The sequence below is a fragment of the Hemitrygon akajei genome, chromosome 4 (assembly GCF_048418815.1).
Source record: "Hemitrygon akajei chromosome 4, sHemAka1.3, whole genome shotgun sequence".
NCBI lineage: Eukaryota > Metazoa > Chordata > Chondrichthyes > Myliobatiformes > Dasyatidae > Hemitrygon > Hemitrygon akajei.
The window spans coordinates 126,783,910-126,855,998 of NC_133127.1; the positions used below are offsets into that span (position 1 = coordinate 126,783,910).

Below are 72,089 nucleotides of genomic sequence, written 5' to 3' on the forward strand. Positions count from 1 at the left end.
GAGGAACAGCTCTGTAGATTTACACACTGAATGGGAGGTGAACCTTTTCACTGGGAGCAGAGAGGAACAGCTCTGTAGATTTACACATTGAATGGGAGGTGAACCTTTTCACTGGGAGCAGAGAGGAACAGCTCTGTAGATTTACACACTGAATGGGAGGTGAACCTTTTCACTGGGAGCAGAGAGGAAGAGCTCTGTAGATTTACACACTGAATGGGAGGTGAACCTTTTCACTGGGAGCAGAGAGGAACAGCTCTGTAGATTTACACACTGAATGGGAGGTGAACCTTTTCACTGGGAGCAGAGAGGAACAGCTCTGTAGATTTACACATTGAATGGGAGGTGAACCTTTTCACTGGGAGCAGAGAGGAACAGCTCTGTAGATTTACACACTGAATGGGAGGTGAACCTTTTCACTGGGAGCAGAGAGGAACAGCTCTGTAGATTTACACACTGAATGGGAGGTGAACCTTTTCATTGGGAGCAGAGAGGAACAGCTCTGTAGATTTACACACTGAATGGGAGGTGAACCTTTTCACTGGGAGCAGAGAGGAACAGCTCTGTAGATTTACACACTGAATGGGAGGTGAACCTTTTCACTGGGAGCAGAGAGGAACAGCTCTGTAGATTTACACATTGAATGGGAGGTGAACCTTTTCATTGGGAGCAGAGAGGAACAGCTCTGTAGATTTACACACTGAATGGGAGGTGAACCTTTTCACTGGGAGCAGAGAGGAACAGCTCTGTAGATTTACACATTGAATGAGAGGTGAACCTTTTCACTGGGAGCAGAGAGGAACAGCTCTGTAGATTTACACATTGAATGGGAGGTGAACCTTTTCATTGGGAGCAGAGAGGAACAGCTCTGTAGATTTACACACTGAATGGGAGGTGAACCTTTTCACTGGGAGCAGAGAGGAACAGCTCTGTAGATTTACACATTGAATGGGAGGTGAACCTTTTCACTGGGAGCAGAGAGGAAGAGCTCTGTAGATTTACACACTGAATGGGAGGTGAACCTTTTCATTGGGAGCAGAGAGGAACAGCTCTGTAGATTTACACATTGAATGAGAGGTGAACCTTTTCATTGGGAGCAGACAGGAACAGCTCTGTAGATTTACAGACACCAGGGCTTTCAAGAGGTTTCTCTCTTGCGCTTGGTGGAGGTGTGGCTGGACCTCAGGAAGGATGTCGTTGTTCAAGCAATGAAAGGATATACAGCAAATTGGTGAAACGGCACGGAGGATGAAGTCATAACATCTTTGGAATCGGAGATATAATGTTCTCACCAGCAGTCCAAAGATAGGTGCTCCCTTTCTGATCCGTATCTCAATGATTCTACTATTGCCTCATAACTTTCAATCTTTCATTTTCTGCTGCTCCAGATACTCCTTACCTGAGAACCCCTTGTAGAAGATTATGACTATATTTGAATCAGTCCAGTGTAGGTTGATGGGAGTAGACAGTTTAAATGGTTTGGTATGGACTAGATGGGCTGAAGGGCCAGTTTTGGTGCTATACTTTTCTATGTCTCTATGACACATTCATTCATAGAAAATGAATGAAATGTCCTACTACCATTAAATATTTGTCACATTATTGACCTCTGTACTGCTAGACCGAAAAACAGTTAACATTTGTTAATGATCTTCCATTGGAACTGAAATGTCAACTCTGTTTCTCTCTCCATGGATGCTGACTGGCCTGCTGAGTACTTCTGGCAATTTCTGTTTTTAGATCTGATTCCACTGAATGGGTGGATGAACTCAAACTTTAGTTTATTTGACTGTTTTTAACTTTTCAAATGCAATGTGAAAACAATTGATAATTAAACAGGCTTCCCCAATCCAGTGAGGAAAATCTTTGCATTAACTTTCATTATAAAACTACCCTTTATTAGGTTGACAATTATGATTCGTATCAGTAAAATGCTGAAAAAATTCAGAAGTAATTGAGTTACATAACCTTGATACAGGTATAAATTAGGAAGTTTCAAATCTCAAGCGAGACGAAGGCAATTTTTGATTTCATGGTCTGTGTGGTAACCTGACGAAGCAGATTGTCTGCCTTTTATAGTGTCTACCCAGATTACCTTCCATTGGTTACCATGTAGACAGAGAAATTGAGAATTGGGCCCTAGGTACAGTATAATGATTTAGTTCTATTACAGTTATACACTCCAATCAAAAACTCTTCATGTTTTGCCAATTATCTCTTATAAACAGAAAGTTAATGCCTTCCAGCTGAATGTTATCAGATTATTCCTTTGGAGAACACTACTGAGACTGTGGAGGCAGTAGTGGTGATTTTTTCTCACTTTTCCCAGTTCATTGGCTATGTCGGAGTGCAGTGACATAGATTTCAAATGAATACTTTTGGAAAGACTATCCCCACTTCTGCATCTCTAACTTTCAGTCCTCATGGCTTTCTTGATTTTTTTAATGAGTAGCTGAGACATATTTGATAGGCAAGAGATTACCAGGAATATATGGAAATATATAAATTGGAGGTACAATTGTGAAAGGGATTGCTTATTAGTTGGGAGATAATAGACGAAGATTAGGAGTAAAGATATCAGCAGAATCCTCCGGTGATCTTCACTGCATTTCATCATTTATTTGCAAGTATGAAGGTAACATCTAGTTAGCAGTCACAATGAGCTGTGTCAGTGCAAAAGGGAAAGGATGTAGCTAGATTAAGTGAGTAGTCAAAACCGTAGTGATAGAGATTATTGTGGGGAAATTTAATGCCACCCACATATGCAGCAAAAGAGTAAAGAAGAAGGGACTTGTATTTATGTGCTGCATTTCACAGATTTGGGAAGTCTCAAACCATTTTACAGCAAATGAGGGCTCTTCAAGTTCACTTACCATCATGATGTGAAATGATGGGCTGGATCACAATGGACCCAGTCCTGCATCTTGGTCAACCCTGCAATACTTCTGTTCACCCCACTAGCACGCCACAGTTGCATGGCTCCCAAAAGCACTGAAGCCTTGATGCAAAGGCTCCCACGAGGCAAATGAATGATCTCGGCCCATAACGTCAACTGTTTACTCTTTCCCATAGATGCAACCTGGCCCGCTGAGCTCCTCCAGCATTTTGTGTGTGCTACTAAGCTTAAGATCTGATAAGGCAGGATTATTTTGCTCCGCAAAGCCTTGCATCCATCATTCAGGAGGGACTATGGAGCAGCCTCCTGAAAGAGTACATGGAAATTCAGCTCCACCTTGACCTTGCATACAACCTAAAAAAGCAATTACTACATCTACAACAAAACCATTCTCAGATACGACCAGTTCAAATAAGGCTGTGTCACAGCCAACACTTCTCTCAATCTTTCTTGGTGTAATGTTTCTTCTCATTTCCAACCAGCGTCCCACAGGAGTGGAAGTGATCTTCAGAACTAATGAGAAACTGTTCAGCCTATGGTGACCACAGAACCAGGGTTATCTGAAACTCAGTAGATAAGCTGGCAATCTCTATCCGACACTTGCACTTGCTCATGCTTAATGACTAATTTTCTTGGCCAACACTGATACTTCCACTGAAGCACATGGGCGGGATGGGCCTTACTGTCAACGTCCACAAGACAAAGGTCCTCTACCAAACAGACCATATTCAGCTAACTTGCAGCACATTGCCCTCTGGAAATACCAATTTGTGGCAAGATTCTAGAAACATAGACCATTTCGCACATCATGGTATCACCTTTTGGTGAAGATGGACATAGATGATAAAATTCACCTTCACCTTCAATTCAAACAAGTGAAGGAAGTGCACTTGGCATTGAGGGCCATGTGTTTGTGCTTACTTCAGTATTATTTTGTTTGCACTGACTGACTGAAACAATTGAGAACAGCAATTCATCAGTCTCCAAATTTTCATATTGCATTCATCTCATTGTATTGAAGTACATGTTCTATGTTATCCCTTCTATGCATGTGAATGAGCCTCACCTGAGTACTTTGCATTCAAATGACAGCAGTACTGTTTTTGTATTGCCATGTATCACAAATGTTAGTCATCTTGCCTCTAAAATGGTATCTCAGAACATGTGAATAATGCAAGACATCTTTAATTACCATTTCTGTCAAATATCTGCCAGAGGCAGCAATCAGAGTAATTGCACGTCAGCTTGGGTTTGTAATTTTTAATGAGTTATATGAACAATTATTACTACATCATTTTCCTGCCAATAACAACGTAATCCATTGATGTTGTCTTTCATTGGTAAAAATTAAACCTTAATGATGGTAATTGAACAATTAACTGCAGCAAAGATTTCCAGGAGCTTGAAGAGGATATTTATTTCTTAAGAAGCAGCTGTGAAGATGAAGTGTCTTTCTTTGCCAATTAATTTTCTTCTTGTGAATACAGTTTTATCTTTGCCTGTTTATCCTCATGATGAAGAGAATGAAATCACTCGAAGTGATTTCTACTATGCACAGGTTTGAAATCTCTATCAATTAAGTTCAGGCATGTTTAAATTACTAAGCTTGATCTCATGGTAACTTTTCCTTTATTTGTAATAACAGGATAGTTTTATGTGCTAGCTTTGGTCTTTCATTCTTTCAAACAGAAATATATTAAGCAGTTCTTCACATTAGAAGACAGTTCTGAAAGCTTCATTCAAAGTGAGGGCTCCCTTCCAAATAAAATTAAAGAGGTTCAGGAATTCTATGGATTGCGGGTAACAGGAAAACTGGATCTTGCAACAATTGAATTAATGACAGAGCCTCGATGTGGAGTTCCTGATCTTGCTTCTTATAGCCTCTATCCTGGGAAACCTCGATGGAATAAAGCATTCGTCACATATAGGTAAAGATTTCTCACTTTGTATTGATGACTGTTTTAGTTCAAAAATCCAAATACAATGACGTAACACATGTTTTTCTTCCTAAAGTGTGGTGAACTACATACCTCAACTAAGCTTCTTTGAAATAGAATATGCCATATGGAGGGCTGTGAATATTTGGCAAAAAGTAATCCCACTGAATCTTGTCAGAGTCTTCAATACTGAAGCTGATATCATGATTTCATTTGAAACACGTGGTATGTTACTGCTTTTAAATTTGTATACTATTGAGAAGAGAAAAGCTTACCAAATATTTTACAGATTAATTATTTTCTTTAAATTTACTCAGAAGAATTCCACTGTTTAGTGGAATCAAACAGAAATTATGGAAATACTCAGCTGGTTAGGCAAAACTATAGAAAGACAAAGGGTATTAACATTTCAGATTAATAACTATCAACATTGTTTTATAGATAAAATCTAAATAATATTATATTCTTATAAATCAAATGTTAATGTGATAATTAACATCATATATACTTATTCAACGCTTGAGTTGAATTTAATATGTTGTTGCTTTGGAGATAAGTTGAGGAATTTATGGAATAATGCAGCTAGAGAGGGTAACAACGGAATGGAATAACAGGAAAATCTCCAATGAATAGTACAATTGCCTAAAACATAGCACATAGTGAAGTGTTTCCATAGATTTTCAAAAAATTGGAACTGTAACATTAACTATTGGCTATAAAGTAAAAATCTGTGATAATGAAACAATTAAGGTTTATTAAAAATATATTATCACCTATGTAAAATAGTACATCACATTAAACATATCCACAGTATCTTATCTAATTCATGTGGTTATCACTTAATGTGCAGGGATTTGCCATGCTTGGCATATAACTATCAGATGTAAAGTGCAACATTTTTAACTCAAATGCCAAATGCCTTTTTTAAGGGTGCCCATTTCACTCTCACTCAAAGTAATAACATACTACGGGAAGATGACAGTAATCTTTAGCTAACCACAAATATATTGATAGATTTTCCAGTGACCCTGGTTGACAATCATCTTCTGAAAAAAATCACAGACACAAAGGCATATGATGCCATTTCTTTACTCATTTCTGAATTGAGACTGTTGGACTAGAATATATTTTTTGTGCTTTCTCATTTTTATTTAAGTTCTTTGTATATTTTAATGTTGATGTTGATAATGTAACACTCTGTACAAGTGTGTTTGCCATTTTAAAGGATAGAAAAACCAAACACAAATTGTCTATAGCACATACCGATTTCCTGAAATCTATTCACTGGTTTAGAAAGGGTAAATGTTAGAAGTTGGTCTTACCCAGCTTTAAAGGAAAGCTCTGAAACATCAGCATCCCTGTTGACTCAAGATCACCCTAGATCTACTTAGGTTGACCCTAGAAACAGAAAGCAGAACCTCAAGGGCTTGGATTGCTGCCCATGCCATGCACTAGTGAGGGTAAGAATAGGTTGATTTGGCAGTTGAATGTATGGCTGAAGAACTGGTGCAAGGGGCAGGGTTTCAGATTTGAGGATTATTAGAATCTCTTCTGGAGAAGGAGCCATGGGTTACACCTGAACTCATAGGGAACCCATGTCCTTGCTGGGAGATTTGCGAGACCTGTTGTGGAGGATTTAAACTAGGTTGGCAGGTGGATGGGAACCGAAGTGATAGGTCTAATGTTGGAACAATTGGTGTAAAGGTAGATGCAATGTGTAGAGAGACTATGAGGAAGAATAGGCAGTGGATGGGGCATAAATTCTGTCAGTTGGATAGGTTGAGATGTGCCTACTTTACATGTGAGAAGCCTCAGAAAGAAAGTTGATGGACCTAGAGCATGGATCAGAATATGGAAGCACGACATTGGTGCTACTACAGAGACTTAGTTGTCACAAGAGCAGGAATAGCTGCTGGTTTCTGGAGTTTAGGTGTTTTAAAAGGGACAGCAAGGCAGGTGAAAAGAGGTGGGAAGTAGCATTGCTAATCAAGGGTAGTATCACAGGTGCAGAAAGGGAGGGCATTGTGGAGAGATTCTCTACTGAATCAGTGTGTATGGAAGTCAGAAACAGGAGGGGAGCAACCACTTTATTGGAAGCATTCTACAGGCATCCCCATAACAATAGACACACCGAGCAACAGATTGGGAGGAAGATTTTGGGGAAAGGTGCAAAAATAACATTGTTGTTTTCAAGGGTGACCCTTCAACTCCCTGATATTGATTGGCATCTCCTTAGTGCAAAAGGTTTTGATGGGAAAGAATTTGCTAGGTTAATCCGGGAAGTATTCCTGACACAATATGGGGACAGGTCAGCTGAAAGAGAGGACATACTGGATCTAGTACTAGGGAATGAACATGGTCAGGTGACAGATCTCTCAGTGGGTGAGCATTTTGGAGATGGTGATCACAACTTTAGCATAGCCTTGGATAGAAATAGGAGCAGACGGTATAAGAAAATATTTAATTGGGGGACGGTGAATTATGATACAAATAGGCAGGAACATGGGAGCATAATTGGGAACAGATGTTCTCAGGGAAATGTACAAGGGAAGTGTGGAGTTGTTTAGGGAGCACTTGCAAAGTGTTCTAGATTGGTTTGTCCTTCTGAGGCAGGGAAAATGGTAGAGTGAAGAAACCATGGTGGACAAGAGGCATATCTAGTCAAGAGAAAGAACGAAGCGTACTTAAGGTTGAGGAAGCAATGATAAGACAGGGCTCTAGAGAGTTACAAGGTAGCCAGGAAGGAGCTTAAAAAGGAAATTAGTAAAGTTAGAAGGGGACATGAGAAGTCCTTGGCGAGTAGGATTAAGGGAAAACCCAACGTGTTCTACATGTACATGAAGAACAGGAGGATGACTAGCGTAGGACTGATCAGGGGAAACATGCCTGGAGTTGGAGGAGATAGGTGAAGTCCTTAATACTTTGCTTCAGTATTCACTAGTGAGAGGGATCTTAATGAATGTGAGGTCAGTGTAGAGTGTACTAATATGCTGGAACACATAGAGGTCAAGAAAGAATATGTGCTGGAGCTTTTGAAAAATATTAATATAGATAAGTCCCTGGGGCTGGACAAATCTTAAATGACTTAGATAAGGAAGTGGAGGGGTGGGTTAGTAAGTCTGCAGATGACAGAAAGGTTGGTAGTATCGTGGATCATGTAGAGGGTTGTCGTAGGGTACAATAGGAGATTGACAGGATGCGGAGCTGGGCTGACAAGTGGCAAATGGAGTTCAATCCGGAGAATTGTGAACTAATATGAAGTCAAACTTGAGGGAGAGTACATGGTTAATGGCAGGATTCTTAGCAGAGTTGAGGAGCAGAGGGATCTTGTGGTCCAAGCCCAATGATCCTTCAAAGTGGCTATGCAGTTTGGTAGGCTGGTTAGGTGGTGTGATGGCTTTCATTAGTTGGGGGACTGAGTTCAAGAGCTGCAAGGTAGTGTTGCAGCTCTATAAAACTCTAATTTGACCGTTCTAGGAATACTGTGTTCAGTTCTAGTCAACTCATTACAGGAAGAATGTCCAAGCTTTAGAGACGGTACAGAAGAGATCTACCAGGATTCTGCCTCAATCAGAGAGCTTGTCTTGACGATAGATTAATTGAGCTAGGCCTTTCTTTTTGGAGGGAAAGAGAATGAGAAATGACTTGATAGAGATATATAAGATGATGAGAGCTGTAGACTGTGTGGACACCCAGCATCTTTTTCCCAGAGCAGCAATGGCTAGTGTGAGAGGCATAACTTTATGGTGGTTGGAAGGAAACATGGGGAGAGTGTCAGAGGTAGGTTCTATACACAGAGAATTGTAAGTGCATGGAACACACTGTCAGGCACTGTCAGGTGGTAGAGGCAGATACATTATAGATATTTAGGAGACTCTTAGATAAGCACATGGATGTTAGAAGAACTGAGAGCTATGTAGGCGGGAGAGGTTAAGTTGATCTTGAGTAGGTTAAAAGGTCAGCACAATAGCATGGATTGAGGGCCTGTATTGTGCTGTACTGATCTATGTTCTAAACAGTGGAGTTAGATGTAATTTGAATGTGCAATGTGTATCTTTATTTAGGAATAGGATCTCTTTGAAGTTACTAAACTTAAATCTGTAGGAGATGAACTTTCTGTAGGCCTCCTCTGCTTTTTCTCCATTATTTCCGGTAATCAATATGGAATCCTGAGCATAAAAACATTTCTGGTGCAACCCACATAAAATACAGGAAGAACTCAGTAGGTCAGGAAGCATCTATGGGGGGGAAGTAAACTGTCAACGTTTTGGGCCAAGATCCTTCATCAGAACTGGAAAGAAATAGGGCAAAAGCCAAAATAAAGGGTGGGGGGGGGGAGGAGCACAAACTTTAGGGTAAGAGGTGGATGCAGGTGAGGGGGAAGGCAGGAGGATGGGAGAGGGGATAGAATGGTATAATGTGAGAAGCTGGGTGGAATTAGGTATTGGAGGCAAGGGCAGAAGAAAAAGGAATCTGATATGAGAGGACAGTGGGCCGTGGAATAACGGGAAGGAAGTGGGGAGACACATAGGGGAATGTGACAGTGTTGAGGGTGGGGAATCAGAAGGGATCGAAGAGATAAGAGAAAATAAAGGCGGAGGGTAAGAGAGGACAAAAGGATTGGTTACTGAAAGTTAATGCCATCAAGTGGAAGCCTACTAAGATGGAATATGAGATGTTCATCCAACTTTCATCTGACCTCAACATGACAAACATTGGCATATGTGACACACTACATAAATATTTCTATGTAGTTTCTTCAGGGTTGCCAGCAATTTATTAAGATTATGCTGAACCTGTGGAATTTTGCTTTCAAAGGGAAATAAACTGGACTCAATATCTAATTGACTAAATATCTAATTTGACTCAATGTGTTTTACATTTGATAGGAGCTAAATTTTGGTAAAAGTATTAAGAATTTTTCTTTTTACTTGTAAGTCAATCTGATAATGTTTTAGAGTCTGTGTTACTAAACAGATAGATAGATAGATAGATAGATAGATAGATAGATAGATAGATAGATGGATACTTTATTCATCCCCATGGGGAAATTCAACTTTTTTTTTCCAATGTCCCATACACTTGTTGTAGCAAAACTAATTACATACAATACTTAACTCAGTAAAAAATATGATATGCATCTAAATCACTATCTCAAAAAGCATTAATAATAGCTTTTAAAAAGTTCTTAAGTCCTGGCGGTAGAATTGTAAAGCCTAATGGCATTGGGGAGTATTGACCTCTTCATCCTGTCTGAGGAGCATTGCATCGATAGTAACCTGTCGCTGAAACTGCTTCTCTGTCTCTGGATGGTGCTATGTAGAGGATGTTCAGAGTTATCCATAATTGACCGTAGCCTACTCAGCGCCCTTCGCTCAGCTACCGATGTTAAACTCTCCAGTACTTTGCCCACGACAGAGCCCGCCTTCCTTACCAGCTTATTAAGACGTGAGGCGTCCCTCTTCTTAATGCTTCCTCCCCAACACGCCACCACAAAGAAGAGGGCGCTCTCCACAACTGACCTATAGAACATCTTCAGCATCTCACTACAGACATTGAATGACGCCAACCTTCTTAGGAAGTACAGTCGACTCTGTGCCTTCCTGCACAAGGCATCTGTGTTGGCAGTCCAGTCTAGCTTCTCGTCTAACTGTACTCCCAGATACTTGTAGGTCTTAACCTGCTCCACACATTCTCCATTAATGATCACTGGCTCCATATGAGGCCTAGATCTCCTAAAGTCCACCACCATCTCCTTGGTCTTGGTGATATTGAGACGCAGGTAGTTTGAGTTGCACCATATCACAAAGTCCTGTATCAGTTTCCTATACTCCTCCTCCTGTCCATTCCTGACACACCCCACTATGGCCGTGTCATCAGCGAACTTCTGCACATGGCAGGACTCCGAGTTATATTGGAAGTCTGATGTGTACAGGGTGAACAGGACCGGAGAGAGTACGGTTCCCTGCGGCACCCCTGTGCTGCTGACCACCGTGTCAGACCTACAGTCTCCCAACCGCACATACTGAGGTCTATCTGTCAAGTAGTCCACTATCCAATCCACCATGTGAGAGTCTACTCCCATCTCCGTTAGTTTGTGCCTTAAGATCTTGGGCTGGATGGTGTTAAAGGCACTAGAGAAGTCAAGGAATGTAATCCTCACAGCACAACTGACCCCCTCTAGGTGAGAGAGTGATTTGTGCAGCAAATACGTGATAGCATCCTCCACTCCCACCTTCTCCTTATACGCAAACTGAAGAGGATCCTGGGCATGCCTTTAGATCTGAAAATGCTGTTTTAAGATGCCAGCACAATTTGTGAAATATAAAATGATGTTATCAATTACAGAAACACTCAATTACACAGCAAGAAGGTTCTATTTCCTGTAAATTACAGAGCAGGCTAAAAGAAAAACAAGTAACTGACAATTTTGATAAGCCCTTAAAATTGCATTGACTCATTTCAAGGTACAAGTCATCACCAGGGTACAAATAGCAGAACTAATTTTCTCTCTCTTTCTCTCTCCACTTTTATCGATTGTTCTTTCTCATCAGCCTTGTGTGCGTTTTGATCCAATCTCTTTACTATACTGGAGAGGTTTGATAACCAAATCAAGTGATGTTTAAGATGTTCCAATTTATGGACAAAATTAACTTAAGGATATCTGTAAAAATGGAACCCATTTACTAACAAGGATGGCCTGTATTGATTTGACCAAATCCTCTGTAACACCTTCTAGGATCGAAAGATCATGTTTTGAGTGCTAGAGAAGCTCCATTAGTATGGTAGCAATCAGCCATTGTCATAAATGATTAAACTTTTCCAATACCTTCCCAGAAATGTCTGTATTTCTGGAAATCTCAAAAAAAGATATAACTGGCACTGCTGGACCTTTTAGATTTATCATTGATTAGACATTTCCATCATATTCTCATTTTGGTGACTCATGAGTTATTGATTATCAAATACTGGTTATTCTACATTACTAATCCCACATGAAAGGAAAATTAGGTGGGTCTGGTTCTAGCTACACAGAGAATACTGTATATGTAGATACATGAAATTGGAACTGCACTTTCATATGTAGAACAGTGTTGGCAGAATTGTGCTCATTCAGAATTGTACACTGGCACCAGGAAGGAAACTTAGAAACTAATTTTACTACAATTATTGATAAATTGCTGAAGAAAAGCAACTTTTAGGTACCCGAAGGTTTCTAACTGCAGTTAACTTGAAAATGTTGCTTTTTTTGTTCATTTCACTCATTCGTTCCTAGTTCATGGTGACAATTTTCCATTTGATGGTCGTGGAGGGACTTTGGCTCATGCATTTTCACCTGGAAAAGGGATTGGCGGGGATATACACTTTGATCGGGAAGAAAATTGGACATGGAGGCGCAATGGTAAGGAACAATGAAAGTAGGTGACTTATGGTGAGGGCTAACTACATGGGGTTCTGAACACTGGCACAATATTAGTTGGCCCAATTGACTTTGTTAAAATATTTGCTTTTTAAGGTAGATACATTTCCAGCATGAACAACAAATGGATGTTCATTTGTAAGAATTGATAACTACAAAGTGTAGTTGAACTGATCAGCTCAGTTGGAATTAAGATGAATTGAGGTAAATGCTTAACTAAGGAAGAAGTAAACATGTTCACAGGATTAGATAAGGATAGGAGTAAACACAGAGTATAAAAACTGATGTGAATTTGTGATGTCAAATATCCTGTTTCTACAATGTAAAAGCTGTGCAAGAAAATACCACACAAATATCAAATATAATATAATATAAATATTAGTATTTAGTTTCCATATTTTATGCAATTTGAAATGGCAGAGATTATCAGAGTTAATCTCATATCTTTTTCTTCAACAATAAGAATAACAATTTTCCTAAAATAATGAAATTATTTAGATTATTGTATGCTAACTGATAAACTTATTCTTCCATTTAACTAAATGTTAATAAAATAAATTGTTTTTACCTTGATGAATTCAGCTTTAAAAAGAGCATTCTAATTATTTTCTAAAGTAGCTAAGAAATTGCAGCTGCCATATTTGAATTTGTCAGTCATTATGTCATAGAACGCTACAGCAAGAATTAAACCTTTCATGTCAAACTATTAATCTGTCTAGTCCCATCGATCTGCACCAGGACCATAGCCCTGCATACCCCTCCCATCAATGTACTTCTCCAAATTTCTCTTAAATATTGAAATTGAATCTGAATCCACCAATTCTGATGGCAGCTCGTTCCACACTCTCACCACTCTCTGAGTGAAGAAGTTCACCCTCATGTTCCCCTTAAACATTTCACCTTTCACCCTTAACCCATGACTTCTAGTTCTAGTCTCACTCAACCTCAGTAGAAAAAGCCTGCTTGCATTTACCCTACCTATACCCCTCAAATCTCCCCTCATTTACCTACACTCCAGTCCTAACTTTTTCGACCTTTCTCTATAACTCAGTTCCTCAAGTCCTGGCAACATCCTTGTAAATTTTTTCTGCACTCTTTCAATCTTATTGACATCTCTCCTGAAGGTGGGTGACTGAAACTGCACAAAATACTTCAGATTAGGCCTCATCAATGTCCTACACAACTTCAACATAACATCCCAACTCTTACACTTATGAAGGCCAGAGTTCCAAAATCTCTCTCTTTACAATCCTATCTTAGTGACAATATTAATTATTTTCCTTGCAGGTGTCAACTTATTTCATGTTGCAACACATGAACTTGGTCATGCACTGGGTCTTGCTCATTCCAGATATCGATCTGCTGTGATGTATCCAACATATTACAAAAGAACTTCAAACAAATTATCTCTTTCATTTGATGATATTAGAGCAATAAATGATCTCTATGGTAGGACCCATACACTTTTTTTTTAAAGAAAAGGTATATTATTTGCTAAATGAGTATTTTTTCAAAGATATAGAATAGATTCTCCAATCATTAAAGCATAATTTTTGAGCAATAATTAAGTGCAACTAATAGGAAAACAGGATGAACATCTAATATAGTGAATTTTCAGCCTTTAAAAATCTTTATCTGATTATGGAATAATAAAATTTATCTTTCCAGGACTGTATGTTTCTGTATTTGTGGAAAGATGGGCTTAAGTTAGTGAACATAACATCTTGATGTAATAGACTCCAATTTTAACTGGGGTTATGAGAAATTAGATGCCTAGATTGAATGGAGAAATTATCTAAGAACATTTACTCTTTATTTATCGGATTCTTTTTGAGGGAACTGCTCAGTTGAATCTAAAACTGCAGTAATATTTTTATGAAATCATACAAGAGACCTATTCAAGAGTCTGATAACAGCTAACTCAGAATCGAGTTTAATATCATTGGCATATGTTGTGAAATTTGTTGTTTTGTGGGTAGTGGGACAGTACAATACATTATCATAATAAACTGTAAATTACAATAAGAAATACAGTATATATAAAAATCAAATTAAATAAGTGCAAAAAAGAGCAAAAATAAAGATAAAAGTACTGAGGTAGTGTTCATGGGTTCATTGTCATCAGATTTCTGAATGGACAGTGGGGAAAAAGCTGCTCCTGAAATGCTGAGTGTGTGTCTTCAGGCTCCTGTGCCTCCTTCTTGACGACAGCAATGAGAAGGGGGCATGTCCTGGGTGATGGGGGTCCTGAATGATAGATGCTGCCTTTTCAAATCATTGCCTTTTTAAGGTGTTCTGGATTCTGGGGAGGCTGGTGCCTATAATGGAGCTGTCTGAGCTTACAACTTTTTCTGCACCTTTAATTGACGAAATGTAGTGGCCCCTCCATACCGAGCGGTGATGCAACCAGTTAGAATGTTATCCACGGTACATCTATAGAAATTTGCGAGCGTGCTTGGTGACGTACTATCTCTCCTCAGACCTTTAATGAAATATAGCCACTGTCATACTTTCTTTGTAATTGCATCAATATGCTGGACCCTGGATAGATTTTCAGGACCCTGTTCCAAGCTTATTGGATTTTTCAGCTTTAATCTTATTTATGTTGAGAGGATCGGAGTTGACGACATTGATGTTTATGTATTCTTGTGAGATATTATAAACAGCCCTTTTTTTCTCTTTTTTTTGGTTTTTCTTTTTTTTCTTCCTTAGATATTAGATTAGTAGGTTAGTCAATTTTGCAAATATATATATTTTTTTCTTTTTTATATATATATTATGAAATATCTAGATTTACCTTGTTCATACATATACTGTATGGTTCATGTTTTGGGAAAACTTATTTATACTGTAATCATTGCTTATGTATTCTTTCATGTGTAATGGGAATTTGTATGTTTGTAATCCCTTTATTAATATATCAATTGTATTTTGTTCATAATATTATTAATACTAATAAAAAGATTGAAAAAGAAAGAAAGATTTTCAGGGAGGTTAAGCACACATTAATGAGGTGCACCAGTCTTGATCGTCAGCAAGGAGGAGATGTTATTTCTGATCAGCGCGGACTGTGGTTTCCCAGTGAGAAAGTCAAGTGTCAAGTTGCAGAGGGAGGTACAGAGGCCCAAGTTTTGGAGCATGTTGATTAGAGCTCACAGTATGATGGTGTTGAACGCTGAGCTGAAATCAATAAACAACAGCCTGATGTAGGTAATACTATTGTCCAGGTGATCCAAGGCCGAGTGGAGAGCCAGTGAGATTATATATCTGCTGTAGACCTTCTGTAGCACTAGACAAATTCCAACGAGCCCAGGTACTTTCTTTGGGAGAGGTTTATTCTGGCAATGACCGACCTGTCAAAGTACGTCATCACAGTGAATGTGAGTGCAGCTGGGCGGTAGCCATTGAGGCATCTCATTCTGCTCTTCTTGAGCTTTGGTATGACTATCACCTTCTTGAAGCAGGTGCGAACTTCCAATTGCAAAAGTGAGAGACTGAAGATGTCCTTGAACACTCCTGCTAGTTAGTTCAGACAGGTTTTCAGTGCCTACCAGGTACACCATCAGGGCTTGACGCCTTGAGAGGGTTCACCCTCTTGAAAGGTGTTCAGAAGTTGGCCTCCGAGAGAGAGATCAGAAGGTCACCAGATCCTGCACGTATTCACACAGGAGTAGTTTTAATCTCGCTTTCAAAGTGTGATTAGGATTAGACTAAATGGCAAGTTAAATAGATGTTTCAGGTTATACTTAAGTATAATAACCTTTAGCATAAAAGTATTGTTTTGAAACATAAACAGAATCAATTATGTAGGAAGGTCAATTAAGAAATTTCATCATTCTGAGTAAAAAATTAAAGACTCCATGGAAAAGTACCCTTCCTGATGGCTAGCTAAGTGTTAACTTTAAAATAAAATCTAATTGTAAAAGGCAAAAATACATTAAAATAAACAGCAAGAAATGCAAAAATAATTCTGTAAGAATGTCAAGTTACGATAGAGTAGTGAAAACAACAATAGATTCTTTCAGGGTAAGAAAAATTATTCACAACAATGTAGACCTGGATGAGATATTCGACAAATGCTTGCAGTGGACGAAAACAAGGCATAACTTAAAGTTTGTGGAAGGGTCTAATATACCAATCCTCCCAAAGAAGATGGCTGCAGAGATGATAGACACATTGCTTAAAATCTTCCTCAATTACCTAGTCTGGACTTTTGAATTTCTGCATTTTTTAAGAAGTTTGTAATGGAAATTGCTCCTTTATAGCTTAATTCCAAGGAATTTTTAATTGCATTGCTGTATCAGGGATGGACATCAGTGTTAAATATGGTCTCCAGGTTCTGATTACTTGCCCAGAATCTCCAGGTGTTGTACTTTGGAGGACAAACCAGGGTAGAATTTACACAGTGAATAGTAGGGCACTGAGGAATGTGATCTGGGAATACAGATCCAGAATTCCTTGGAAGTGACATCACAGGTAGGTGGGGCCGTGAAGAGAGCTTTTGGCACGTTGGCCTTCATAAATCAATGTACTGTGTACGTGAGTTGGAATGTGATGATGAAGTTGTTAAAATGATGTGAGGCCTAATTTGGAGAGTTGTGTACAGTACACCTACGTACAGGAACAGTATCAATAAGGTTGAAAGAGCTCACAGAAAATTTAAAAGGACTTTGCTGGGACTTAAGACGTGAGTTATAGGGAAAGGTTGAACAGGTTAGGAATTTATTTCCCAGAGTGTAGGAGAATGAGGTGAGATTTGATAAAGGCATGCAATATTATGGGTGGTACAGATAGGTAAATGCAAGCATGCTTTTTCCACTGATGCTAGGAGAGACTAGTACTAAAGGTCATAGGTTAAGAGTAAAACATGAAATATTTAAGGGAAGCACGAAGGAAAACATCTTCACTTAGAGGATGGTGAGAGTGTAGAATGAGTTGCCAGTGCAAGAGGTGGATATGGGTTTGATTTCAACATTTAAGAAAAATGTAGATAAGTACATGGATGGGGGGGCCTATGGTCCAGGTGCGGGTTGATGGGACCACACAGAATAACTATATGGGCCAAAGAGCCTGTTTCTGTGCTGTAGAACTCCATGACTGGATAAGACAATGCAATCAAAGAGATCAAAGCTCTGAAAATGGAAGGTATTCACATTTGACTTGAAAGCATAGGCAGACATTTTGGTTGATTGTGAAAAAGGATACATGCAGATCAAGGCATCAGACTTAGTTAAAAGCTCATGGTCTATTGGGTATCAGTGAGTTTTCTTATCTTATATGCTCCAGAGACATGAACTACTTACAGCAGGCATCTCAAGTTGCTGATGATATTAAAAATGCTCTCTCCACAAAATCATCTATATTCACCGGAAGGATAAGTGAACCAATGTCGATGAACTCTCAGAGGCCAACGTCGTGGGCATTAGGGTCCTAGTTACATTCAGTCAGGAGCATTGAGTAGACTGTATTGTTCACATATCCAACAGCAGACACCTAGAACAGACAAATTACTCTGTCACTAGAAAATAATGCCATATGAAATGATTCATGAAGGTGCTCCTATAGATTCCTGAATCTCTAGCCCAGGACTGCTCAAAATGGAGAGGAGCATCTGAGTTCGAATTTCGAATTTCAAAGTATATTTATTAACAAAGTATGTATCCATTATACAACCTTGTGATCTGTCTTCTAACAGGCAGCCACAAAACAAAGAAACCCAAAAGAGCACATAAACAAAAAAGACTATTGAACACCCAATATGGAGAGAGGAAAAAACAAATCATGCCAACAATAACAGTATGATTTAGTTCAGAATAATATTGTTCTGAACTAAAGTCCACAAAGAGAGTCTGAGACCCATAATTCAGTGCAGAGCTGAGTAAACTTCGCAGAGCATAAGTCTGAGTCTATCCACTGAGAACACACAGAAACCCTGTGTAAATTGTGAAAGAAGCGAATTACAGTACATAACTGGCCAGCTATCCTGTCAGTACCATCTATGGAAGAATCTGTAGTTCCTGCACTGACCTCATCACCTCAGATCCCACAAAGCTGGAGTGATAGTCAAAGGAAGTCCTCAAAGCCAAGAAAATGCCCAAGGGGAAGGAGAAGAAGAATACTGTTCGGGTGCCAAAGGAATTACCCCACTCTTCTTTGAGTTTTATTCTTTTCATAACTGTCTGAAGAGGGAAATCAGTTCTTCAACTCCACAAAATCAGAATTCAGGTTTATTATCATTGACATATCATGAAATTTGTTGTTTTGAGACAGGAATAAAGTGAAATAACTAAGAATTACCATACTGTAAATCAGGGGTGTCAAACTCATTTTAGGTCACGGGCCGGATTGAGCAAAATGCAGCTTCATGCGGGCCGGATCAGTCGGACGCGTGCGAATGCAGCTTTCGTTGCCTCTGTTTTTTCAGCCTGCTCTCATGTGTCTCAGTCTCTGCTATAACTACAAAGTGTTTCACTTTACAAATTCCGTTTCTTATGAAGAAGACTGCCGAGCAAGACTGCCGAATAAATACTAAAAACCCTGAAAACCTGGTACCTGAATAAACTCAGCATTAGCCATATCATACGCCATAGGCGCTTCGATTACTGGGGCCAGCTTTAATAGTAATTAGATATTATCTCGCGGGCCAAAGATAATTCCACCGCGGGCCGGATTTGGCCCGCGGGCCTTGAGTTTGACATATATGCTGTAAATCACAGTAGGAATATATTTTAAAAATATAAATGGTATAAAAAAGCAAGTAAAATAGTGAGGTAAATCCAGAGTAACACACACAAAATTCTGGAGGAACTCAGCAGGGCAGGCAGCATCTATGGAAATGAATAAACAGTCGATGATTTAGGCCAAGAGCTTTCATCAAAACTGGAAGGGAAGGGGGAAGAAACCAGAAGAAGGTGGAGGGAGGGGAAGGAGTTCAAGCTGACAGGTGATAGGAGAAGCCAGGTGAGGGGGGGGGGAAGGTAGGAGGATGACAGAGGGGGAGGGAGGAGAAAGTGAGTAACTGGGAGGGATAGGTTGAAAAGGTAAGAGACTGAAGAAGAAGGCATCTGATAAGAGTGGAGAGTGGATCGTGGGAGAAAGGGAAGGAGAAGGGTACCTGAGGGAGGTGATAGGCAGCTGAGAAGTGAAGGGGTAAGAGGGGAGCCAGAATGGGGAGGAGGGTGAAACATTGACTGGTGTTCATGGGATCAGCCCCTATTCAGAAATCTAATGGCTGAAGGAAAGAAGCTGTTCCTTAATTGTCGAGTATGCATCTTCAGGTTCCTATACCTCCTCCCCGATGGTTATATTGAAAAGAGGGTACATCCTGGGTGGTGATGGTCTTTCATGATTAATGTTCCCTTCTTGAGGCATTGCCTTTTGAAAATGTCTTTGATAGTGGGGAGGCTAGTGCCCTTGATGGAGCTGGCTGGGCCTACATCTCTCTGTAGCTCTTTCTGATACTGTGCATTGGCATCTCCACACCAGACAGTGATGCAACTGGCCAGAATGCTCTCCATAGTACACCTGCAGAAATCTGCATGAGTCTTTAGTCACTCTATATACCTATTCTGACAGACTGGCACTCTCTCACAACTTCACTGAAATGTCTCGGGGTACTCAAAATCATGAAATTGGTACTGAAGCTATGACCTTCTGAAACCAAGCATGAGGTCATCCTGATCAAAGGATCCCATTGGTCTTATTGCTGTTGCTATACTTACTTTGGTCCAAAGTTAGTTTATTAATAATGAATGTTTTTCTAAAACTTAGTTTGGAATATAAGTTCCAGACACCAATGGGTATTTCCTAAACAAGAAGTATTTTCCACGTCTGAAATTTATCCATGATTCTAGGTGTCTTTGAAAGTATTATAGAGCACAGAAGGTTGGACCAATATTATTCATTTTCTTCCTGGCTTCCGGTCACTAAATACAAAATTAAAAGAAATACATCAATGTATGCAATGAGAATGTGCAGTATATTGTCAGTAAACATATTTATACATTCTAACATCAAAACTCAGCAAACAATATAAATGTGTATGCACTTCTGCTGAATCATGTCACCTTTTCTATATGGTCTTACGATAATATTACTATTTTCCTCTCTCCGAAATAGTTCTTCTTCTCTTTCAGGAACCATACAAGTGTTTCACCAAGAATCTGCACAGCCGCAGATGCAAGATAGACGTGATCCTTCTATATCATTTGATGCTGTCACCAAAGCTTACGGAATTATCTTTCTCTTCAAAAATGGGTAAAGTTGTTCCAGCTTATGTATTCATTGTGATTTAAATGAGTACTCACCAAATATTTTAACCTACGTAGTTAGAAGCCGTTTCTTTTATGATGTTGTTTAGATCCCTTTGGCATAAAGATCTATACACTGCAGATGTCAAGGTTAGCTCCATCCAAGATACTTGGTTAGATCTGCCATCAAATATCGATGCAGCTTGTGAAATTCCTGGAGAAGACATTATTTATTTTTTCAAAGGTGAGACTTCTGCTGCATATTAGAGACTAATTTATATTGCAATGGGTTAGCGTTAAATTGATTAAGGTAATAACCAGGGGATATAATTAAAGAATTACTTTTCATTCTTGACATTTAATCCCTTTGAATGGAAGAACTGGCAAACATTATTGTGGTTCATCTGACCAAATCCCAAGGTAAAAAAAAACATACTTTATTCTCAGTAAAATATAATTTCAGTAGGGGTGTAAAATGATTGCTAATTAACCAGATGACTGTTAAGAAACTCATTTGTTTTTTTTCTATCAAATTCTTAATGCAAATTATATATTTTTTTATTTGCAGGATCAAAGTTCTGGACCTACACACATAACAAACTCAGTCACAAGTCACCTCAGTCTATTTACTTATTTGGACTTCCGCCATATGTGAAACAAATTGATGCAGCACTATTTATACAACAAGCAAAGAAAATATTTTTCTTTGTAGGAAAAATGTATTGGAGGCATGTATTTTCCCTTTTGTTTCATTTGCCCATCTGGATTCTAGCTTTATTTGCCAATAGTACGGCTGCCATCAATATCCTAACGCATACCCATTTTTATGCCATGGACCAATACAGTAAGCAAGGGGTCCATGGAACCCCTGAACTAAAGGAAATAGTCTAAGGTGAGAAGAGAAAAACTTAACAGGAACTTGAGAGGCAACCGTTTACACCAAGGGTGGTATGTATGTGGAATGAGCTACCAAGGGAAATGATTGAGGCATGTACAATAACAATTTAAAAAGAAACCGTTGCACAAGTAAATGGATTTTGTAGGTTTAGAAGGTTATGGCCAAATGCTGGCAAATACGACTTGCTTAGATGGGGCATCTTGGTCACAATGGACCAGCTAGGCCAAAGGGTCTGTTTCCATGCATCTATGAAATCTATGGACTCTACCACATCATATAACAGTGTTACACTCTTATTAATCAATTCATGTCCAGCCAGGGAATGGAAAGAACCTTTGCATGAATAGAAATTCCACCTTGTCAAAGATGCAATAAAATTTCAAAATAGGAGAAAACAAAAGCAACTATTTCAATTGCAGTTATTCCATCTGTATCTTAACAATAGAAATGAACAGTTTAATCCTTCCACACTTCCAGCTGAGATACAATAATGCTAGTCCAATTCTCTAACTTAAGGTAATTTAACTTGGGCAATAAGATAGATGTGGTAACACAGATGTAACTGAAGTCAAAATTATATAAATTCAGCATTATTCTTGTATTTAAACAAGCCCCGAAATTATGCATTGTTAAAAAAACAGAAAATAAAGCCTCTATGTCATTAATTCTAAAATGAATACTAACTCAGCTTTCCTTGCATGACTACAATATAATTTTAAGTTAATCTTAAGCATAGATCTCTAATCGATAGGGAATGTGCATTATTGTTTATTTACTTGATCATGTTAGATAATGTATCATCAATGAATGTATTTTAATCTCTCCTACTTAGCTATAATACAAGAATAAAGACCGTGGACCAAGGCTATCCAAAATGGATAAGTAGCAGGTGGTCGGGAGTCAATGACAAGATTGATGCTGCTCTTCAAAATGATGGTAATTGCAGCCATAATGACAAATTCCCCTGAAGTTTGTAAAGATATGGAAAACATTACTGATACAATTAAGTGACTAATTTTTATTGTTATCTCAAATGTAATAACGTGACCTGGCTTTCCCTAGGATTGGTTTACTTCTTCAGTGGGCCACAGGTCTATGAGTATAACTTCTGGAGGAAAGAAACTCTGCACACTTTAAATTCCAATCAATGGCTGGGATGTCAGCATCTGAATTATGACCCATAACGTAATGAATATTTCCATCCTGGAATAGAAATCTTTCACAAAGAAGGAAAGACTGCAGGACTTTTAAAGGTTATTTGCTTTATTTTGATTGTATTCAACTTTAAAGTATTTTAATTATTATGTTCAATAATAATAATAAAGGGGTCTAGAAGCAAGGAAAGAGAAATTATCTTTAATCCTAATGAGATTGTTGCTTTCATAATCTATCAATAAGTCTAATGAACAATAATAGTTCATCACATCATGGAGTCATTCTTTATGAATATAAAATTTAACACAAATTCTGCATTATTCAAAAAGCTAAGTAACACAGAAAATAAAGCTCAGATGGCATTAATTGTAAAATGAATGCTAAATTAGCTTTCCACGCATTACTGCAATTAGTAAGTTTTGCACGGGATTATTTTAGCAAGATATTAACTTCTTTGAAAAAGTAAAAAACATATTGTACATGATCTCTGCTACAATGCCTGAGTTCCTGATTAAGGTTGTGGAACAGATTTCACAGAGTTTCATCTGCTAAGATCTGAAATTATTTTATAATCAATCAAATACTTTTTGACATTGTTGTAATGTTTGAATTTCTGCAAACATCAATGCAATAATACGCAGATAAGCGACTTTCTTTTAGAGATATTAGTGGCAGGATAAGTATCAGATGACAACCTGGAATCTCTAACATTTACACAAGGGATAAAATGGGACATAACATAAAATAAAAACAAGAAGTTCTGGAGCATCACACAGTGCTGGAGGAACTCTTCAGGTCAGGCAACATCAATAGACAATCACCTTTTATGGGTTAAGCCCCTTCATCAGGACTGGAAAGAAAGAGGGGAGATAACCAGAATAAAAAGGTGATAGGTGGATCCAAATGAGAGGGGTGAGGTAGAAAGATAGGCATGTTGGGGAGGAGGAGAGTGGAAGTTAAGCAAGAAGCTTGGAGGTGATTGGTGGAAGGGCAAAGGGCTGATGAAGTCAGCATCTGATAGGTGGAGTCAGTGGACCATGGAATAAAGGGAAGGATGTGAGGAGAGGAATCGGAAGAAGGAATGTGTGGGCAATAGACAGATCAGGAGTGTAGAGGGGGATAAAGAGAAGGGGTAATGGGGCCAATAGGATAAAGGAAAACAAAGGAGAGACAGAGGGGAGTGTTTACCAGAAGCTGCAGAAATCAATGTTCAGAGAATGCTGAATACTTTGCAGATCAACTTTGCACCTATAGAAAGACAGCTAGCAAGAATGACCAGCTTGATACATTTTTGCTTGTTTGATATGAAGAGTTGACTCTATTTTTCTCTCTCCAGAAGCTGTCTGATCATGTTGAACATTTCTTGTGTTTTCTGCTTTTATTTTGGCTTTCCAGGTTCTGCAGTTTCTTAGCTTGACTCTAGGTTTCTCTACTTATTTATTGAAAGTAGCACTGAGAGAACCTATATTGGGATGTTAGCCTAAATGGTTGTGCATGTCTCAGGAATTAATGCTGACTTAATTTTAGCTTTGGTTGGCAAAACTAGTTTTCAGGAGAGAAGAGATGTCAAGGGGCGGAGCAGTTCAGGAAGAAATTCTGGAGTCTTGTCCTAAAGCAACAAAAGACACAGCCATAATCAGAGGGCGGAAATGGAGTCAGAGATCTTGGAGGAACGTAAGGACAGAGAAGGTTGCAGAATAAGAGAAGTTAAGTTTCTGAACATAGTCTATAAATGACTTCATAATAAGCCATTGTTACACCAGGACTCCATGTTGTTAATCTAGGGAACAAGCAGCAGAGAATTTAGCAAGAAATATATTAAGACTTTACCCAATAATTCAAAAGAGAAATTGACAATCATATTTCACCTGCCTGCTTTTGAAGTTTCAAGAGATTTCTGTTCCAACAAAGAAAGTCAATTGCATACGTTGATCTAGACTCCAAATACAAGGATAAATTAATTTGTTGATTTTATCAATAGCTAAAAAAAATTAATATGCTGAGAATTTCCAGAACTTTTGATGTTAATTTCAGGTTTACAATTGTGTATCATTGTAATTATATACATTTATACTCTATATTTCTATTGTATCTATATCTAAAGTAAAATATCTCTAATTCTAACAGTTTATCCTATTCCCAGCACAGAATATTGGAATTACCAAACTTATGTTTGCAGAGGTACAATCAGATATGACTTGCTCTAAACTGATAAATTCTGAGATGATTTACTTGCGATATCTGCATCACACACTGCTGTCTAACTAGATGACAAACTTACATTGGAGTAAATCTCTGATAACCAGCACTTCATTGCTTTGTTAAATCTATACATTAGAGTTAGTTACATCAAGTTCCATTAGAACCATGTGATCTTGCCAAATTTTTGGCACATGTGTGCAGTGTTCTCAGTGGGCTGGATGTAATAATACCCTGAATCCACATGCGCTTTCTTTAAGTCTCTTCAGCTGGACTGTACATCAGTATGTCTACTGATCTGCCTGGAGCCAGAACTTGGAGAATATAATGTTGATCAGTCTCTGGGTTTCTTAGCCCAACTATCCACCTGGTTGAAATCGAACGAGTTATCTGCATAGCCCATATATTCACTATCAGCATCAATTAATATATTGCTCCAGGTAGGCTTTGTGACGTTTTGCAGCACGTTCAAGCTTGCACATTAACTTTACTGATGTATTTCACATGGGACCCATTAAGCCAGTTACAGGGAGACTTTCATCAGCTTGGGTCACATCAGTCTGGGAGCTCAGAATAGATGTCTTGAGTCTAACTCACTGCCTGCTACATATTCTAATCACCAACATTAAATCGGTAGAAGCTGATTGGTCCCACAGGTAATCTATCATATGCAATATAAAGTATGCTTCCTCTTATGAAGTCTGCAAAAACAGCTAAATGAACATGAAAGAATGCTCAGCTGTTTCATACTCAGAATCTTTTGATGAGGGGATGTGGACGAATCTGTATCAAATACAAATCTCTCTATAAAGATATCAGCAACAGTTCAAACTCACAGGTGGGAAATGCTAATGGAAGCTCTGAAACTCAGTGCAGTCCTCACAAAGGCTCAACGGGCAAAGACCACAGTTTAGGATCCTCATAATAATGGATACAGAAGGGCTGAACCTCCTCTATAATAAATCCTCAAACATATAGAGTATTTGTGAATGAAAAAATGTTTTCAACATGTAAATATTGTAAGTGAACATCATAGTATGCTTAGCGCTTTATATTTATGAATAAAGGTTATTTTGGGGAAAAATGGGTTTCTATATTTATGGAAGACTCTGTGTTTAGCTTAGTCCCGCTTGGTGGCGCAATATCAGCGCTGGACTCCGGAGCGGAGGTTCCCGAGTTTGAATCCAAGTCGGGCTGAGTGTCGAGCTAGCAACTCGGCCTCGTAAAAACAAGAATAGCTTGCTACAGAAACACCGTCATGACAGTGCCCCGATAACTCCACTGATGAGTTAAGGGCTATTCTTCTTCTCTTCTGTGTTTCGCTTAGTACCACACATGATCCAAGATCATAATATGATTATCTGTCCTGCATTTGGGGTTCTAAAAGTACTCCTTTAACTGGTTGATTTAAAATTATGTGGACGATTTTCCTTGGGTATATACATCACACAGAGTCTCCTGTACCTTCTTGATGGCAGCAGCAAGAAAAAAGCATGACCTGGGTGGTGGGGGTCCTGATGATGGATGCTGGTTACCTGTGACAATGCTCTGTTTAGATGTGCTCAATGGTGGGGAGGCTTTACCAGTAATGGACTGGGTTGTATCCATTACTTTTTGTAGGATTTTCCATTCAAGGGCATTGGTGTTTCCATACCAGGCTGTGATACAGCCAGTCAATATACTCTCCACCACACATCTATAGAAGTTTGGCAAAGTTGCAAGCTCCAAGCAGAGGCACTGGTATGCTTTCTTCGTAATTGCACTTATGTGCTGGGCCCAGGACAGGTCTTCTGAAATGATAACACTGAGGAATTTATTAGGATAGAGCATTGCTGACCTTCTCCACCTCTGATCCTCTGAAGAGGACTGTCTCATGGACCTCAGGTTTCCTCCTCCTGTAATCAATAATCAGCTCCTTGGTCTTGCTGACATTGACTAAGAGGTTGTTGTTGGAGCACCACTCAGACAGATTTTCAGTCCCCGTCCCCCCCCCCCCATATGCTGATTCAGCCTACGACGGTGGTGTCATCAGTAAACTTGCACAAGGCATTGAAGCTGAGCTTAGCCTCACAGTCATCAGTATAAAGTGAGAAGAGCAGAGGGCAAAGCACACAACCTTGTAGTGCAGCTGTCCTGATGGAGATTGTGGAGATGTTGCTACCAATCCAAACTGACTGGGGTCTGCAAGTGAGGGAATCCAGGATCCAATTTGAAGAGGAGGTATTGAAGCCAAAGTCTTGGAGATGATTGATTCATTTTGAGGAAATTATAGTGTTGAATGCTGAGCTGTAGTTAATAAAGAGCACTCTGATGTATGCATTTTTGCTGTCCAGATGTTCCAGGGTTGAGTGAAGAGCCAGTGAGATGGCATCTGCTGTGGACCTGTTGCACCAGTAGGCAAATTGGAGTGGATCCAAGTTGCTTCTCAGGCAGGAGTTGATGTTTCATCACCATTTATTCAAAATATTTCATCACTGTGGATGTAAGTGCTACTAGACAATAGTCATTGAGACAGGTTACCATGTTGTTCTTAGGCACCAGTATAATTGAAGGTTACTTGAAGCAGGTAGGTACAGCAGATTGCTGAAACAAGAGGTTAAAGGTCTCAGTGAACACTCCAGCCAGTTGATCAGCACAGGCCTTTAGTACTTGGCTAGCTATCCTGTCTGGGCTGGATGCTTTCCACGGGTTCACCCTCCTGAAGAATGCTATCATGTCGGACTCAGAGACTGAAATCACAGGATCATTGGGGGCTGTTGGAGTTTATGATGGTTCCTCTAGGCTTTGACAGTCAAGATGAGCATAGGGCTATTGAGCTCATTTGGAAGCAAAGCCCTGTTGTTGCCTATGCCACTTGATTTTACTTTCTAAGAGGTGATAGAATTCAAGCCCTGCCACAACTGTGGAGCATCCTTTGTCAAATTCAGGAATGTAATTTATCAGGAAATATATTCGTAACAGTGAAATACAACAACCAACAAGCCAGTTTGGGCTTTTATGTGGTAAAAACAGAAGGGCTGTGAGTGACTGAGACAACTACAACTTAATTGGAGATCCATCCACCATTTGCATGCTGCATCTCCTGCAATAAAGTCAACTGAAAGTGAAATAAGAAAGGTACAGGATGATGACACAGAAGTGTTCAAGCATAGCTTCTGCAAACCCAAACATATCAAGGGTACAACAGTGTTGAATGAAAATGCTACACCTGAGTTTTACAAAGCCCATCCATGATGAAGTAGCTAGTGAGCCAGATCGCATGGAGGCTGAAGAAATTCCTTCCAAGGTCAAGTGGAGCCCATGGGCAACACCAGTGGTCCTAGTAGCCAAGAAGAGAGGGTCTGTCAGAATCTTTGGTGATTTTACAGCCATCATCAACCCAGTACTGAAAGTAGATCAATACCCTCTGTTTAGGATAGAGGATATCTTTGCAAATCTTTGTGGAGGAAAGCAATGTTATCTTAACTGAGGCCTACCTACAGATGGAGATGGAAGAAGAGTCCAAAGTGTTTCTCACCATAAACACTTGCAAAGGGCTTTATCACTATAATAGGCTTATTTTTAGAGTAGCATCTGCACCTGCACTCTGGCAGAAAGCTATGGACCAGATGCTGCAAGGCCACCAGGTACACAGTGTTACCTGGATGACATCATTGTTACCAGTGAAGATGATAAGGAACATCTCCAAAATCTCAAGATAGTATTAAAAAGATTAGAAGATTGTGGGCTTAGAGCACATCATGGCAAGTGTGAATTCCTTAAAGCATGCATCTCTTGCTGTAATCACCTTTGACGCACAAGGATACACGAGTGTGCTAAGAAAATCAAGCAATGGTGGATGCCCCAAGGCTAAAGGACGTGTCAGAGTTGCAGTCCTTTTAGGATTTGTCAATTACTATACAGGTTCCTGCCAAACCTGGCGACTGTCATCCACCCCTTTAACTCACTGCTACTGATCAGGAAGAAATGGCAATGGACAAAGCAGTGTGAGGTGGTTTTCCAAAAGGCAAAGGAAATGGTGACGTCAGACACTGTACTCACACATTCTGATCCACATTGTCCAGTGAAGCTTGCCTGTGACGCCTCACCTCATGGTACAGGTGCAGTCATGTCACATGTTTTGAGTGATGGAAGTGAAAGCCCAATAGCCTTTGCATCACGTTCCCTTTCCACTGTAGAGAAATTTTCATACAGATTGACAGAGTCTGGCTTGGGGTGTACAACATTTCAACCAGTACCTGTATGGGAGAGTTCACTTATTATCAATCCACAGAAGGTTGTTCCACCAACAGCAGCAGCACGAATGTACCTTCAGCCCTGTATTCATCACCCTTTTCAAGCTTGTCCCCCTTTTTTATTGTAACTCATCCTGCTATTGCAATTTTGCCTTGTCATCAGTCTGTCCTTGCTAGCAGTCTCACTACACACTGCAACCTCTAACCCTTCCACATCGAGGAAGTATCTGCTCTCAGCTGAGCTGTCCTACAATCTACACACCTGCTCTGTCACAGGTATGTCACCCTTTGAAGTGCTTCATGGCTACTAAGCCTTGTTGCTCCCTATAGACTAACAAACAGTAGAAGTCCTGTTTGCCAGGACCCTTGTTCACTGATGACAGAATGCTTGGAAGAGGGCACAGATGCTATCCTAGCTGCCAACCATGCCTACTGTTGCCAGGGTAACTGCTGTTGTCACCCAGATAGATTACTCTAGCCTGGGGACTGTTCCTGGCTGTTCACCAAAGATCTGTCTCTCTGCACCAACTTCCATAATCTCTCCCCCAGGTCTTTGGTCCCTTTGAGTTTGCACATTGCATCAATCAATAGGTTTCAGTAGGTACATTTAATCTTAGAGAAAGGTATACAATATACATCCTGAAATTCTTTTTCTTCACAAACATCCACAAAAACAGAGGAGTGCCCCAAAGAATGAACGGCAGTTAAAATGTTAGAACCCCAAAGCCCCCCCCCACCGCTCCACCCCCACAGACAAGCAGCAGCAAGGCAACAAATCCAGATCCCTGAATGTGCACTAGTCTTCCAGCCCGCGTCCTCGGGATATCAAAAAGTGGCTGGTTGTGAGGCCCTGAGAGCGGGTCCCATTCCCGCAAAGTACAGAAGTCAGAGCGTAACTGCAGGTCAGGGTCTTCAAAAGAACCTTGAAAAGGGGGAAAAAAAGAGATTTCAAAGATAGAAATAGAGCTGTTTCCGAAGATGCAAGCAAAGGAGTCCCCATTTGGCACCATCTTGACTTCGCTCTGCCCCTCCGAGTCAACCCAGTGGCTTAACATCTCCAGCTGCCCCTGTCCCTCAGGATCACACCTACCTTCCATGTTTCATGCCTCAAGCCCATTGTCCACCGACCACTCAACTCACCTGAGCCTGCACCTTTGGAATCTAGAATGGTGGGTGTTGGTCCAGTGTACGTGGTTCACCTGTTTATTGACTCATGTCATCGTGGATGGCGTGTGTGTTTCCTGGTCGAGCGGGAAGGGTGTAAACCCAAGATGAGGTTTGGGTGCCATGTTAGGTCCATTGCTCATGGAAGAGTTCCGTTGGACCCATCGATATCATCCTGGGCCAGTGGAGGATGGCTGTAGGGGCGCGGGTGGTGGGTGTTGTACCTGTCAGGCCTGTGCATGCAGACTCTTCCCAATCTCTATCCAGCTAATAGGAATTACCTGCTACTCATTTCTAACTTGTCACCTGCAACTCACTTAAACCCAGCTCTCATCCACAGAGCCAACAAACCTTTTGCGTGTGCCATAGGTTCACCACCATTGAAGACAATATGGTAGCTGCAGTTTTACACTTTAGCATTTAATCCTAGGTAAAACAACAAGTCAAAAAGCATTCTGTCCACCCGAATGGGATCACTGTAACAGACTTTACAATAAACGACTTTTTATTTGTTGATTAAAGTGAAAACATGCCAAACCGTGGGAAGTGTTGGACCATGGAATACCAGACTAGCAAGTTTCAGTCTTGCAGTCCCATAACGACTGATTGTTAAGGATCCAGCTCGCTCCCACTTTCCAGAGCAGTGTCAAACTGGCGACATCTACTGGATGCCATGTGGCAACTGCAGTGTTCTTTATTTGATGCCTGATACAATATTCCAATTGGAAAGCTGAGGTTGAAATGATATTACTGATTATTCAACACCTTCAGCATCCTGGGACTTAATTTTCTAATTCCTATTGTAAAAACAATACAACCTCAAAGTATCCCTAGCCTTTTTGATGTCTCTCACCATTTATTTTAAGATCACTCAGATGATTTGCTTCAGTAACATACCACCTGTACAGAAAACTCACGTTTTCTCGATTTCCTGTCTCAGTTTCAATGATCAATCTTTTGCTTTAGTTACTGTTCTCTTTCTATAAAGAATTTTATTTCCTTTAGGCAGGGATGGGTCACCAAAACATTTTTGTACATCTATTGGTGATTTACAGAATACCTTAAGTCAAAATTTAGAAGTCAGAATCAGGACTTGATCAATGTCCGTCTATCATTCTATCACATTCCATTTGACACTCTTTCCACGGTCTAAGTTCATATCCTTCAACTGAAAATGTGGCTTGTTGCACTTTTTCCCAAACAAAGCATTGGTAGCTTTGATCTGACACTTTGTTATTCTGAAATGTGCTAGTTCCCAGATGATAGAATGATATTCTTCCTTCCAACCAGATTATAACATACATCATGGATATATAGGATCATTTAGTTAGGACTAGAACATAATTCTAAATCCTCCGCTATGCACTGTTGGAACAAAGCAATTTATTGAAAAGCCTTAGGGCGCTTTTAGTTAAGTATGTTTCTGTGGTCCAAAGGTAAATGCAAATTTATGCTTGCTGCCTAGATATTCTGGAATGTGGCAGGGCCAAATAAATTGCCCAAGATGGAAGGGAGAGTTGTAGTGCTTGGTAATGTGAAAGCGATATCAGGATGATTCGAGTAGCTGCAGTGATTATTTAGTTAAACAACAGTAATCAAGAATCTCTCTGAGCCATGGGCCATATATGTGTATTATTTTCCACAGGCATTCCTTTACCCACTTTCTCAATTGATCAAGATCCTGTTGTAACCCTTCACAGTGCACATTCCACTAATTTTGGTGTCACCTACAAACATATTGATCATGTGATCTGCGTTCTCTTCCAAATTATTAATATACAAGACAAATAAGACAGCACTTGTGCTATGGCACATACTGGTTCCAGGTCTTAACTCTGAAAACCACCCCTCCACTATCATCTGCATCCCACCAGCAAACCAATTCTACATTCAGTTTGTTATTTCATCTTAAGTGCCACCTTAGGTCTGCTAAGTTCTGAACCAGTTTACCACATGGGACCTTGTCAAAGGCCTTGCTAAAATCTATGTACACAATGTCCACAGCCCTACTGTCATCAATGCTCTCAACAGCTCTTTAGAAATCTTATCAGTGATGTTTCCTTTCTACTACCTATCCACCTGATCTCCTCTGCAACTTAATGTTAGACTTGCTTTCTCTCCTTCCTAGTTCCAATGAAGGTCCTAGACCTGAAACATTAACATCATCTCTCTTTTCATGGATGCTATGTGATTTGCTGATTGCTTCCAGCATTTTTTGTTTCTAAGGCTCTTGTGGTGAATTTGGTGAAAGATGCATTTGTGGCACAAATCACAGACTGAGCATGTGAAAGAAATCAGGCTGTGAAATTTTGTTCACATTGAGCTCCTCAGGAACTCACCTGCTTGATGCTAATTCTCCACTGCTGTTACCTTTGTGAAGGGCATGTGTTGACCCTAGGAACTACTGCATACAATCACCGTAATAGTCACATAATGTTTTACCTTAAGGATACAATTGACTTATTACTAGAAGAGGTTGTGCATGACACGTTCAAGTAAGCTATCAGACTTTGGAATGTTGTTATTCCTCTGACATTTTTAACAACAACATCCATGTCAGATATTGAAACTTTTAGATCCTGGTGGCGTATTTGAACAATAATACAACAAGTATAAAGCTCAAAGTTTCAAAATTTGAAATACCAAAGAGCAGGTATAAATTGAACTATCAGGTTCTTCTGCTTCTAATGTTTATAAACACCTGGAGAAGATATTCCTACTCTCCGGACGTTCCATACACTATTAGATGATAAATATCTTTCTGAAGAGAACAGATGATGCAAGTTGTACCCTTGAATATGAATTATTGCATGTGAAAGACATTTTTTTTCCTCTCAGGTTCTTCAAAACATGTTAAACTAACCATTCCATGGTCTCTCATGCTGCAGAGTAACCTTTTCGTCAACGTTGGTCATGAAGGAGTTAAATGCACATCTTCCTGAAGGTACTGCCTAGAGCACATTATAAACATTCGGACAATAATAAGAAACATGTTGTGACATCATATTCCTGTGGAATAGAGCCTCCACCCGGGGTGGAGATCAGGAACTTCCATGTTCTCAATGCCTTTCCACCAGACCAGATTTAGAATCTGTGCATTTGATAAGCAGTCTTTGAAAAGCACTGAATCCAGGAATTTAAAACAATGGAAAAAAGCACACAGCCAGGGTTTCTAATAGAAAATTATTGCATATCATCCTGTGGAATGGAGAATACTGAGTTTCAATCAATAAAAAAAAATTTCCATCAGAATTCACACAGCATATTTTCCTTTATATTGTCTGTGGCATAGGGGAAGAAAGATTAAACACCAACTTAACTACACCCCAGAACTCCAGTGGGCCCATAACAAAAACAGTCTCATACTCACTGTGCAGCAACTTAAGGCTGAGATAAGAAGAAATGTATTCTCTGTTGTTTCTATGTCTTTGGAATTTTGTATTTCAGAGAACTGCTGAATTATTAAATGTGTTCAAGAGAGAGTTGGAGTTTTCGTCAATCGGGAAGACAAATATGTAAGGACCAGACAGGATATTGGATCTGGGGCCAAAGACCAGCTGAAGCATCTTGTTGAACCAGGGTAATGTGATCCGCTACTGCTGCCATTACTTAGGTTCTAGTCATTTCCCCCCCACCCCACCTTACCACCACACATTGATGAAGAGTTGTAGCTGGCAGAAGTAGTTTCTTTGGAACATGATGTTTAAGGCAATAAATAGCTGCAGGTCGTATTAATGATGTCATTGGATTTCAGTCCATATGCTTTGCAAACTCTGTGGCAAATGAGTGATTTTCTTGTCAATTAATTATTCAGTTTTCATTACGGCAATATTATTCACTTCATCTCTCTCAGCTTGACATCAAATACACCCACCAAATCTCCAACAAAGGAGCTTGCAACCCATGACCCAAATGTGTCTGCAGGTGTTGTTACTATAACAAAATAGAAGAGATTTTTTTCTTCAAATACAGGTAAAAGATTTCCTTTATAAACCCAGCATCATTTTCAAGATTATGTTGTACATGGGGAGCCTTTAATAACTCAGATAAACTACTTGAATCAGTAGCAGGGAATTGAATCACCAAGCTTTTCTTTCCAACTCTAATATGTAGCTATTTCAGTTCTGGGTCTTACTTCAATTCTATCAGTCACCTGCAAATGTTCATTTGACATCCCCTGGCCTCGGCCTGAAACGTTGTCTATTTATTAATTTCCATTGTTGCTACCTGGCCTGCTGAGTTCCTCCGGCATTTTGTGAGGGTTGCTTTGGATTTTCAGCATCTGCAGATTTTGTTGTGTTTATGATCCCCTATAAAGGATGCTTTTTACAGACGGGACATCAGCACCTTCCCCTTCTAGAGTAGCAAAAGCTGGAAATTAGTGTTGGCAGAAGAGAAGATTCAGCAGTCTGGGCCCCAACAAACTAATGGAGAAGCAGGTAATTCCTGCAATATTTTATGTATTTTCACAGTTGATCATTTTATGGATTTTAGTTAGGCTGTGAATTGGCTGGTACAAACAGACATGTGTAGGGATCTCAAAATTGCAAATAGGAACCGGTATACAACATAAGATATTGATTTTATAGAAGGAATGCTCTCAGTTTTAGTCAGAGTGATTGTATTTTGCTTGGGACAGTGGAGATTTCAAAGCTCACCCAATTACCTAAAATCGATCACAGATGCAGTTCGTCACCCTGGCGGTGGAGAAGGCAGTTTGGTGTGGCTAGGGGAAGAGGAATTAAAAGATTTCCCTTTGGGATCTTCAGATGGCCATTGGAGAAAGAGCACAAGTGTCAGGCAATGTCCACTTGGTGCTCCTGGTTGCAAGTGGCACCAACCTTTCCATTCCCACACTACCTTGTCTTCTATGGGCAAGCCAGTTTGGAATAAAATCTACCAAGTCTCCACAGATCCCATGTGCCTTCATCTTCAGGATCAGCTGGAACCCTGTTGAAAAGATTACTAAACCCCATGTACAAACACCCACTGCTGTACCCTCATTTATCATCTTAGTCACTGCCTCAAAAATTTCATTCAAGTTTGTAAGACATGTCCTACCCTGCACAAAGCCACACTAACTATCTCCAAAACTCTATGCTTTTCCAGATGAGAGTAGATTCAATCCCTAAGAATTGTCTCCAATATCTTTCGTACCATGATGTAAGGCTCACCAGCCTAAAATTTCCCAGCTTGTCCCTGTTGTCCTTTCTAAATAGAAGAAGTGATAGCTATTGTCCAGTCTGCTGAGACCACACCTGTGGCTAAATAAGGTAACAAATTTTAAGTCAAAGCCCTGGCAGTCTCCTCTTTTGTTTCCCTCAATAAGCTGGGATGACTTCCATCAGTCCCCAGGACTTATCCATGTTCTTTATGAACTCTAACATCTCCTCCTTCTTAATATCAACATGGCCTGGATTATCAGCATACACCCTTTCCTTATTTTGCTATCCTCTAGGTCCTTTTCCTTGGTGAATTCTTGGTTAACAAATTTCATGTCCCATGCTGGTGATAATAAACCTGATTCTGATTCTGAATATCAATGCAACTTGTTCATTTATTGTTTTGCCTGCTTCCTCTGGCTCCAGGTATATATATATATATATATATGTGTGTGTGTGTGTGTGTGTGTGTGTGTGTGTGTGTGTGTGTGTGTGTGTGTGTGTGTGTGTGTGTGTGTGTGTGTGTGTGTGTGTGTGTGTGTGTGTGTGTGTGTGTGTGTGTGTGTGTGTGTGTGTGTGTGTATCTATACAAAATGCCCCTTTTCTGATCATCTGAGCTCATTCACAGTGTCTCTTTACTCTAGAACCAGGATCGACTTATCGACCCTTTTTTCTATTTCACACTCTTTATGTGTTATAAATTCATATAGTTTGAATGTTTTTACTGTTCCCCAAGTTAAGTCTTGATCTTCTAGAAATTAAATTATGTTTTGTTCTAAAATGTAGCAAGATTCCTTTAAAAAACTGCAATTCAATTCCTTGCATCCAGGTTGCACCGACAAGTCACCGATATACAGTATCAATAACATGATCTTAAATCACTAGCTATACTCTGATAAAACAAAATGGGTGAGTGGAGAAATCCTTGAAGGATCTTCCAAGGCTGCTTGTATTGGAGTATAAAAGTATAAACTTTAACTATGAAGTCAGTTATTTGCTATGCATGTACTCAATTTAGTAGAATGAAATCTTAGGAATGTAGAGGTAACTAAAGAGCTAAAGAAATGTAGATTAGACCCAATTTGGTAGGAGACTGCAGTCTTAAGATGACAATGGTGTGTTAAAGAAAGGTAGCTAAGAGATGTAGATTAGAACATTGCTCAGTTCTGAGTTCATTATTTTCTATGCATGTATTCAATTTGGTAGGAGACCGAGATCTTAAAAAAAACGTTGAAGACAATGGTGTGTTAATGAGAGGTAGCTAAAGAACTAAAGAAATGTAGATTAGAACATTGCTCAGTTCTGAGTTTATTATTTGCTATGCACAAGGTACGTGCAGCACTTGTAAAATGCAACTAGAGATTGCTTTAAAAGCTGCTGTGTCCGAGGATCGGTGGGCAATCAGCAACTAGCTCAATGACTGTCTCAGCTTTGATTTGCAAATTAAAGTTTAACCCTTCTTGAAGAATCTTCTGCGTCTCCTGGTCATTTGTAAGGCACGAAAAACCACGACACTTGCAGTATGTGGAACCTGTAATCCAGGAAATATTTTAGTTTAATTGTTTGCGAATGGAATGGCTCATGGATCAAGTTTCTTTAACCAACTAATCCAAAATTATCCATTAGCTGATAAAATCTGAAGACACCATGGGAGTCCTTCCTCTCTGTCATTCTGGTGCCATATTAGCCTGGAAAAAGTATCAGTAACTTGGTGAAAAATGTGGTTAAAAAGGCACTGGGTGGTACTCAGCAGGAATCACAGTGGGATGAGAGCTGTGAATTGAGCAATTTCTGTGTTTGCGCACTCGGGACGTCATGGTTCTGTCCTATCGGCAGCTGACAAGGGGTGCAGAGGGGACAAATAAATGGCATATATCTCCCTGTATATTATTGTAACTGAGCTTATAATAGAATGGTGAGAAAGTACAAATTAACCTGTTAATGCAAGCATCCTGCATATTCCATTTGAATTCATGAGAAACAGTAATGTTATTTTAAGTAAAACTTTGCAAGAATTGCGGAGCAATAAAATCCCCACAATGGAATGGTGCCACTATCTGAGGAATCAGAAGAAGATTTTCAATCTTAAGTGGAATAATTCAACTGTGGTTAATGGCAAATACATGTCACAACTGCTTTGTGCTGACAGTTCAAAATCTGGCAGATCTGCCTTTCACAGAACTCACACAACCATTGCCAACGTGAATCATTTCTCAGTGCATAAAAATTCATATTTCTTTCCACTGGCTGAGGTGGTCAGAGTCTCAGAACAAAAGGTTACATCATTTATTTCTGGGAATATGATGGATCTTTGGGACTTTCTACTGGAGACTCTGCCATTGAGACAATTTAGAATAGATTTCTGTACATAAAGGAGCAAGGGATAATGGAATGAAATGGCAATGACATAGAAGATGAATTAGTTGAACAGCAGAGCAGACTCAAAGAGCAAAATGGCCTATTCCTGCTGTGATTATGTGCTTATGTGGGGTGTATGGGGTGTCAGGGAGAGGTAGCACCTCTGGTGGGGGAACATGTCATGTCTTTTTCAGACGGTTTGTCCACCTTTGGTCCCCACCTGGCATTCCGCTCTCACCTGTGGCTCCCTGTAGCTGTTTGCATGCGACAACGGCCACACCCCGGATAATGGCTTCAGCAAGCCGGCTAAACCAGGTGAGGGTAGCTGACGGGTCTCAAACCCTCGGTGAGATAGGGAGTTGTCTGTCCCAGCATGTGAAGACAGACTCCGGCGGATTGAGCAGATGAGACCAATGGAAGGTCCAATGGTCAAGAAGGCAGTCTCTGCAAGCATCGTGGAACGCATGGAGAACGATAAGACACAGAACATATCCTGGTCATCTACTGAGCCTAGTCCCATCTTTAGCCATCTCGACTCTTGTCTTGCTACTGGATCCAGATGGGAATTGGAAAGAAAGAGTGAGGCTGATGCTGCGTAACTCTCCCTCACTTAAATCCAAATCAAGCGCTCGTCTCGACACCGTCATAGCCAGCTGGTGGCGTAGTGGCATCAGCGCTGGACTTCAGGGTGAGTAGTCCTGAGTTCGAATCCGGCTGGCTCCCTTGTGTGCTCTCCATCCGTGCTGGGTTGAGCACCGAGCTAGCTACCCGACCTTGTAAAAAGTATTAATGGTGTCAAGGTCTTCATTGATGACGATGGACAAACCTTATGTGCTTATGTTCCTATGATAATGAGTAGTGCAAGTTAGTTGGATTTTTTCCTCTGAATTTCCAAAATTCACAACATATCCTTTTAGAATTAATGCTACTCAAATGTCACACTGAGGTTTGGATGAGTTTATTAAAACTGCAAGGCTCAAATAACAGGTGTAACAGATTGAATTTATGGAAATATGGTAAAAGCAAAGTGAAGATGGCTCTGTCCTATCTTTCTACTGCCTACAAATTACCTATTCTGTTCAGATACATTTTAGTAATTTTGAGCTATTTCACCTATAATGAGCCACAGCTTACTTTCATATTAAAACAATTTCAGGCCTTTTTTTGTTGTTCAGCTTTGCCTATTATAAATCGAAGTCAAAATGATTTAACTGTTATTTAAACACCTTCAGCATTCTGACACCTCACTTTCTAATTTATTGTATAAAAGCAATTTGAAAACTCTGTTGTAGACAACTAGAGGGGCCAAAAGGCCTGTTTCTGTGTGGTAGACTATAACTCGAAAATTTCCCTGAATTAACTCTGAAGCACTTTTGCAATTCCTCTTCAGTTGTGCTTAAATACTATATCACTTGAACAATTAACTCCTGTGTTTTTATATCATACCATTCTATCCGTGAGTCAGAAGGGAAGGGGAGGTGGGGATGTCACGTCATGGTGATAGGCGATTCGTTAGAGGAACAGACCGGAAGTTTTGTCGGCGAGAATGAGATTCCTGGATGACATGTTGCCTCCCAGTTGCCAGGGCCCGAGACATCTCGGATCAAGCCCTGAGCATCCTTAAGTCAGAGAGTAATCAGCCAGAGGTTGTTCATGTATGGACTACTGACACGAGTAGGACAAGTGATGAGGTTCTGCATAGGGAGTTCAGTGAGTTATTGCTAAGTTAAAGGGCAAGACATCCAGGGTTGTGATCTCAGAATTGCTACATGTGCCACGTGCTAGTGAGGCCAGAACTAGGAAGATTAACAGTTTAATACATGGCTAAGGAGATGGTGTAGGAGGGAGGGCCTAGGTACTTGGATCACTGGGTTCTCTTCCAGGGAAGATGAAGCCTGTACTGATGGGACTATTTGCACCTGAACTGGAGAGAGAGTAATATCCTAGTGGGAAGGTTTGTTAATGCCGCATGGTGGGACAAACAGGAAAACAGAGAGGGCGGTGTTGCTCTTTTGGTAAAAAATGAAATCAAATCATTAGAAAGAGGTGATATAAGGTCAGAAGGTGTTGAATCATTGTGGGTAGAGCTGAGAAACTGCAAGGGTAAAAAGACCCCCAGACAGTAGTAAGGATGCGGTCTACAAGTTACAACAGGAGATATATACATCTCAAAGAGGAAGAACTATTCTAAACCAAGATGACACAACTATGACTAAGAAGGGAAGAAAAAGGCAACATAAAAGCCAAAGAGAGGGCAAATAATAGAGCAAAAATGATGGAAGTTATAGGATAGGGAAGTTTTTAAAAAGCAACAGAAGGCAATTAAAAAATAATTAAGAAGGAAAAGATGGAATACGAAAATACTAGCCATTAATATTAAAGAGGATGCCAGAAGTTTCGTCAGATACATTAAGTGTAAAAGAGAGGTGAAAGTGGATATTGGGCCACTGAAAAACGATGCTGGAGAGGTGTAATGGAGACAATGAAATAGCAGATGAACTGAATAAGTATTTTGCATCAGTCTTCACTGTGGAAAACACTAGCAGTATGGTGGAATTTCCAGCTGTCAGTGTATGAAGGTACCATTATGAGGGAGAAGGTTCTTGGGAAACTGAAAGGTCTGATGGTAGATAAATCACCTAGACTAGATGGACTATACCCCAGGGTCTGAAAGAGGTGGGTGACGAGATTGCGGGAGCATCACTAAATTCCAGAATGGTTCTGGAAGACTGGAAAATTGCAAATGTCACTCCGCTCTTCAAGAAGGGACAGTGGTAGAAGAAAGGAATTTATAAGCCAATTAGTCTGACCTTAGTGGTTGGGAAGATGTTGGAGTCTATTAAGGATGAGTTCTCAGGATACTTGGAGCCACAGGATAAAATCTGAAGTCAGCATGGTCTCCTCAAGGGAAAATCTTGCTTGACAAATCTGTTAGAACTCTTTGAAGAAATAACAAGCAGGATAGACGAAGGAGAATCGGTGGATGTTGTGTACTTGGATTTTCAGAAGACCTTTGAGGCTGCTTAACAAGCTACGAGTACGTGGTATTACAGGAAAGATTCAGGCATGGATAAAAGCAGTGGTTGATTGGCAGGAGGCAAAGAGTGGGAATAAAGGGAACCTTTCCTGTTTGGCTTCTGGTGACTAGTGGTGTTCCACAGGGGTCTGTGTTGGGACGGATTCTTTTCACGTTATATGAAAATTATCTGGATAATGGAATTGATGGCTTTGTTGCAAAGTTTGCAGACAATATGAATACAGGTAAAGGGGCAGGTAGTTTTGAGGAAATAGAGAGACTACAGAAGGACTTAGACAGCTTAGGAGAATGGGCAAAGAAGTGGCAGATGGAATATAGTGTCAGAAGTGTATGGTCATGCACTTTGGTAGAAGAAATGAAAGGGTTGACTGTTTTCTAAATGGAGAGAAAATATGAAAACTGAGATGCAAAGGGACTTTGGAGTCCTTGTACAGGATTCTCTGAAGGTTAATTTACAGGTTCAGTCTGTGGTGAGGAAAGTAATGTGATGTTAGCATTCATTTCAAGAGGGCTAGAATGTAAAAGCCAGGATGTAATGTTGAGACTTCGTAAAGCACTGGTGAGGCCTCACTTGGAGTTTTGCGAGCATTTTAAGGCTCCTTATCATAGAAGTGATGTACTGAAACTGGACAGGATTCAAAGGAGGTTTACAAAAATGATTCCAGGATTGAATGGCTTGTCATATGAAGAGCGTTTGAAGGCTCTGGGCCCGTATTCACTGGAATTCAGAAGAATGAGGATGACCTAATTCAAACCTATCGAATGGTGAAAGGCCTTGATAGAGTGGATGTGGAGAGAATGTTTCCTAGGGGTGGGAGAGTCTAGGACCAGAAGACTCAGAATAGAGTGGCATCCATTTAGAATGGAAATGAGGATGAATTCCTCTAGCCAGGGAGTGGTGAATGTGTGGAATTCTTTGCCACGGGCAACAGTGAAGGCTGTCTTTATGTATATTTATGGCAGAGGTTTATAGATTCTTGATTGGTCAGAGGATGAAGGGGTATGGGGAGAAAGCAGGAGATTGGGGCTGAGACGAAAATTGGATGGTGGAGCAGACTCAATGGGCCAAATGGCATAATTCTGCATAATGGCATAATCTTATGGGCTTTTGGTCTTTATCAATTGTAATTCCATCTATTCGATTACTGTAGAAATATTATAGTCCTCTACATTTACTTGCTGTGATCTCAATATAATCTGCCCCTTTGAGCCACACTGTCACCTCAACTCTGAATTGATTTCATAACCTAAGGACTCACTTTCAAAGTCTCTACAACTCATATTCTCAGAATTATTTAGTTACTTATGTATTTATTTTTATTTGTAAAACTTGACTTGTTTGCACATTGGTTTTGTCAGTCATTGCTCATGTACAGATTTTCAGTAATTCCATTGATTTTTTACTTTCCTGTAAATGCCTGTGAGAAAATAAATATGAAGGTCGTGCATGGTGACATGTAAGTATTTTCATAATAAGTTTCCCTTGAACTTTAAACATTGAAGGCAGAGTTTAACCTAGGCAAGTGTGAAGTATTGCACTTCGGGAGTTGCAATGTAGAGTGAATATACACCATAAATTGGAAGATCATTAACAGCGTTGATGTACAGAGGGACCTTTGGGTCCAAGTCCTTAGATCCCTGAAAATGGCTGCACAAGTTGATAGGGTGGTAAAGAAGTCATTTGGCATATTTGCCTTTATTATTTGAGGCATTAGACAGTAAATTATGTAGCAGCTTTACAAAATACTGGTTAGGCCACATTTAGAGTATTACATTCAATCTGGTTGCCCCATTATAGGAATGATGTGGAGGCTTTGGGCAGGGTGCCAAACAGATTTCCCAGGAAGAATGGGATTGTCTGGAAGTCTGGAAGTCTGGATTGGAGGATATTCGCTATAAGAAATAGTTGGACAAACTAGGGTTGTTTTCTCAGGAGCAGCAGAAACTTAAGGGAGATATGATAGATGTCTACAAAATTATGAGAAGCATTGGCAACATAGACAGTCAGTATCTTTTCCCCATGGTTGAAATGTCTAATGCTAGAGGACATGTATTTAAGGTGAACCAGAATCAGAATCAGGTTTGTTATCACTGACATAGGTTTTGGGCTAAGACCCTTCATCAGGATTGGAAAGAAAGAGGACGGGAGGCAGAATACAAGGTTGGAGGAGAGGGAGGAAACAAGGGCATGGGTGATAGAGGAATCTAGGTGAGGAGGAGGTAGAGGGAAGGGAATGATGTAAGGAGTTGACAAATGATAATTGGAAGAGGCAAAGTGCTGATGAAGGAATTTGATAGGAGTGCAGCATAAGGATGTGGCGAATCAGATCAACAGGTTTACTATACACTGTCAGGATAGATCTATAGAGTCTCTCAGAAGCAGAGGTAGAAGAGTATACCTCATGATCAACTCTTCTTGGTGCACAAATATATCAGTGTTGTCCCAATTCTGCTCACCTGACCTGGAATATCTAGCAGTTAATTGCCATCCTTTTTACCTACCATGGGAGTTCTCCAGGGTCATTTTGGTAGCAGTATACATTCCACCTCAGGCCAATGTCAATCAGGCTTTAGATGATCTGAGCAATGCGATCAACATGCACGAAACAGCGCACCCTAACGCCTTCACCATCATTTTGGGAGATTTTAACCAGGCCAGTCTGAAAAAAATCACTAAGCAATTACCATCAACAGATCACTTACAATACCAGAAGAGAAAACACATTGCACCATTGCTACACCACCATCAGGAATGCCTACCGTGCTATTCCACACCCTCACTTTGGGAAGTCTGATCACCTGGCTGTACTTCTGCTCCCTGAGTACAGGCAGAGACTGAAGACTGCAGCACCAGTAGTGAGGGCCAAGAAGGTACAGACAAGGGAAGCACAGGAGCGCCACAGGACTGCTTTGAATCAGTGGACTGGACTGTATTCAGGGATTCATATTTGAACCTGGATGAGTATGCTGCAGTTGTTACCAGCTTCATTAAAACCTGTGTGGATGAGTGTGTGCCTACAAAGACTTACTGTACATTCCCAAACCAAAAGCCATGGATGAACCAGGATGTACGTCGTCTGCTGAAGGCTAGATCTGTGGCATTCAAGTCTGGCAACCCAGGCCTGTAACAGGAAATCAGGTATGATTTGCAGAGGGCTATTTCAAGGGTGAAGAGACAATTTCGAATGAGGTTGAAGGTGACATTGGATACACGACAACTCTGGCACTGTCTGCAAGACATTACCTCCTACAAAGCGAAACCCAATAGTATGAATGTCAGAGATGCTTCACTACCAGATGAACTCAACGCCTTTTATGCCTGCTTTGAAAGATCCCTGATGCACCTGATGACCCTGTGATATCTGTCTCAGAGGCCGATGTTAGGCTGTCTTTAAAGAGAGTGAACCCTCGCAAGGCGGAAGGTCCTGATGGAGTACCTGGTAAGACTCTGAAAACTTGTGCCAACCAACCTGCGGGAGTACTCAAGGACATTTTCAACCTCTCACTACTACAGACTGAAGTTCCCACTTGCTTCAAAAAGGCAACAATTATACCAGTACCTAAGAAGAAGAATGTGAGCTGCCTTAATGACTATTGTCCAGTAGCACTCACATCAACAGTGATGAAATGCTTTGGGAGTTTGGTCGTGACTAGACTGAACCCCTGCCTCAGCAAGGACCTGGACCCGTTTCAATTTGCCTATCAGCACAATAGGTCAATGGCAGATGCAATCTCAATGACTCTTCACACAGCTTTAGACCATCTGGACAACACAAACACCTATGTCAGGATGCTGTTCATCGACTATAGCTCAGCATTTAATACCATCATTCCCACAATCCTGATTGAGAAGTTGCAAAACCTGGGCCTTTGTACCTCCCTCTGCAAATGGATCCTTGACTTCCTAACCAGAAGACCACAATCCGTGCGGATTGGTGATAACATATCCTCTTCAATGACAATCAACCCTGGCGCACCTCGGGGTGTGTGCTTAGCCCACTACACTACTCTCTATATACACTTGACTGTGTGGCTAGGCATAGCTCAAATACCATCTATAAATTTGCTGACGATACAGCCATTGTTGCTAGAGTCTCAGATGGAGATGAGAGGGCGTACAGGAGCGAGATATGCCAACTAGTGGAATGGTGCCACAGCAACAACCTGGCACTCAATGTCAGAAAGACAAAGGAGCTGAGTGTGGACTTCAGGAACAGTAAGGTGAAGAAACACATACCGATCCTCATAGAGGGATCAGAAGTGGAGAGAGTGAGCAGTTTCAAGTTCCTGCATGTCAAGATCCCTAAGGATCTAACCTGGTCCCAACATACCAAAGTAGTTATAAAGACAGCAAGACAATGGCTGTACTTCATTAGGAGTTTGAAGAGATTTGGCATGTCAACAAATACACTCAAAAACTTCTATAGATATACCGTAGAGAGCATTCTGACAGGCTGCATCACTGTCTGGTATGGGGGCGGAACTACTGCACAGGACCAAAAGAAGCTGCAGAAGGTTGTAAATCTAGTCAGCTCCATCTTGGCCACTAGCCTACAAAGTACCCAGGACATCTTTAGGGAGTGGTGTCTCAGAAAGGCAGCGTCCATTATTAAAGACCTCCAACACCCAGGGCATGTCCTTTTCTCATTGTTACCATCAGGTAGGAGGTACAGAAGCCTGAAGACATACACTCAGCGATTCAGGAACAGCTTCTTCCCATCTACCAATGATTCCTAAATGGACATTGAATCCTTGGACACAACTTTGCTTTTATAATGAACAATATTTCTGTTTTTTCCATGTTTTTTAAATCTATTTAATATACATATACTGTAATTGATTTATTTATTATTATTATTTTATTTATTTATTTTCTTTTCTGTATTAAGTATTGTATTGAACTGCTGCTGCTAAGTTTACAAATTTCACATCACATGCCGGTGATAATAAATCAGAGATAGCGTGCAACAGAGATGATAGAAAGGACAGGCAGGAGATGAGGCATAATCACAGCCAGTGGGATGAGTTACAGGGTAATAGAGGTGTGGTGCAGTTAAAACAGAAAGGAATAAATACTGGACTGAAAATGTTGTATTTGAATGCTCGCAGCATAAGAAATAAAATGGATGATCTTGAATGTCTAAGGGATGGCTTTTTAGAACAGCTTGTTGTTGAGCCCACTGGGGGTTCGGCTGTGCTGGATTGGGTGTTGTGCAATGATCTGGAGGTGATAAGAGAGCTTAAGGTTAAGGCTTAGGGAACAGTGATCACAAGATGATTGAGATCACTTTGAGATTTGAGAAGGAGAAACTAAATGCCAATGTTTTTTGTATTTCAGTGGAATAAAGGAAATCACAATGGCATGAGAGGGGAACAGGCCAAAGTTGACTGTAAAAGGACACTAGCAGGAAAGACAGCAGAGCAGCAATGGCTGGAGTTTCTGTGAAAAATGAGGGAAGTGCAAGACAGATATATTTCAAATAGGAAGAACTTTTCAAATGGAAGAAGGACACTGCCGTGGCTGACAAGTGAAGTCAGGGCCAAAGTTAAATCAAAAGAGAGGGCATACAAAGAAGCCAAAGCTAGTGGGAAGATAGAAGATTGGGAAGCTTTTAAAATCTTGCAGAAGGAAACTAAGAAGGTCATTAGGAAGGAAAAGATGAATTATGAAAGGAAGCTGGTGACTAATATCAAAGAAGATACTAAAAGCTTTTTTAAATATAAAAGGGTAAAAGAGAGTTGAGGGTAGATATAGGTCAAATAGAAATAGATGCTGGAGATATTGTAATGAGAGATGCAGAGATGGCAGAGGAACTGAATGCATATTTTACATCAGTCTTCACAGTGGAAGACATCTGCAGTATACGGGACATTCAAGAGTGTCAGGGATGTGAAGTTTGTGCAGTGAAAATTACGACTGAGAAGGTGCTCAGGAAGCTTAATGGTCTGAGTGTGGATAAATTTCCTGAACCTGATGGAATACACCCTTGGGTTCTGAAGGAAGTAGCTGGAGAGATTACAGGGGCATTAACAATGATCTTTCAAGAATTGATAGATTCTAGCATTGTACAGGATGACTGGAAAATTGCAAATGTTACTCTGCTATTTAAGAAGGGTGGGAGGCAGAAGAAAGGAAACTATAGACCTGTTAGCCTGACATCAGTGGTTGGGAAGTATTGGAGTATAAAATATTATGGAGTATAAAACTTGTATTACTTGCTGTGTAACCAAAACTACGTGAAATGCTAGGAATGTAGAAGACAATGGTGTGTTAATATATGTTAATGAGAGGTAGCTAAGAGATATAGTCAGCTTTGAAGTTTGCTATTTGCTATGCATGTACCCAATTTAGTAGGAGAATGAAATCTTAAGAATGTAGAAGACAATGGTGTGTTAATGAGAGGTAGCTAAGAGATGTAGACTAGAACATGAATAAGTCAATAGGTAGAAACAATAGTGGTGGATGTACTTGTGATATGCACCTATAGACCGATTGGATATGCTAATACAACTAAACCAGGAGATTGCTATAAAAAATGCTATGTACAAGGACCGGTGGGCAATCAGCGACTAGCTCACTGACTGTCTCAGCTTTGATTTGCAAATTAAAGTTTAACCCTTTTGAAGAATTTTCTGCGTCTCCTGGTCATTTGTGAGGCATGAAAAACCACGACATAATTGGCGACCGTGACAGGACCGGAAAGAGACCCGCGGAAAGGAAACGGCAGATTGGGGACGCTTCCCAGTCCTCTAGGGACCCCCACAAGGCTAACAGAATTAAGGGTGCACCCAAACAAAAGGTAAGCGCTTTTGTGACAATTTGGACTAAGAATTCTGTTAGCTTTGGGGAGGTCTTGGAGTCTCAGAAGTGTGGAACCACTGCTGAAGGGTCTCTCCGGTCCAAAGAATCTGGCAGAATTGGGGGTTAACAGAGGAGGCTCAGAGGATTGATCAAGAACACTGCAGTGAGGGTAAGTACAAATAAGTTAATAAGAAGTGAAGTTAAGAAAAAGTCCACGTGGTGTTGGTAAATCCCTGTGGGTACCGCTTCGTATGAAACGAAGCGCTGAACGGGCAGGGAAAGGAAAATAGAATTAGAGTAGAAAATCCTCGTGGATACCGCCTTAAGAGATAAGGGTTTGAACGGGCGAGGTGTTAGACTAGGCGTAGAATTAGAGTAGAAAATCCTCGTGAGATAAGGGTCTGAACGGGCGAGGTGTTAGACTAGGCGTAGAATTAGAGTAAGTTTAGTGAAGAAAAAGTCCACGTGGTGTTAGACTAGGACTAGGTGTAGAATTAGAGTAAATAATATTATCCAGTAAACAAACTGTGAATCTCTGAAATACCTTAAAAAGAGAATAATATGACAGGTAAAGGAATGGCAGTAGAGATTCTGAGCAAAAAATTCCCGTTAATTAAAAATGAGATCACAAAAACTTCAGAAAAATGGGAAAAAAGAACCAATAACCTGGTCACAAAGTGGCCAAGAGAAGGAACGTTTGATGTAAGTTTGTGCGAAGAAATGGAGGGACTAATTAAAAATTACAAACCAAAAGATAAATCTAAGAAAAGAGAGCAAAAAAGAGAACAAGAAATGGAAGTGCTAAAACTCTTCAGAACAGAGGGAGAAAGGCTGAGGAGGACAGGTAGAATATTGATTACAAGCGAGGAAGACACTAAGGTGCTGGAGAAACAGCCTGTTAAAGAGAGAGAAGAGTACGGTGAGAAGCTGGCTTCGGCTCTGTACCCGGATGCGAAAGAAACAGAAAACCCCCTCCCTATAATGAGGAAGGAACCCCTAAGCAGTGCCCCCTGCTGACAGGAACAGTAAACATGCAGGGAGAAGTCCAAGTTTGGGATAATGAGGAGGAAAAAAAACAATACGAGAAGGAAAAAGCGGCGATATGGAAGGAGATACAGGCAGAAAGGATAAAGATAGAACAGGTACAGAGAGAAATGCAAGAACAGATTGAACGGATGAAATACCTGAGAGAGGAAAAGGAATACGAGGAGTATCGATTATACCATAGAAATAAACAGACTAGAAAAGAAGGTGACTCATTGGAGGAGCAAGAGTTAAGTGGAGAGAGAGAGGATGCGAGAATTTGTGGGGAAGAGGTAGGAGGCAGAAGCCTAGAAGGACAGAAGGAGGCAGTAGGGGAGCGACTTGCAGAAGTAGAGAGAGAGCCAGATAAGTTACTAAAAGGGGATTGCCAGGAGAGATGCGAAAAATACTCTAGGGGCCAACCAAGTATTGAATCAAGGCAGAAAGGAAGGACTCCACAGGGAGACCGAGGGAAGAAGAGGACCCCGGAGACATTTGTGTGGGAGGCAGTAAAGACATACCCTGAGGCAGATGGGGAGTCAGGTGAAGAGGAAAGCCAGGGCAGGTGGGAAGAAGGAGGAAGAATGATGCCGTTGTTAGTTAAAGGATCAGGACAAGTGCAGTATATCCCTTGGGGAACCCAGGACCTAGAAGGGCTGAAAAACACTCTGCCCAATTTACATGAAGGAGCAGGGAAATGGATTAGAGCCTTTGAAGAAGAAACAGCAGGACGATTATTGGCTATGGGAGATTTGAAGGCACTGTTGATAAGGTTGATGGGAACCTCCAAATTTAACGAACTAATGGAAATGGCTGGCATAGTAAACTCGAACAACCCAAGAACTGATGGAGACGGGTTTGACAGAGTGAGGCAGAGGGTATGGCAGGCCCTCAGAAAGCTTTATCCACCCAAAGTGGACCCCAAAGCCTTAAAAGGGGATCCACTGGGAGACACTGAAAACCCAGCAGCCTACGTAGAAAACCAGTTAAAAAAGTGGAGACTGGAGACTGAGCAAGAGGTGGAGAATAGCTTATTTATGACCTCAATGTTCCGACATAGCATTTTGGATGCAATGCCGCCACAAGTAAAATCCAAACTGGAGGAAGTGGTTGGGCTGACGTCAATGACCCCACAAGAATTTAGAGACCACGTAGTCCATGCGGTTGAGAAATACCGGAAAGACAAACGAAGGTTGGCTGAGCAGCAGGAAGAGGTGCAAAGAAAGTTAATACAAATGCAGCTCGAAGAACTCAAAAAGAAGGAAAAAGAGAAAAACAAAAAGATGCTGCCAGCAACCACCAGTTCGAGCACAGCCATCGAACTGGACAAAGCACTGCTATATGGAGGGACTAATCATACTGTAAGACAAGGGCTGGAAAACCCCATGCCAATAATCGTCTATGGGGGAGCATTCCCACAAATGCCATATCAGGAACAGACTAAATTCAAACAGCCCAGACAGGACTGGAAGTTCCAAGGAGGGGGACAGAGAAGCTATGGGCAAAGGGGACCAGTGAGGAAACAAGGGGAAAGAGAGGTAGAGAGATTGTGCTGGGAATGTAATCAGCCAGGTCACATGAGAAGAGATTGTCCGTTTATACTATGGCCTGTCACACACCAGCAGGAACCGATAAGAAGGGAACTAAAGTTTAGCCAAGGACCAGCCCCCACAGGCCCAAGCAGACCTGTGAACCCCTATGTGAGGTATTAGGGGTGCCCCGAGAACTTGAGTGGGAAGGGACATTACCCAATGATAACAAGGGAGGCAGATGAGGAACCCAGTGTTCAGGTTATGTTAGAAGGGCAACTGACACCAATGATGATAGATACTGGAGCCACGTACACTTGCGTACAGCCACAGTATGCCCTTCACCTTCCCATGTCAGGAAAGTTTATTAAGACGGTAGGGTTCTCGGGGAAAACACAGTTGACACAGTGCACGGCTCCAGTGCGGTTGAGAATGGGAAATAAAGAAATTGTTTTGCCGGTGCTAGTATTTAAAGGAACTCCAATTAATTTGTTAGGCAGAGATGCCTTATTGAAATTGGAATTAAAATTAGAATGCACCAGAAATGGGCTGAGTGTGGAAAGAGCAGGGGCTCAATTGATAGTGCGAGAAGACAAGAAGGCTAATGTCTTTTGGATAGGAGACATCGCAGATCAGATTCAGGAAACCTGGGAAAAATGGAAAAAGGGCGTGCAGGCTATATTACCCAGGGCTGTAATGCCCAAATCTGAGTTACATTGTACAGTGATTTTTGACGAGACTCAGAACAGGGAGTTAGAGGAGAGATGGCACCTGGAGGCATGTACCCAGCAGCACCTGGAAGGGGAGGCTGTGATAATTGGAAAGCAAGGGGCAACTTTACAAGTTAAATGGAACACCTTTTTAGAAAAATGGTACAGGATACCGGAGGCTGCGCCCCACGTAACGTTGTTGGTAAACATGGGATATCAGTCTAAAGACTTAGGACCCTTAGTTAAGAGTGCTGAAACCGTAACAGTGTGGAGGAAAATTACGCCAGAGGTGTGGATATCAGAAGACAACAATTGTATTAAAGTAATGGTAAGTGTAGATATGGTAGGGACAGTGAGAGAGGTCGAAATAACTCCCCAACCACACATGCCCTTGCTGGGAAAGGAAAGAGGCCAGCAGAAAGATAAACGGTTAGATGAGTTGCCATCTATTCTGTGGTCACAGCATGACACGGACGTAGGGAAAATAAAAACAGCTAGTCCGGTGGAAATAAGGCTGAAAAAAGGAACAATTCCACCCAGGAGACCACAATACCCACTAAGACCAGAAGCGGAAGAGGGAATAGCGTCGACAGTGCAGGGGTTGCTTGAAATAGGAGTGCTTAAAAGAACAAACAGTCCATGCAATACCCTGTTGTTGCTGGTCTTAAAAGCAGATAAACCTAAGTGGAGATTGGTGCATGATTTGCGAGCGGTAAACGATGTGGTAGAGGACTGGCCAGCGGTAGTCCCCAATCCACACACGCTTCTGACTAATGTTCCACCAGAAGCAAGTTACTTTTCAGTGATCAATTTGTGTTCGGCTTTCTTCAGCATTCCTTTAGCCGACCAGTGTCAGTATCTGTTTGCATTTACTTACAGAGGTGCTCAGTATACCTATACCAGAATGCCGCAAGGATTTAAACATTCACCACACGTTTTTAATCAGGTATTGAAGGCAGACCTAGAGGGTATGCCATTGGAAAGTACATTGTTACAGTATGTGGATGACCTGTTGATTTGCTCCCACAGCAAGGAACAGTGTGAGCAGGACACTATAACTCTGTTAGAGAAGCTAGCGCACGGAGGACATAAAGTATCCAAAAAGAAACTGCAATTTTGAAAGCAACAAGTGGAATACTTAGGTAGGGTAATATCCAAGGGAGTGAAGGCGATAGCACCAGATCAGATTGAGGCAATAACTAAGGCCCCCAAACCCCAGACTGTAGGGCAGATGATGACGTTTTTGGGAATGGCAGGGTACAGCTCAGATTGGATAGGAGAATATGCTGAGATTGTGGCACCTTTGAGAAAGATAATGAAAGAAGCAGGACATACAAATTTGAAAAACGGCTTACAGTGGAATGGAGAGGCGGAGACAGCTTTCAATACTATTAAGCAGGAATTGCAGTCAGCACCAGCATTAGCTTTGCCTAACTACAAGAAGGTTTTTCATTTGTATGTATCCAACCGACAGGAGGGTTATGTTACAGCAGTTCTAGCACAAGAGACAGGCACAGGAAAAGCAAAGCAGCTGATAGCATACTACAGTACGAGACTAGATGAGGTGGCTCAGGGGTACCCACCCTGTTATCAGGGATTGGCGGCGCTGTACTATGCGTATGAAAAGGCATCATCTGTAACCCTGGGCTATCCCGTGACTCTGTACACACACCACAAAGTAGCAGAATTGCTGGAAAGAGGGAAATTTGTGTTGACGCCAGCCAGGATAGCAGCGTATCAGATGCTATTGACATTTCCAGATATAACTATACAGAGATGCACTACCAGTAATATAGCCGATTTTGTCCCTTTAGACTATGAAGGAGAACCCCATGATTGCGTAGGGAAGACGATGGCATTTGCCAAATTAAGAGCAGATTTACGGTCAGAACCACTAGAGGATGCAGATAAACAGGTTCTGTTCGTAGATGGCTCTTGTTATAGGGACTATGATGGAAATCATACAGGGTTCTCAGTTGTGCAGCAGGATCAGTCGAGCTATAAGATTATTAGGATGGAATCCTGTCCCCAACCGTGTTCCGCCCAACTAGCGGAAATCAAAGCCCTGACAGCTGCGTGTGAAATGATGGAAGGTGAGAAAGTAGACATCTATACTGATTCGGCATATGCTCATGGAGTATGCCATTTGTTCGGGGCAGTGTGGAAGCAGAGAGGTTTTTAAAAAAGTAGCGGAGATCCCATACAACATTGTCAGCAAATTCTAGACTTAATAAAAGCCATAATGAAACCTAAAGCATTGGCTATAGTAAAATGCCAGGCACATAACAAGGGAAACGATGTAATAACAAAGGGAAATCAAGCTGCGGACGAGGCAGCCAGAAAAGCGTCTGGGTGTACGTCAGCTGTCATTGCCCCCCAGGTAAGCCTAACTCCAGAACCTGACGTAGAGGACCTAATTGAAATACAAGGTAAGGCAACTTTGGCAGAACAGACAATGTGGAGAAAAAGGGGGGCCAAGCAGAACCCGGAAGGCTTGTGAAGCACAGAAGATGGTTTGTTGGTAGCTCCCACCCCTCTACTGACGATTCTGATTTCAGAAGCGCATGGGATGGACCATTGTGCAAGGGGGGAAATGATAATGAAAATAAAGAAGGATGGGTTTTGGTCACCTTATTTACAGGCTTCAGTGGACTTTGTCTTGTCACAGTGCGAGGTATGCGCACAAAATAATGTTCGGAAGGGAATTACAACCCCAATAGGTCACATTCTTGTACCTGAAGGACCATTTAAACATTTAGTGATCGATTATGTAGACATGACACAGACAGTAGTAAAATTTCTGACAAATGAAGTGATCCCAAGGTTTGGAATACCTACAGAAGTTAGCTCAGACAATGGTTCCGCTTTTATCCAGAAAGTGGTCAAACTGGTACTACAAGTGCTGAGGATAAAGCAAAGATTTGGATGTGTATACCACCCTCAGTCGCAGGGCATGGTAGAGAGAATTAATGGAACCCTGAATGCCAAACTAAACAAAATTTGTGCAGACACTAAACTTAATTGGCTCGATGCTTTACCGTTAGCATTGATGAGTTACCGCATGCAAACTAATCGAATGACATGCCTGACACCGAATGAGATTGCTGCAGGCTGGGAAGCTATCATACCTGTGATAGGGGTAAGTAAAAATGTTGAATGGATAAACTATATATACTATAATCAACAGAGGTTCATCAACTACACCGATGATGCACTGGAGGCCTTAGGGAAACAGCTAGATGCAACTAGCAGGGTGGAATGGCAAAACAGACAGGTACTGGATTGGCTTTTGGCAGAAAAAGGGGGTGAGTGTGTAATGTTTGGAGAACAATGCTGCACTTTCATACCGAACAATACTAGCCCAGAAGGGTCTTTCACCAGAGCAATGAATAAGTTAAAGAATCTGCGGACGGAGGTCAAACAGAATGCAGGTTCGGACATCAGTTCTTTGATTGGTTAGAAAGTAGACTCGGAGGATGGGGAGCATGGCTGACTAAAATAGCAATAACTGTCAGTATTATATTGTTGAGCTGTACGTTTCTGCTGTGCTGTTTTCTTCCTTGTCTCAAATCTCTTATAGTGCGTGCTGCAACCAAACAATTTCCGATGCTCGTGGCAATTACTGAAGCAAGCTTAGTAGAGAAAGAAACACCAAAAATGTATCGTTACAGCCTACAACACCTGCAGGATGAACAAAAGCAAAACGACAGTGTGGGAGTAGATTGTAAGGGCTGCTGAGTCTTTTTCCCTGTCTCAGATACAGAGGGACAGGTTTTTGGCTCAGCGGCCCAGGGTAACAGGGAGAGAATACTTTGAGGTCTTGGCGCAGAAAATTATAGTTTAACCCGAGATTTGGGAATAAGTGCTTGAGTTTATTGGGGCTTTTGTGCACGGACTCTAAGTCTTCTTTCTCTGTGTGAGACCCTCTGGGTCTCAAAGGGGGGATATATTGGAGTATAAAATATTATGGAGTATAAAACTTGTATTATTTGCTGTGTAACCAAAACTATGTGAAATGCTAGGAATGTAGAAGACAATGGTGTGTTCATATATGTTAATGAGAAGTAGCTAAGAGATGTAGTCAGCTTTGGAGTCAGCTTTGAAGTTTGCTATTTGCTATGCATGTACCCAATTTAGTAGGAGAATGAAATCTTAAGAATGTAGAAGACAATGGTGTGTTAATGAGAGGTAGCTAAGAGATGTAGACTAGAACATGAATAAGTCAATAGGTAGAAACAATAGTGGTGGATGTACTTGTGATATGCACCTATAGACCGATTGGATATGCTAATACAACTAAACCAGGAGATTGCTATAAAAAATGCTATGTACAAGGATCGGTGGGCAATCAGCGACTAGCTCACTGACTGTCTCAGCTTTGATTTGCAAATTAAAGTTTAACCCTTCTTGAAGAATTTTCTGCGTCTCCTGGTCATTTGTGAGGCACGAAAAACCACGACAGAAGTTGTTGGAATTGATTGTTAGGGATGAAATTACAGAGCACCTGGAGGTACATGACAAGTTGGCCAAAGCCAGCATGGTTTGCTAAAAGGAAGATCCTGCCTGACTAACCTACTGCAATTCCTTGAGGAAATTACAAGCAGGGTAGGCAAAGGAGATGTAGTAGATGTGGTGTACTTGGATTTTCAGAAGGCCTTTGACAAGGTGCCACACATGAGGCTGCTTAGCAAGATAAGAGCCCATGGAATTACAGGGAAGTTACTAGCATGGGTGGAGCATTGGCTGATCAGCAGAAAACAGAGAGTGGGAATAAAGGGATCCTATTCTGGCTGGCTGCTGGTTACCAGTGGAGTTCCACAGGGGTCGGTGTTGGGACCGCTGCTTTTTACGATGTATGTCAATGATTTGGACTGTGGGATTAATGGATTTGTGACTAAGTTTGCTGACGATACAAAGATATGTGGAGGAGCATGTAGTGTTGAGGAAACAGCGAGCCTGCAGGGAGACTTAGATAGTTTAGGGGAATGGGCAAAGAAGTGGCAAATGAAATACAATGTTGGAAAGTGTATGGTCATGCACTTTGGTGGAAGAAATAAATGGGCAGACTATTATTTAGATGGGGAGAGAATTCAAAATGGAGAAATGCAAAGGGACTTGGGAGTCCTTGTGCAGGACACCCTAAAGGTTAACCTTCAGGTTGAGTTGGTTGTGAAGAAGGCGAATGCAATGTTGGCATTCATTTCTAGAGGTATAGAATATAAGAGCAGGGATGTGATGTTGAGGCTCTATAAGGCACTGATGAGACCACACTTGGAGTATTGTGTGCAGTTTTTGGCTCCTTATTTTAGAAAGGATATACTGAGATTGGAGACTATTCAAAGAAGACTCACGAGAATGATTTCAGGAATAAAAGGGTTACCGTATGAGGAATGTCTGGCAGCTCTTGGGCTGTAATCCCTGGAGTTCAGAAGAATAAGGGGGGTTCTCAGAGAATTTTAAAAGGCCTGAACAGATTAGATATGGCAAAGGTATTTCCCATGGTAGGAGAGTCTAGGACAAGAGGGCACGACTTCAAGATTGAAGGTTGTCCATTTAGAACAGAGATATGGAGAAATTACTTTAGTCAGAAGGTGGTAAATCTGAGGAATTTGTTGCCACGGGTGGCTGTGGAGGCCAAGTCATTGGGTGCATTTAAGGCAGAGATAGATAGGTTCTTGATTAGCCAGGGCATCAAAGGATATGGGAAGAAGGCAGGGGAGTGTGGATGACTGGAAGAATTGGATCAGCCCCTGATTGAATAGCAGAGCGGACTCGATGGGCTTAAATGGCCTAGTTCTGCTCCTATATCTTATGGTCTAATAAACCTGCTACTGATTCTGATAAAGCGAAAGATGTGGGGAAGCAGAGCGAGGAAGGAGAGATGATGGGAAGGTCATGAGAGCAAAGGAAAGTAAAGAGAAAGGGCAAAACAGCAAGAGGGATGAAGATTAACAAGGAGTGGGAGAAAACAAAAGGGAGAGGTTACCGTAATTTGCAGAAATTAATGTTGCCACCATCATTTTGGAGACTAAATTGAAATACGAGTACTGCTCCTCAAATTTAGGTCTGGCCTCAATGTTGAGGAAGAGGGGGTTCTCGACAGATATATCATTATGAGAATGGGAAGAGAAATTAAAAGTGGCTACTCCATGGTACTTAGTCTTGTTCAGGCTGAAACACTAAGATCTATGACAGAGAAAAATGATAAAATTAAAAAGAAACATTTGAAACTCTCTAATAGACAGAAATTCATTGGGTCACGTGCTGTTCACTGCGTGAAAGAAATTCTGCTGATGCCTTGGCCACTGTCTCTCTTATGTGACCATGCAGGCAAATGTAGAAAAACATCCAGGTTTAGACGTTCAATCACAAACAAGAGAAAATCTGCTGATGCTGGAAATCCAAGCAACACACACAAAATGCTGGGAGAGCTCAGCAGGCCAGGCAGCATCTATGGATAAGAGCACAGTTGACATTTCAGGCTGAATCTCTTTGACAGGATTAGAGAATAAAAGCTGAGGAGTAGATTTAAAAGTAACACACAAAATCCACCAGCATTTTGTGCGTGTTGCTTGAATTTCCAGCATCTGCAGATCTCCTCGAGTAGATTTAAAAGGTGAAATGAGGGGAGAGAGAAACACAAGGTGATAGGTGAAACCTGAAGGGAGAGGGATGAAGTAAAGAGCTGGGAAGTTGATTGGTGAAAGAGACAGAAGGCCACTTAAGAAAGAAAAGGGGGTGGAGCACCAGAGCGAGGCAATGGGCAGGCAAGGAGATAGGGTGAGAGAGGGAAAAGGAGGGCATGGGAAATGGTGAAGGAGAGGAGGTGTAGGGGGCATTGCTGGAAGTCTGAGAAATCAATGTTCATGCCATCAGATTGGAGGCTACGCAAACGGAATATAAGGTGTTGTTCCTCCAACCTGAATGTTCCTCTCTCCCCTCCCCCCCACTTTTAAATCCACTCCTCAGCTTTTATTCAGCCCGAAATGGCGACTGTACTCTTTTCCATAGATGCTGCCTGGCCTGCTGAGTTCCTCCGGCATTTTGCGTGTGTTTCTCCAGTTTAGAAGTTGTCACTTGCAGAACAGTGACCTAGTGTGAAGCTCTCCAGGAAGAGCAGTATTGTTAGTAGGCAGTGGACATAGCAATAATGTCCATGAACATGAGACATATATTTGGTAGCTACTATCTCTCCTTTATGAAACAAGTGGAAATATTCACGCAAAGGTGAAAAACATCCTCTTGTGAAGCTGTTGTAAAGATAAGGTCTTGAACATAGTATTCATAACAATGACATTTGATAAAACCAAAGCTCCGGTAAAGTGAGGTATTGTTCTTCCATTGTGTGTGAGAGAAGTGGAAAAGTGTGAAGGAAGCCACACCCCCCCAAACCATTGCAAGCATACTGTATGATTCAGGCTATGTTTGTGATGACCTTGAGTTTGCAACAACTCATGTTACAGCGTCGTCCTACAGTTGCTAAGGAACATGTTTTGGACTTTACTGAAGAAGCTAAAAAAAAAACTGTTAAGAGCAGAGAGTTAAAATGATTTTCACAAATAGGTCTAAGTTTACAGTAATAAATACAAAGCTTGCCCAGAGTAGTGCAGTCTTCAAGAACACAAAAAAAAAATCTGCAGTTGCTGGAAATCCAAAGCAAAACACACAAAATGTTGTAGAAACTGAACAGGTCAGGCAGCATGTATGGAAAAGAGTAAGCAGTTGACATTTTGGGCCAAAATCCTTCATCAGGAGTCCTTGACTTGTACTCTTTTCCAATAGATACTACAGTCTTCAAATCAAGATACTGTCTACTGTCAGGTGAGCTGTAATGAAAATCCTCAAGACGACAAAAGAAACAAAGGAACTATAGTTGAACACCACCACATTCAGAAATTGCAAACTGTTGCTCATTTTGCAAGTGGAAACCCTCTTTCAACAACACACAGAGAAGTGGGTATTTAAAGTAAATGAGTGAAGTCACTCTGCAATGGACTCATCATCTGGCTCCAAAATCTTTTCAGCACTTTCAAGGCAAAAATCAGAATCAGCGGGGGGGAATACTGTTCTATTTCCTACAAGTGCCCATTAAGGTTGCCCATTATCCTGAATTAGAAATATATTGCAGTTTCTTCATTGGCACCAGGCCTAAATCCTGAAACACCTTAGCCATTGATATTGGCAGTGTCTAATTAAATATCTATAGTGTGCTTACAGAATTGTATCAAATTGCCTGAAATATGCAAGTTCTTCCCAAAGCCAAAGCTGGATGATTAGGTGATAATTGTTCCCATTAAATTTTACATGGATTTTGCAGCTAAGAATTGTGGTTTTCCAGTTTTTATCTCAATGGTTAGCATGGTAGAATTGCCCTGTTCTGCCCTTATGGTAACTTATAAATTACAAGCAGTTTATCAGTGGTTAATGTTATAAATATCCTATGTGTGTTATTCAGGTGCAACAACAGAAGCAGAGATTGAGAAACAAAGTTGTGATGCTAAACTTTGGGTGGAGGCCTAGGATGCTTGCCCAGATATTTTGCAATTATCCTGCATTGAGATATGTTCTTGACATTTAACTATATATAACATCTCATCTATTTCTGAGAGTTTGCATGTAATCATTGGATCGTGAGAACACATTGCCACTTATTTTACAGGAGAACGGCTTGTAAAGGTAGATTTAGATTTCAGAAGTATTTCCTGAAAGCACGAATTGTAAAAGGCATAACAAAGACAACAGAAAAGATATAGTACCTACAGATCACCCTAACCAACAAGCTTAGAAAATGGATGGAGATAAGAGGGTGAATTTGAGGACAAATTCAGTGTCAGGTCAAGAATAAAGAGAGAGAAACAATGAAATTTTATAAAGTTGTTTTTTTCAATAAGTTACCGGGAAAGTTAATGAAAGAAAGATAATGGATGTTGTGTACATGGAGTTTAGCAAGTTCAACAAGTAGTAAGTCAAATTAGACACTGGCATTGCGGGAGAAGCCAGTGGTAGAAAGTTGCCTCTCTCTGGAGGCCTGTAACTAGTGGTGTACCACAGGGACTGGTGCTAGGCCCTTTGTTGTTTGTCATCTTTATCAAAGATTTGGATGATAATGTAGTAAATTGGATCAACAAATTTGTGGATGACACCAAGATGAGAGGTGGGTAGTGGACAGCAAGGAAGGCTACCAAAGCTTGACTAAATATCTATAGGTGTCAGGGTCCAGTCCGGTCTGGAGTCCGTGTTCCGGGTCTCGATCCAGTCCGAGTGCTCCGGACTCCGGGTCTTGAAGCTGTCCCTCCCGGTCCCGTTGAGCCTGTTAAGATCATCCTGGATCAAGGAGCCACACCTGTGGCCAATTCGGCTGCAGGTGTTTATAAGGGACCGTGGGACAGAGACTGGGTGGGTGGTTGTTTTGTATCCTGTCTGCTCTGAAGCAGGTTTAACCTGCTCTATACCTGGTTCGTTTGCTCCAAATCTTACTCCATATCCTGCCCTTTGCCTGTTCTGCAACCGGCTCTGTATTCTGCTCTGCAACTCACTCTGTACCTGTTTTACCTGATTTGTCAGGCTTTTCCTGCTCCTCTCGGGTGCGCTGGTCCTGCTGTTCCGTCTTATTTGTCTTGCCTGCACTTTCGGTTCCCTTTACCAATGTACCTGTTGGATCACTGTAGTTCTGCTCCTCACCCTGGACCCAGCTTCCTACCCATTGCCTCCGTCCGGCGGGTCTGGCCGGACTGCTGCTGCCCGGTGGGGGTTCTGTCCCCTCCTACCTGTTACCTCTGTCGGGCGGGTCCAGCTGGACTGCTGCTGCCCGGCGGGGGTTCTGCCCCCTCCTACCTGTTGCCTCCATCGGGCGGGTCTGACCCGACTGCTGCTGCCCGGCGGGGGTTCTGCTCCCTCCTACCCATTGCTTCTGTCGGGCGGATCCGGCCGGACTGCTGCTGCCCGGTGGGGGTTCTGCCCCCTCCTACCTGTTACCTCTGTCGGGTGGGCCTGGCCGGACTGCTGCTGCCTGGTGGGGGTTCTACCTTTTCCACCTATTGCTCCCTAAGGGTTGTGCCCTGCACCTGCCCAGGTGTCTGCAACTGGCCCAGGCCTCTGTGTTCCTGCCTGGGAGGCGGCCCTGCCCGGGATCCCTGTGGCCCACCATGAGGAATCTGCCTGCCTGCCCTGAACTGTGGGATCTGCCTGCCTGCCTCGTCTGAACTCTGGGGTCCTCCTGCCTGCCTGCCTCGTCTCTCTGGGATCCTCCTGCCTGCCTGCCTCGTCTGAACTCTTGGATCCAGCCCCGCCTGCATTAACCCTTAAATGCCATGGCATTCCCATCCTGTCCTCCCCCTAGTACTTCAGTGTCTGTGTCCTGTGTTTGGGTCCATCCGGCCCCCGTTCCTGACAATAGGGTGCTTACAGCATTGTGTCAAATTGCATGAAGTGTGCAAGTTCTCCCCAAAGCCAAGGCTGGATGATTAGATGATAATTGTTCCCATTAAATTTTGCAGATGAGGATTGTGGTTTTCCAGTTTTTATCTCCATGGTTAGCATGGAAGCAGGCAAATAGGCTGAAAAATGGCAGGTGGAATTTAATGCTTACAGGTGTGAGGTGCTGCACTTTGGGAGGACAAACCTGGGTAGAACTTAAGGCTGATTTGTACTTGTGCATCGCATCTACGCTGTAGGTACCACGTACCCTACGCCGTAGGGTGATGTGCACCTCCCCAAAAAAGTAACTCGCGCATCATGGCGACGCAGACCGCAACAACTGTGATTGGTCGGCTTGGTAGCATCTCATTTGCTCCTACGCATTTCCGGTTGCTTCTTCTCCGCCATGTCTGTACACTGATGCGAAATAGATTAACCAAATCGTCAAATCTACCTGCCGACATGTGAAAATGTTTGAAGTGCATTTCCTCGTCCATGTCTCTCATGAAGAAACTCAACACAGTGGCATAGAAACCCCACCGCCAACTAGCGTTTTGGCGCACACCAAAGCATGCTCACTACGGCATAGAGCCTACGCAGAAGTGCAAATCAGGGCTATGGGGTAGGCTGTACGCACAAGTATAAGTCAGCCTTTACACAGTGAGCGGTAGGGCAGTGAGGAGTGTGGTAGACAGAGGGTCTGGGAATACAGGTTCATAAGTCCTTGAAAGTGGTGCCACAGGTAGAAGCAATCAGAAAGAGAGTTTCTGGTACATTGGCCTTCATAAATCAAAGTATTGAGTACAGGAGTTGAGATGTTATATTGAAGTTATAGTTTCTATTACTGTTATAGTTAGTATTCTAAAGACTTGCTGAGTATGCCTACAAGAAAATGAATCTCTGGATTGTACATGGTGACATATATGTATTTTGATAATAAACTTACTTTGAACTTTGAAGTTGTATATGATGTTGGTGAGGCCTGTTTTGGAGTAGTGTGTCCAGCTCTGGTCACCTACCTACAGGAAAATTTATATGGCTGTTACCAGGACTTGGACCTGAGTTTTAGGGGAAGATTGAGTAGACTAGGGCTAGAGTGCAGGAGAATAAGAGGAGGTATGATAGAGGTATAAAAAATTATGAGGGGTATATACTGGGTTTTTCAGTGATGTTGCATGAGACTAGAACTAGAGGTTATAGGTTAGCAATGAAAATTGAAATGTTTAAGGGGAACAGGAGGCGGACCTTCTTCACTCAGGTGGTGAGAGTGTAGAACGAGCCAGCAGTGGAAGTGGTGGATGTGGGTTCAACTTTAACAATTAGGAGAAATGTGGATATATACATGGATGGGAGGGTATAGAGAGAGGGCTATGATCTCAGTGCAGATTGTTGGGGCTAGGCAGAATAATAGTTTGGCAGGGACTAGATCGCCCCATTGCTGTGCAGAAGTGTTCTATGGCTCTATGACTCTAAATAAAATAGATGGAGCAAGCTGAAATACATTATTGAAAAATTCAGAGATTTTTAATTTTTTCATTTTTCCAAAGCAGTGAAAACATGGAAGAGGAAGGTTCTATAAATATTATTGTTCTCTTGGGGAGGCAAGAAATGGTGATTCATACTCATTAAAAATGATTACATAATTTAAAATGCCATTACTTTGGCTAATTACCTTGGTGACAATGCTTCAAGGAACTTTCATGGGCCCAGGACATTGAAGCAATTCGAAGAAGCTTATGGCAGCAGCTCTACAACATTAGGAGCTTGAAGAGGTTTGGTATGTCACCCAAGAGAGTTGTAAATTTCTATTGATATACAGTGGAGAGCAATCTGACTCCCAGGTTGCATCAGAGCCTGGTATGAAGGCTCCAATGCACAGGATCAGAAGAAGCTGCAGAGGATCATAGACTCAACCAGCTCTATCACTGGCACAACCCTCCCCATCGTCAAGGACATCCTCAAGAGGTGGTTTGTCAAGAAGCTGGCATCCATCATTAAGGACTCCTGCCATCCAGAATACACCCTCTTCTTGGTACTCCCACCAGGAGGAGGTACAGGAACCTGAAGACCCAGAGTCAACAATTCAAGAACATTCAAGAACAATTTGAGAACATCTTCCCCTCTGTCATCAAATTTCTGAAAAGTTTATGAAGCCATGAGCACAACCTCATTATTCCTTATGTTTGCACTATTTATATGCATTCACAGTAAAGGGCTCGTGCAAACCACTGATGTGTTTACATCTCAGGTACTGGCTTATCCACCATGGAACAAGATCATAGAAGCATTCAGCAGGTGGGAAGTAGCTCTGCAGAGAACAGGGAAATTCATTTAACCAAAATGAACATCTTAGCACACAAGAAAATGGAGCAGGAACAGTTTATCCATCCCTTCAGATCCTGTCATGCCATTCATGGCTGACTTAAGCTGGCTGCATTTCTTCTGCTGTGCTCTTTCTCAATTGCCCCTATTTCTCAATCATCCAATATTTAACTAACTCCACTTGAAATACTTCAAATAATTCAGCTTCCACCACCTGCAAAGGCAGAGAATTCCAGAGTTTCACCACCATCTACAAGAAGAAATTTTAATGTAGCTCAGTTTGAAATGACCATCCCCTTATCCTCAGTTATGACCGCTGATTAGAGACCACTTGTATAAACATTTGTCTTGTCAAATCTCCTTGGGATCTAATATTTTTGAAAAAAGGCACTGCATATTATTTCTAAACTCCAAACAAAAGCCCAGATTATTCAGAATCTCTTCGAGGGGCAACTTTCTCATCTCAGGAAGTAGCGTGGTGATTCTCATTGTATTGCATGGAACATAGAAGAACACAGCATAGCAGGATATTTGGCCCACAGTGTTGCGCAGACCAGCTGAAAAGCAAATCAGAAACACCCAAACACTCATCCCTCCTACCTACACCATGTCCATATCCCTCCATCTTCCTTACAGGCACCCACCACTCTGAGTAAAAAACTTGACTTTCACATCCTCTTTGAACCTACCTCTCATAATCTTGTAAACCTCTATCAGATCACCTCTCAGCCTCTGGTGGTCCAGAAAAAACAACCAAGTTTATCCAGCCTCTCGTGATAGCACATGTCCTCTAAACCAGCCAGCATCCTGGTAAACCTCTTCTGCACCCTCTCCAAAGCCTCAACATCCTTCCTATAGTGGAGTGATCAGTACTGTATGGAATACTCCATATGTAGCCTAACTAGAGTTTTATAAAGCTGCAACATAATCACTTGACTTTGGAACTCAATGCCTTGACTAATAAAAGCAAGCATTCCATAAAACATATTGACCTGTGTAGCAATTTTAAGGAGCTATGAACTTGGATACCAAGATCTCTCTGCTCAGTAAAACTGTTAAGGACCTTGCCCTTAACAGTGTACTGTCTCTTTGTATTTGCCCTACCAAGGTGCAATATCTCAAATTTATATGGACTAAACTCCATCTGCCATTTCTCTGCCCATATCTGCAACTGATCCGTACCATGCTGGATTCTTTGCCAGTCTTCTACGCTATCCACAATTCCACCAATCTTGGTATCATCTGCAAACTTACTCCTGGATCAGCCTCCAATGGGGGACTTTGTCAAACGCCTTACTAAGATCCATGTACACAACATCCACAGCCCTAGACTCATCAATCTCTCTCATCACCTTGTCAAAAAAACTCAATCAAATTGGTAAGCATAACCAGCCCCATACAAAGCCATGGTGGCTCTCCCTAACTAGGCTCATATATCCTATCACTAAGAATTTTCTCCATCAATTCCCCTACATCTGATGCAAGACTCACGGGTCAATAGTTCCCAGGATTTTCCCTTGTTCCCTTCTTAATTAGAGGTAAAACGTTAGCCAAATCACCAGCCCTCTGAAACCTCACCTGTGGCTAGACAGTACATAAAGATATTGGCCAATGGCCCAGCAATCTCAGCTTTTGCCTCCTTCATTAACCTGGGTAAATCCTATTAGGCCCTGGGGACTTATTTACAAGGATGTTTCCTGGATTGGGGAGCATACTTTATGAGAATAGGTTGCGTGAACTCAGCCTTTTCTCCTTGGAGCGATGGAGAATGAGAGGTGACCTGATAGAGGTGTACAAGATAATGAGAGACATTGATCATGTGGATAGTCAAAGGCTTTTCCCCAGGGCTGAAATGGCTATCACGAGAAGGCATAATTTTAAGGTGTTTGGAAGTAGGTACAGAGGAGATGTCAGGGGTAAGTTTTTTTTACACAGAGAGTGGCCAGTGCATGAAATGGGCTGCTAGCGGCAATGGTGGAGGCAAAAACGATAGGGTCTTTTAAGAGACTCCTGGATGGATACATGGAGCTTAGAAAAATAGAGGGCTATGGGTAAGCCAAGTCATTTCTAAGTTAAGGACATGTTCGACACAGCTTTGTGGGCTGAAGGGCCTGTATTGTGCTGTAGGTTTTCTATGTTTCTATGCTTCTCTACATGACTTTGATGAAATTTTAATGTTTAAAAAAAGGCAAGAAGAATTTGATACACACTGTAGGTCATTTCCCCTGATATTTATCATCTACCACCAGCTCTGAACCTGTCCAAATGGGATAAAGACTCATCAATCACAACTCAGAATTTTTTAAAAAAAGTCATAGAAGTTGTTCCACATACTATAGATTATCCAACCTCACCCGTACCTTCTACCCTGTCCAAAGTTACACAATACAGAAACAGATACCACAGGACATATCTCAGAAAGCGTAGTTGGTTGGCAACAGGTTCTATAGCAGGCAGAATAATTCAATAAACTTGTTGGGATGAACACTATCCTTAAGCTCAAGATTTAGTAACTGTTACCTTCTTGTACATTTTTGTCAAGTGAAATTGGATTAAAGCGGTATCAAGATTTGTCAATGTTCTTTTAATAAAAGGGAGGTGTTGTACTACCAACCAGCAATACTATCACAGCTGCACTCGGAGGAAAAATAATAGAGCCCTTATCCACCGAGGCTAAATTGATGGAACTCAAAAATAAGACAAGTGCAGTCACTGATGTGATTATCCTACAGAGACCCCTACAGCAACTAAGACAGTGAGGACAGAGATGCATGTACATTGGGGAGATGTGTAAAAGCAATAGGGTGTCATAGTGGGTGACTTCAACTTCGAGTTATAGAGTCATAAAATCATACTTTCCCAATATAGACTGGGATCTCCATAGTGCAAGAGAATTCAAGGGTCTAGAATTGGTGAAGTGTATCCTAGAGAGTTCATCAACTAGAGGAGAGGCCATACAAGGACCTTACACTGGGAAATGAGCCAGAAAGGTGGCTGAGCTTTCAGTGGGAGAACATTTAGAAAATAATGCTCACAACTCCATAAGCTTTAAGATAGCTAACAATAGGTATGGTCATTGTGGAAAAACATTAAAGTTCAAAGCTAAGTGCATTTATTATCAAAGTATGTATACATTATATAACCCTGAATTTCATCTGTCACACCTCACTATCAGGTTTGGGTAAGCTTGCCAACGAGAGTCGCTAGTTGAAAAAACCGATGGTAGGCTGCAGCAGCACATTAGTGCAGGGGCTTTTATTTAGTGCCAGGTGGAAAAAGTGCAATAACTGCCCAAACATTGTGAAGAAAAGAAGTATTTACAAATAGACAAAGGAAAGCAAACATGTGTACAAAACTTTACAAGTACTTTCTCCACAATACACTTTGTCTTTAGCTTTCCAATATGCTGGCTCCCTTGGAGTGACATGGCTGACAATTGTTCCTCTAGGTTTTGACATTATGCCGCTATTTCCAGTGTGTGGACATGCATTAGATCCAGTATATTCTCCAGTACTTTTCTCCACACATAGACTGTTCCACTTTCCCACTATGGCATCCCTGGTTTGGTTGTCTGTATCCATTCTAAAATCACAGTCTTTTGTTGCCTGCCAAAAGTGAGTGGACAACTGTCCAACCGTCTCACCTTGTCTTTGGGCAAGCAGATGAAAATGCTGCCGGGCAAACGTAGTGTTGACCTGGGGAACGAAGTAAGCATTCAGCACTGCCGCCTAGTCTGTGACTTGTCCTGTGTTTGGTAGTGTTGAGAATATAACCTGCCCATCTGGTCCAGCAAGGTGCAAAAGTAGTGCTCTCCTTTGTTTTGTATTATCTATTGTGTTGTTGTCCACAATCAGTCCTTTAGTGTTGGCATAAAGTTCAAATGAGTTGACCCACTGTATCCATCTCGGATCTAGTGTAGCTGGCTCCATAAAACACTGGAAATGTTGAATCTCTGGTTTCTCCATTTTCATCAACTAACATTAAACTTACTTTCAAAATCCATATCTTTGTCACTGCTGTTGTGTATTTACAACCTATCTTAGTACTTAATCAGATAGTGCAGATATCCTGACTCAACGCTTCATGCTTTGACCGTGTCTTTATTTCTCATTCTCGTTTCCATATGCCCTCACCTCACGTGTACTGTCCCCGAATGACGACAACTTACCATACTTGACAAGTGTCAAACTACATTAACTGACCTTACCTTTTCAATACATGACAGCATGGACTTTTCAGAAGTAAATGCAGACCCTCTGGGACTCACCCCAGGCTTTGCACACTCACCAGGCTTTGGCACACTCACTCTCAGAGGGCTCGATCACTCCCAGGTCCAACATGGTATGGATCTCAGCCTCGAGTCGTTCTGGGACTCGATAAGGTTGCTGCCGGATGGGGGTGTTGTCTTTCAAGAGAATGTCGTTCAGCCAGGACGGGACTGGAATGGAGAAGGTACTGCTGGAAGACTTGGTTCAACCCCTCCTGCTGTTGAGGGGTCAGATGGCCCAGGTTGGGCTTTGTAGAAGCACTCCAAGACTGCAGATCTTCAGCCATCTCTCCCCTTCTTCCTCCACCTGTTGGACCATCAAGGAAAGCTTTGGGTTCTGCCTTTTCTTCCACTCCCTCAGTAAGCAGAGATGAATTGTCTGAGAAGCCTTTCCTTTCTCCAGATGGAGTGTTTCACAGGTGACTGAACCTTGCTTCCTCAGGACTTCAAAAGGCCCCTGACACTCAGCCAAGAGTTTATTGGTGGAGGTGGGAAGTAGCAGAAGGACCTTCTGACCGAAGGTGAACTCACAATGCCATGCCCAACTCTTCTGGTTCTGCTGGGTCTTCTCCATATTGCACCAAGCCTCCTCTCTGTAGGCCTCCAGGCGATCCCTCATTTGTAAGACATGAGAGACAATGCCCTTACCTGTGCTGCCATGGGGCTTGTCCTCCCGCCGGTGGCAGAGCAAATCGAGTGGTCCCTGGACATCCCACCCATACAGGAGCTCAAACAGAGAGAAGCCAGTCGATACCTGGGGAAATTCCTGATATGCAAAAAGGAGGAAAGGTAGCCAGTCTTTTCCTGTGTCAGACACAAACTTTCTCAGCGTGTTCTTGAGGATTTGATGAGCCCTTTTGACATAGCTATCCGTTTGGGGGTAGTAGGGTGTGGTGTAGATACCTGGAATGCCCAGCTGTTGATGTCATTGAGACATGGGGCATGAGGTGAAATTGGTGTCTTGGTCAGTGAAAATTTCTTCAGGGAAACCCACCCGGGAGAAGGGTTGTACTGGGGCAGCAATGGTTTTAGGGGTGGTGATGGAACGCAGAAGGAAGGTCTCAGGGAAACCCACCCGGGAGAAGGGTTGTACTGGGGCAGCAATGGTTTTAGGGGTGGTGATGGAACGCAGAAGGAAGGTCTCAGGGAAACCCACCCGGGAGAAGGGTTGTACTGGGGCAGCAATGGTTTTAGGGGTGGTGATGGAACGCAGAAGGAAGGTCTCAGGGAAACCCACCCGGGAGAAGGGTTGTACTGGGGCAGCAATGGTTTTAGGGGTGGTGATGGAACGCAGAAGGAAGGTCTCAGGGAAACCCACCCGGGAGAAGGGTTGTACTGGGGCAGCAATGGTTTTAGGGGTGGTGATGGAACGCAGAAGGAAGGTCTCAGGGAAACCCACCCGGGAGAAGGGTTGTACTGGGGCAGCAATGGTTTTAGGGGTGGTGATGGAACGCAGAAGGAAGGTTTCAGGGAACCCAGCAGCATAGTCGCAAACGACCAAAATATAACAGAAGCCGGAGCTGCTTTTCTCCAGTGGGCCTACAATATCCATAGCAGTGAGTTTCAAAGGGGTGGTTGTGATGGGCAAAGACTGTAGTGGGTCTCTGTTAGTGTGGTGGAAGAGGCAGGTCTTTGGTACTCAGGGCAGAAAGTACAATATTGCTTGTCATCAGATGGCCAATAGAGTCTGTGGTGTACTATCAGGTAAGTTTTCTGCTGGCTGAAGTGGCCGGCCCAGGTGATGGTGTGAACAAGATGTAAGACGAGGGGCCTGCAAAAGGTGGGTACTACTGGTCGGTTGTCAGGGGTACACACCAGATACAAGATGTGATTTTCCAGCAGGCAGCTATCTTTACAGCTATAGGACCCCTTGTTATCTTCCCCCTTCATCCGAGTATACAGAGGAGCCCGAGACTGATCTGCTCGCTGTAAGGTAGCTGTGTTTGTGCCATTGATCTGTGGTGAGGTTAATGGTGCTGGATGGGTGGTCAGGTGTACCTAATGCGTTTCTGACATGATTTACGTGGTCTTTTCTTACCACCTCAAATAGGCTATCAGCCACTGCTGGCAGTGGGTCCATCCCAGCTTCAATTTGGGACCATGACAACACAGCGCAGGACAAGATTTCAGTGGAGTCAACATTATCCAATAAATCTACTAGGACCAGTAAATCTCTACCAATAACCACATCTTTTGGCAAATCTCTGACCACGCCCATCCACAGTAGGTATATATTGTCTACCACCCCAAGGGTAGCATCAGCAGTAGGATACCTTTTAATATCCCCATGTACACATTGAATCATAGTATGTTTGTAATAATCAACAAGATTAGGTTGTACAAATTCTGTTCTGACCAAGGTAACCATACTTCCTGTATCGAAGAGAGCGTGCACCAGGACTGGTACTTCAGCAGAACATTTTACCTGGTTCTCCCCCCTTGCAAGGTCCACAGCCACTCCTGCATCCAGCCATGAGGCGCCCCCCTCCCTCGGCACGTAATAATAGCTGGACAGTTAGGTTTTTCTAAAAGACAAACAGAAGCCTTATGACCAACTTGATGGCAGTAATAGCAAGTTGGGGGAGTTTTAGGTTCTTCATTGTCTCTGATTTGTGGATTGGGTTACCCCTGAGTGGTCACAACTCCCGTGACTGAGCAGGGGATGATAGGGGGTGCTCCCCTCCAGGCATTGACGTACTGCTGGGCAAGCTGTGCCATGACCAGTCCATTGGAGAGCTTGTGTTCTTGGACCCAGGTACGAACGCTCCCTGGCAAGACCTGCAGCAGCGGTCCGGCGAGAATGATGAATTCCCCAATCTCTCATCCCTGTGGATCTCTGGTCTTATCCAGTGCCAGTAGAGCTCTTTCAGGTGGTGGTAGTTCTCCTTTAGTAACACTCCAGCTGGCACAGAAACCCCAGAACCTCAGTAGATAGGTCTCCGGGGATATGTCAAACTTTGCCAAGAGGCCTCCTGCAGGTCAGGGTGGTCCTCATCCATGGCTGAGTAGGCTTCCAACGCTCTACCAGTCGGGAGAGAGATGAGTCAACACACCCTCTCCTCCAAGGGCCACCCCCACATCTTGGCCAGACGTTCAAACCGCAGGAGATAACTCTCGATATCCTCTCCCTCTTGGAAGGCTGGCATCTTGGGTTCTAATCAGTAGGCAAAGTCTCCACTTCTGGGCTCAGGTGCAGGCACTAGTAGCTGGGAGGGCACTGGGGCGGCTGTGAGGGCTGGGTCCGCACACCAGGAGGCCCAGGTGACAGAGGGCACTGGGGCGGCTGTGAGGGCTGGGTCCGCACACCTGGAGGCCCAGGTGACAGAGGGCACTGGGGCGGCTGTGAGGGCTGGGTCCGCACACCTGGAGGCCCAGGTGATAGAGGGCACTGGGGCGGCTGTGAGGGCTGGGTCCGCACACCTGGAGGCCCAGGTGACAGAGGGCACTGGGGCAGCTGTGAGGGCTGGGTCCGCAAACCTGGAGGCACAGGTGACAGAGGGCACTGGGGCGGCGGCTGTGAGGGCTGGGTCCGCACACCTGGAGGCCCAGGTGACAGAGGGCACTGGGGCAGCAGCTGTGAGGGCTGGGTACGCACACCTGGAGGCCCAGGTGACAGAGGGCACTGGGGCGGCAGCTGTGAGGGCTGGGTCCGCACACCTGGAGGCCCAGGTGACAGAGAGCACTGGGGCGGCGGCTGTGAAGGCTGGGTCCGCACACCTGGAGGCCCAGGTGACAGAGGGCACTGGGGCGGCTGTGAGGGCTGGGTCCGCACACCTGGAGGCCCAGGTGACAGAGGGCACTGGGGCGGCGGCTGTGAGGGCTGGGTCCGCACACCTGGAGGCCCAGGTGACAGAGGGCACTGGGGCGGCTGTGAGGGCTGGGTCCGCACACCTGGAGGCCCAGGTGACAGAGGGCACTGGGGCGGCGGCTGTGAGGGCTGGGTCCGCACACCTGGAGGCCCAGGTGACAGAGGGCACTGGGGCGGCGGCTGTGAGGGCTGGGTCCGCACACCTGGAGGCCCAGGTGACAGAGGGCACTGGGGCGGCGGCTGTGAGGGCTGGGTCCGCACACCTGGAGGCCCAGGTGACAGAGGGCACTGGGGCGGCGGCTGTGAGGGCTGGGTCCGCACACCTGGAGGCCCAGGTGACAGAGGGCACTGGGGCGGCGGCTGTGAGGGCTGGGTCCGCACACCTGGAGGCCCAGGTGACAGAGGGCACTGGGGCGGCTGTGAGGGCTGGGTCCGCACACCTGGAGGCCCAGGTGACAGAGGGCACTGGGGCGGCTGTGAGGGCTGGGTCCGCACACCTGGAGGC

At 42.1% G+C, this 72,089-nt stretch overlaps 1 protein-coding gene across 2 annotated transcripts; it reads left to right on the forward strand.

The window, feature by feature from the left end:
• Positions 1-4,330: 4,330 nt before the first annotated feature.
• Positions 4,331-33,009, forward strand: LOC140726628 (matrix metalloproteinase-20-like). 2 transcript variants are annotated; one of them, XM_073043237.1, is made up of 11 exons: positions 4,331-4,451; positions 4,583-4,821; positions 4,907-5,055; positions 12,107-12,232; positions 13,538-13,699; positions 20,386-20,506; positions 20,610-20,743; positions 21,068-21,227; positions 22,230-22,333; positions 22,460-22,650; positions 32,989-33,009. In XM_073043237.1, the coding sequence occupies exons 1-10, from the start codon at positions 4,335-4,337 to the stop codon at positions 22,579-22,581; spliced, it is 1,434 nt and encodes a 477-aa protein (XP_072899338.1). In that variant the 5' UTR covers positions 4,331-4,334; the 3' UTR covers positions 22,582-22,650; positions 32,989-33,009. The 2 variants fall into 2 exon arrangements, with proteins under 2 accessions (XP_072899338.1, XP_072899339.1); XM_073043238.1 differs by lacking the exon at positions 13,538-13,699.
• The last annotated feature ends 39,080 nt before the right edge of the window (positions 33,010-72,089 follow it).

Coding starts and splice junctions, on each gene's coding strand:
- LOC140726628 (XM_073043237.1), top strand. CDS start 4,335: ATGAAGTGTCTTTCTTTGCCAATTAATTTTCTTCTTGTGAATACAGTT. Junction 13,700..20,385: donor AGCAATAAATGATCTCTATG/GTAGGACCCATA, acceptor CTTCTCTTTCAG/GAACCATACAAGTGTTTCAC. Junction 21,228..22,229: donor GTAGGAAAAATGTATTGGAG/GCATGTATTTTC, acceptor TCTCCTACTTAG/CTATAATACAAGAATAAAGA.